Genomic DNA, 72,089 nt, shown 5'->3' with positions numbered 1-72,089 from the left:
AGGGATGTCACAGGGACCCCATGCCCAGATATACTGCTGGATCTTTCATGTTGTGGGCTGGATACATCCATTGGATTCAGGTCCTGGATACATGTTCAGATACATGGCATCATGGACTTGCGTAATGGACCAGAGTTGTCTTCTATCAGGACAGTGATCCAAAAACAAGCATCGAAATCCTTTTGAAGTAACTTTTGAAAAGGTTCCAAACCCGTAACAGATTTGTTCGTCTTCGTAACATAATTTAAGATAGTCTGGATGAAAACTAGGATGCTTGTGTCTGTCCCATAGACTGCCAGGTAAATTACACTGTCAAGGTTATTTTTGATTTCTTCGCATACAAAAAGAATTGTTGTCTGATGATGCTTTTCATACTTTTCTGGACCTTGACAGTGTATTTTACTTGGCAGTCTATGGCAAGCTTCCCATTTTTCATCCAAAATATCTGACATTGTGTTCTGAACCCAAACAAAGCATTTACGGATTTGGAACGACATGGGGGTACGTGATTAATGACAAAATTTTCATTTTGGGGTGGAGTATCACTTTAGGGACACCAGGCTAACAGTAAACCCTGCTGGGACCATGTAAGACCACATATAGACACAAGGTGTCACTGTAGGTATGAGAAAGCAGATGTGTTACAAAAAGAATTCTGTTTAGTAACACAATTAATAATTGTTGTAATAATAAGTGGTGTTTTGATGTAGATATCATCTCTTGTAGTATCCAACAACTTTATATTAAAATATACATACATTAAAAAAACAAAACAAAAGAAAAACAACTACAACATTATATATGCTTCTGCTATATACTGTATTTTCTTATTTTTAATGTAAAACAATATAATTTAGTATTTTTTATTTTAAAAATATTGTATGTTGTGCCAGAAAATGATCGTAATGACAAATGAAATGCTTGTAAACAAAATGTGTATTGTTTCACTAAAATGAATGTAAACTAGAGTTTCAAAACTATGTTTTAATTTCTTAAATGTATGTGTGTGTGTGTGTGTGTGTTTGTGTGAACAGTATATTACACACACATTAAATGCATTCAATTTATCAAAAGTGACAGTAGAGATGCTATTTATATTTTTCAGAAACATTTAGATACATTTAAAAAAGTGCTTTAAAAAAACCTCCAAACTTTTGAACGGTAGTGTATGTTTGTGTATGGAGTTTATTGTGCTATTTGGGAAGTGTTGTAATGAATATACAACAAGTGTCAGATTTGGTAATAAATGAGTGTGTTGTCTACATTGTGGGGACCAAATGAAATGTGTGTGTGTGTAATCTAGACGTGTGGGGATGAGGGAAAAAGAAGCACAGGTCTGTAAATGTTTGAAAGTTTTTGTGCGTGTTGATGGAAAGAGGTTGTATATTCATTATTACTGTTTATTTCCTCATGCCAGAGGTAATCAGTGACAGGATTAGTGCTAACTGCCACCCAGTTAGTAGTGCCAGTGCAAAGAGCCCACCAGCAGAACTGCACAGCAGCAGAGGCAGCGGCCCCCTCTGTGGGCCTGGCCACGCAGCTCGCCCATGAGGCTCTCTAATCTAGCTCTGAATGAGCCACTGACTGCCACATCAGAGCTCAAGTGCTGGCCAGAGTGGATGAGCTAATGGTTTCTCTTGGAGGTGTTGGGATAGCAGAGGAACGAGAGAGCGGGTGAGTGAATTAGAGAGAGAGAGAATGGGTGTGGAGAGAGGAGACCACCCACCCAGCGGATTCAGAATTCGGGAGGCCCAGACGTGCAGCTCCTTTCTATGACCCTCTGTGCCGCCCGGAGCTCCAAGCTGGACCCTTCGTAATTGTGCTGCCGCCCCAATGTCCCCCAACCCCCAAGCTAACACAGGGAGAAAAGAGGGGGTGGTGGTAAACAGCCTGTCCCTGTCATTCCCTCACTCGCTCTCTCTCTCCTTCACAGTACAATGGGAGGGAATGCAGTGGCTGAAGCACTTTTAGAGTGGCCAAATGCTGCAAAGGCTGAATGAAACATCTGTGGAGGCACATAGCCTTAGGGGGAAATGCTATTCTGTTGTGCACCAAACTGGCAACCTGTTTTTTTTTTTCCTTTTCCCCCCTAAAAATTGGCATATGTGAGCATACTGTATAAGAAGTGATTTTTACAAGGGCGCAAAAGATGCAATTTTATGTGTTTTGTTGTTCAGGGGGCAGATTCCTGCATATGTTTTCCACATTTTTATAAATTCATACATATTACAGGCTGTTAGAGAAATGTAATGATTTTGTGGAAGTTATAAACTGGAAACGCTGAAGTAAACATTCTTCGAGAGAGAGAAAAATAGGAAAAATGGCCAAAGAATGTACAATAATTAACTTTATGCCATTTGAAATCAATGTCAATCAGTATCTCTCTTTTTTTTTAGGCTCTGAGACTTTCAGTGGAAACTTGTTTGAATATGAATACTCAATCTAGAGGTTTTTACATATTAAAAAAGCATTCAAATTACAATTGTGTCCTCATAATTTATTTATTTATTTCCCCTCACTGGAAAGAGTCTTATTCCATAGAATAGCTTATCACCTCTCAGAAGCATACATTTCCTAGACGTTCATCTGGCATTTTCAGACCATTTGCCCATCTGCTGTTTCATCTGTATTTTTCCAAAGATGTTCATCAGATGTTTGTACACAATAGTTAGAATGCAATGCTTTCCAGATGATGAGCTCTGTGACAGAATATGACAGCTCAGCCCACATAACCTGCTGGTTTCTTGTTGCATATGCTTTTCAGAAAGAAAAACAGTTCTAGTAGTTTAATGCTGGTGATTATATGCCCCATCCGTGTCCCCAGTCAAAACGTAATCCAATGTGCTGTTGTGATTCCTTCCTATTCATGCTTCATGTCAGTTGTGCTCACTGTTTTAAATATACAGTAATGAATGAGGACTTGGGCTGTCAAACTCCATGACATGACATATGAAGCCACGACATTCTCAAATGAAAAATACACCAAATTAACCCAAACTTTTATTTAGACTTTTGGTGCTTTTGCATTGCTTTTGAAACTCGAAATGGACCCCTTTCAGTGTAATTGCATTGCATTCTTCTTATTCTTATGTTCCAAGGATGTTTTCCAAATTCTTTTCTTTTCTTTTCTTTATTTAGCCAAATCTACCTGGAGAAATATGCATTGTGTGCAAAAGCTGTTTTAAAAACGGTGGTCGGAACACTACAGCATTTGTGAAGAGTTCTTAAAACTTTTCAGACTACATTTGCATTAGATTTAAAGGTATTTTTAGTGTCCTGGAGATTTTGTAACAGTTCTTATGCATTTAGTTTGCCTCATTTATTTTTTCTCCATGCAATCCCAAGCACATAATAATGGTAGTCATAACCATATCATCTGCTGTTGGACTGGTAATGCATATAAAAAAACTCACTGGATTATTACAATTACTGGCAATATGATTTTTTGGAAATATAAACTGGTATATCCTGGCACACTGAAATGAAATATATTAATAAATCTTAATTTTTCAGTGGCTTTAACATGACATTTACACAGTGCTAAATATATTGTACTTAAACCATTAAATGAAAATTGTACAGACATGTTTATGGTATTTGTCTTGTCTAGCATCCAAAGGCATTCATGTATAGGAACCTGTTGTTGAGGCTCCAGTCTGTGTCTGTATAGCCACTTCAGATAAGCTCAGCTTGGTAATAGCTGAGGTTTGAACTTACAAGACTTCTAATGCCAAAAGGTCAAGAACTGTGATCATTCAAACCTCTGGCCTGCTGCCTCTCCTTTATCCCTCTTCTCTGTGAACGCTTCCTGAGGGCTGCGTTTGACAGACGCTCTCTGCAGTGCCTGTGTAAATCATTGTTCACATTGTTTCGCTTGCTTCTACTTATATGCAACGCTCTGTGAGCCTCCTACTCATGCAAAACTACGAAAGTGAGATTTTATTTGCAGGTGGGTTAGTGGGGAAACATAAATCATATGCCTTGTAGCTGCTGTTTTCCTTGCTAATGATGCATTGCGGTTGAACAGTTGCATTGCATTGCATTAGCTATAGCTGAATCTACTTGTGTGATCTTGCAGCACATCTTTACCAGACAAACCCAGAGTGACTATTTCTATAATTGTCACATGTGGCTCATTCAGCACTTCAAGCATAAGTAATTTGTAAGTTACAAGAGGCTGTTTTGAAGAATGTCCAAGCAGGAATATGAAACACTTTTTCTTAAAGACCACACAAAACACATCCTGTTTACAATTAATGCTTCCACAAAAACACCAATAAAAGCCACATTAGAAAACAGTCTCCAGACAGGCCAAAGAAAAGACCAAAGGATCAAGCAAAGGATAAATGCATCTAGAAAGGGATGATTAATTATCATGTAGGCTATACTAGGAGTTGTTTACATAAATAAGGTGAACAGCTATATGGCTGTTATTGAACTTGTAAAAGCTGAACCAGTACTATTGTAATAAAATGGGTATTTGTTGTATATGTTAAAAAGCAGGGTCTTCTAGGTTCATGGCACATGTAGATTTCTGTTATTGTGACCCAGATGTTCCCGTTTTTTCACAGAGAGTCCCTGCTTTTGCTGGCATTTGCTTAAGATGTTCTCCAGAATGTTCCATTAGAATCACAAATTGGGCTCATCTTATCAGTCTTTTAAATTGCATATTTGGATTATTTTCTACTGTAATGTATTTGACATTTTAAATCTACTCCTAATTTGCACCAATCCAAAAGAATCCAGTCCTATCAAACAGAATGAAATTCAGTTAATTGGATTGATTGAGGTGTTTACAATGTTGAATATGGTCATGCAGAATATGTGCTTTATAAGTACTAATAAACAGCCAGTATCTTAATAATAGGCATGCTAATAAGCAACCATAATGAGAATTGGTCCCTATACTAAAGTGTTACTGAAATGACTTGTACGCACATCTTAAAAACTGATCATTTTAGAAAAATGGTTGACTTAGGATCAGTTTTGACGAGTGTAACCTGTTTTTACTAAGGTTTTTACAGTGATGCGTTACTCCCAAAGATGTCAGGACAGAATCTCCCTAGACCTGGGATTTAAAGGGTTAACTCAAATTCAGCATGTGTACCTGGCAGCTGGTAATACCACTGAACACTGACGGTAAGTTCATTCATTAGGGATGGAAGTCCAGAGCAGTTCTTTGGTCTCAATGGGAGTCCACCTGCAGAAAACACGCACAGACCGAGGTCCACAGGAGGTACGCAGATGTTGTTTCTCAATGTGAGGTGGGTCTTGGACTCAAAGATAGCTCGCTGCATATGGCACTAATGCTGAAACCTGACATCATTTCCAGTCTGAAATATGTGTGGCCAGAGAGAGGAGACAGCTCGATAAGTCAAAAACAACTGAACTTCAAATGTGCAGAGGCCATGCTAATAATAGCCATGAAATCAAAAGTGTTACACATTTTGACTGCCTGTGTACTATCAAATGTGTGTTGATGAGTTATTGATATTGTTTGTGTCCTCAGTCCAATCACCGCTGGTCGGTTAATGTCTGGCTCCCGTCCTGCAGTTTTTCAAGTCAGCTTTGGTGCTCAATCACCCTTTCAAAGATTGTTTACCTCAAGTTAACCCAGGCCATATGAATATTTTTATGAAGAAGGATCCCCAGGTCTCCAAGATTTGGTTTGTGTATTTAGTTCAATCACTGCTGATTAAGTCTTGCTCTTGTCTTCTAGGTTTTCAAGTCCACTTTAAACAGCAATGTCTGATTCTCCATGATTAAAAGTATATGTACTCTGGAAAATGTATTAATTCTCAAAGACAATTGTTTGTGGCTCTGTTTGTCTTGACTGGAAGCAGAGCTGATTGTTATGCCGTGTGTGTGTGTGTGTGTGTGTGTATGTGTTATGATTAAACTTCCTAATGACCAATTTAGCTTTTCCCATTGCAGGGCTCAACTTTAATTAGTAAGTGGCTAAGCAGCTTTGGTAGTTGTTATGTTCATTTCTTGTTTATCCCTCCAAGTCTAACAAACCACCCAGAACGAGTACATAAATCATAAAAAAGCAGGGTTTTCGCCTTCCTGATGCACTGTAAGAAATGAGCATTATTCACTGTGAACACACAAGCAAATGAATAAACAATACTTGACGTTTTATATATATATATATATATATATATATATATATATATATATATATATATATATATATATATATATATATAATGAATCTGATCAAATTTAATTAGATCACATTTATTTTTCTTATTACATTGGCTCTATGCATGTAGGCTTTACCCATTTATATTATATAAATAGTATTTTTAAATAATGATTCTGATTAAATTTAGCAAAGTCAGGTTAATTCCTCTGGACGTATATAAGTAAATATTGATTATATAGATACATACAAAAAAATTGCCAAGAGGGGAAGAAAAACACTTTTCAAGATACAGTATATTTCCTAAAAAGCAAGCCTTATGCCATTCTCAAGTAAATATGTCTTAGAAATCTTTTACTGGGAAAATAAGAAAATTTGAATGAGATGCGATCAATTCTCAGCATTTCATCTCTGGATAAAATTTAGATAAATTTTATATCAAAATGATAGTCTATCCTTTTTGATTACTTATGTAAAATGTAATTTTAAAGGAGCCTGAATGAAATGTGTCAAATACTGTAAAGAACAGAACGTAGCATTCCAAATGCCGCCACCCTGCCACTACGTCACCAGTTCCTGGAGCTCTTTGATCTCTCAGATAAGTGCCATACCTAATCAGGTTAATGCACTGCATGCCACAGAGGAAGGAAATTCCAGTCATAATGGCAACGTATCTGTTCCGCTCTTATGCGTCACATTCCTTGGGCTAATTAGGACTAAATATCTGACCCAAGGACCGTCCGTATTAGCCCCCACCAGTGTGGTCCATCTGTTCCACTCGCTTAGCTTTTTTTTCCGCTTCTAATTTGCAACACAGATGACACAAAACATAAGGAAGCTCTCCATGGCTTGCTCTCTCTTGCTCTCTACCTCCCTCCCTCTTCCCTCACGTTTACTCGCTCTCATGCTGCTCTCTTATTCTTTTCAGTCTCTTTCAGTCTCAGTCATTAGCCCCGATCATTACGGCTGGGATATAAGTTATTATTCAGCTCCAATTATCTGCTGCCAGTGACCCAAAGGGTTGGCCCAGCATGTGGCTCTCCAACAGTACTTTAGTCGCATGCACATCCCTCTTTATTGGGATTGCCAAACCAAAGATACTTTTTTTTTTTCATGGCGTGTGTTTTTAATGCCTTCTTAAGCAATAGCAGGTGTAGGTTTACTTTAGCCTAGAGGTCCCACAAAATGTGACCTAAGATAGATTTTTAATGCTGAAATTATAGTATCATTTTTAAAGAAACAGCCATTATATCATCGCTCAAACTTAATAGCTGTATGTGGTTAAGGATTGTCAATGATCCACACAATAGAAGGGCAATTGGTTCTGTTTCTTTAGTTTCTACGGTATCTGCATTCAGATGAGGCACGGGAAGTGATGCGGTGAGAATGCAAGAAATGCGATATCTGGTATTATGCTATGAGGCACTTCCTGTTTTGCGAAACTTCAGGTTTTATTGTGACACTACTGTGTTACATTGCAGCAAACATTAAAACAACAGTATGTTCATGGTTTGAATTAAGAGCTAGACGAGTAGTGTTAATATAGTCAATGGAATGTTAATCAATGTTTGATTTCATCAGTAATATCAAAGATTTAAAAAACTATGTCAGTATGATTAAAAACATTGTAGTTTAACTTTATTTCAGGAGCTCAAATTTTCATAGCAATGACAGTTTTAACATTGTATCACTAAAGCTAATAGTTCAGACCTGTTCTGTATAAGTAGATATCAACTGTTTTTCCAGTTGGATGCTACTCAAGAGCAACACTATTTGAGGCTTGGCCAGTGACTCAAAGAGTGCAATTGAGCCACGGTGGGCAGCAAGGATGGATGGAGGGAGGCTGAGGTAAACTAAAGTCACCGCACAATGATTTGTTACCCTGTATTTATGAAGCAGTCATAATTTATGAGGCATTCCTAATACTACTGCACTGGACTTTATGACAGCTGGCTGCCGATGAAAAATGGCCAGTGATGGACATGGTGAGAGCTAAATGTTACATCATGCAGTATACCACTTCATAGAAAATCTTAAGACGCATGGTAAGAAGTCCAAAGTATGCTATAAATTATTTTGAGCTGGATGTCTCTGTGACTTTTATAATTTATGGCCAGTGGAAGGAAAAGAAAGGAGGCCACTTAAGAATGAAATAGATCAATATTTTTTAGAAAGGGGCATGAATTAAACGCCTATTAAAGGAACATTTTCTGTCATCATTTACTCACTGTTATGACTCTCTTTCTTTCTTGTAACACAAAAGGGAAAATTTGTAAATGTAAAGAATATATAAGTTGCTCATTTATGCATTTAAAATTAATGGGGATTGCAGTTTTCAGGTGATCTGGTTCACTTTTTCCCTCCACAAATTACACTGATTCAGCTCTTTGTCCAAAAAAAGAGCTTTGTGTGTGAATCATACCTTTTAAAAATGTAATAAATTTTATTATATAGTTTATAGGCATAATGGTAATTGCACAAGTATAATTTCAAATTAAGGGTGCATTTCAAATGAATGGTGACTGTAGTTTTCAGTAGATCTGGTTTACAGTTTTTTTCCACAAATCACACTGATTCAGCTCTTTGTCCAATAAAAACTGGTAATTTCATTAGTGTGTTAATCATACCTTTTAAAATGTCATAAATTTGATTATACAGTTCATAAGTATAATTGCAGTTGTATAAGTATAATCCCCCCCCCCCCCAAAAAAAAAAAAAACAAAAGTTTGAGCTAGGCCAGACTTTTAATCTGTATTCAGATTAGATATTGGAATTGGGAAAGTTTATATAAACATCAGTAAACATCTTACTACCAATAACTTGATTCCCATGTGTATAAAGTGTCTTGTGTAAACAAAACATAGGGTTTCTTTATTCTTAAGGTACTTATCTTTAATAACTGCATTTAGTCAATCCTAATTACATTCTAATATTATTTTGAATATTTGGACTTTTAAATGCCTAATTTAAAAGTTCTTGTGGTTTGGCTCTATTTGACCGCATTTAGTCAATGTGTGTGGGCAGTGCTGCTAGCCTTCATGTTCTGAATATGCTTTTGACTTGTGGATAGAGGAATGCTCATAAATTGAACATTAAAAGAGCATATAAAAAGGTCACTCTGTCTGTATTTATTCAGGATATGGAGAATAATAGTGTATTGAGCTTTAAATATTTTGAGATTGCCTCTGAGGTTCAAAGGCAAAAAAGAAGAAAAGAAGAAAAAAAGAAAAAAAATTCCCCAAAAATGTTTACTTTTCAAAAGAAAAAGGCAAAAGATCTTCCATTTTGCCACCATAACTGCTGTGGCAAAACAATAAATAAAATGTAAAAAATTCAGTGGCAACATGCCTGAATGACTGTTTCCCCATTGCATTCAACCCTGCCTTAGTGAAGTGCCTCAAGCAGTAGGTCATGACCCATATCAAGTCCTACATCCCACCCACATTGGACACCTTATCCAGTGCGCTTATGGGCAAAACCATTCTACAGTGGATATGATACCACATCATTTATCACACACTTGGCCCTCTCCCATCTATACAATCAAAACACTTATGTTAGAAAACTGGTCACTGATGTCAGTTCAGCATTCAAAGCTACCACTGACATTAACTGATGAAACAAAGGCATTTGGATTGTACACCACACTGCAACTAGATCCTAGACTTCCTGACTAACATACCTTAGGCCGTCAGGATCTATGACTAGACCTCCCAAACCATCATCTTGAGTACTGGCGCCCCCCAGGGCTATGTCCTCAGCCATCTACAGTTTAAGTTGCACTATAAAAAATTAAAAGTTTAAAGCAACAAACTTCAGTAGATTTTTGAGTTTTCTCAACTTGTTTTTTGTAGACTTACAACTTTGCCAGGGATGTGAGCAACCATATCATTCAGTTCAGTAATGACACCACAGTGGCAGGGCTCATCTGATGATAATGATGAGACCATGTGCAAAGAAGAGGTGAGAGAGCAAGATATATGAACTCTCTGTTTGACAACAAGACAAAAGAGGTAATTGTTGACTTCAGGGTATGTCATGTGCCCCACTCACCTTTGCATGTCAGCAGGGCAGAGGTGGACATAGCCCAAAGCTTTAAATTTTTACCTCCCAATCTGCAAAGCTTTATTGTGTAAAAAATTATTTGTCATTTAAAACAAATTAGAAGAAATATACAAATATCACTTATATTTTTTACCTAATATTACAGATTGTTTTAATGTGCATTCTTAATAATTTTATCAAATAATGCAGACATAAATTTGATTATTTTTTGTGTGTTTTTTAAAATTACAAAAAGCTGGCAATAAGCAAGACATTTAATTGGAGAAATTTGTCAAACACAATGCAATTATTTGAGAATTAAATTGTTTTGGAACTGTTTGTAAAAATGTAAATATGCTCATTTCAGTTTTTTTTTTTTTTTTTTTTTTTTTTAAGTGGTAAAAGAATATTATTGGAGTGTGTTTTATTCTATTTAAGTTTTTCTGATTCAGAATATTATTTTTAATTCAATGTTACTATTTGTTTCCTCATAATTGTTTATTACATTCACTTGCAGATGCTGAGTGGAAATTGTTTCCACAATCTTTTTTTTTTTTTTTTTAGTGATAGTTTTAAAAATAGATATTTTTCTATAAATACAATGTCATTTTATTTATTGGCTGTGCTTATTAATTGCAGCTTGAATGTTCATGTAAGTGATGTACTATCTACTGCAGAGTCTTTATTCTAGTACGCTACTACAAACTGGCAAAACAAAACAACTTAACTAAACTAAAAAGACTAAATAAAATTACTTAACATGATACAGTTTAGTATTTGAGTGTCATTGAGATCCACTAAATAATAATCTTGAATCTCCCCATTGTCTTAGTGTAAGACAAAGTTAAGGGGAAAACTGTGCTTTCTAAAATGAAAACATTTGGAATGAAATTAAACAGACCTTTAGAAATGATGATCACTCTTATAGTGTTATATGTTGCCCACACAGGATACTGCCCCGTGGTAGCGAGCAGGGCATTAAGATCAGTGGTGTGAGGAAACGTGGAGAACGAGAGCTGGGGGCATTGATCTGTGACATCAGATAGCAGAGAGGCCGTGAGGGGTCAAGCAGCCTGCCGGCCGGATGACGCCCCCTGCATTCATCCAACACACACAAACTTGCCCACAGCAGATGTGGGTCACTGGCTAGAGCACATCTACTCATTATGGGCTTGTCTGTTTGACGGACACACCCGGTGAGTGTGTCAGTTAGTTTGTGTGTGTAAGAGTGATTGTGTGTGAGAGTTCTGCACCGAGACAAGGTGTGTGTGGCTGTCAGTGGTGTGTATATGAACTTGATGTGTGTGGCCCTGCATATTAACGCGGGTATGTGAGAGAAAAACTGTGTGCATGTTCACCTAATATGTATAACTCTGTGTGTGTGTGTGTGTGTGTGTGTGTGTGTGTGTGTGTGTGTGTGTGTGTGTGTGTGTGTGTGTGTGTGTGTGTGTGTGTGTGTGTGTGTGAAACATGGTACTCCACAGGGAGATAAGCATCCCAGGTGGTCTGGTGTGGGCTGAAACATGAACGTCCTCAGTGTCTGTGGCATACCTGTGAAGCACAGCCCTCAGACTGGCAGTCTCCATGTTGAGAGGAAACCCTACACTTCACACCCTGTGCTCGCAGCTGGTCCTGTACTCCCTTAGGAACCAGGTCTGTCTTTACACGCTCTCTGCTTCTTTACCCAACATGAGCAATGTTATTACCACCACAACCTCTCCGGAACCCCCTTTTTTTCTTGCTAGGTGGTACAAGGGTGGATGGATGAACGCTGCAAACTTTACCATATTGTGTGTCCTGTTAACCCAATCTGTTTTGTCCCCCATCACAGACATTATCATACATGAATATGGTATTGTCACACATTTACCAGCATCCTTATTTCAGTGGCATGACACATTGGGTGTAATATCAGCTCGTCATTTTGTATTACAGTCCTTGTGTGTGTAAGATCCAGGGCACGAGGTATTAGGGAATAAGTAGGCATGCAGTATATCATACGGCTTAAAGGAGCATGTGTTTTATAACAAGAGGTAAAAGATCTTTTCATCTCTGCTGCTCAAAGCAAGGTCTTCTGACGGTTAAAAGGTACTGGCTTACTCCATGTATTTCCTTTTTTTTCTATTCGGTGTTCTTACGTTACAAGATATTTTGGTTTATGAGAAAGAGAAATGAAGGGACAAACCAGACAACCCTCTCTAATAGGGCATTCTGCATTTTATGTTAAATACTAGATGAACAGATATTCTAATAATCAACTTTAATTGATAATCATAATGTAATATTATTATATAAATGTATGTTCTGGGTTCAGTACAAAATGTCATTGGTAATGACATAATGTTTATAACCACTGTTAAGTGTTAAGGTTACAGTAACGACTCGTGGACATAATGGGTTCCCATGGGTTTAAAAGCAGAAATGTGATGTTCATATTTTTGTTAAAGCACTTACATGAGTCACTCAATAAAACATTTATTATCTGAGCTGTAAAATTGTATTTCTGAGTATACTTCCTCCCCTTTTCTTGTATCCTTGTCCACATCGTGCAAAAATTACCCATTTTACTGGCGTTACATAGTTATGGCACTGAACATTGCCAGATATAACTTTATAAAACCAATACTGTGCCATTCAAAAGTTTGCGCTGAGTTTAATTATTTTTTCTGAATACTTTTATACAGCAAGGATGCATTAAAATGATGAAATTTGATAATGAAGACTTTTACATTAATACAAAAAAGACCCATTTTGTTCATTCAAAGTTTTTTTTCGGAACCTTCTAATAATCTAATTTAACGTAAAAGAATGTAAAAATGTATCACGTTTTCCACAATATTTTGAATCACCATAACGGTTTACAACATTGATAATAATGAGAAATATTTAATGCCTCCCGAAACACATACAGCTTTGCATCCCAGAAATACATGACATTTTAAAGTATATTTAAATGGAAAATGTATTTAAAATATAATTTCTCGTTAAAATCTTACTGTATTTTTGATCAAATAAATGCAATCTTGGTTAGACACTTCTTTCAAAAACATAAAAACAAACAAACAAACAAACATCAGCACCAATAGCTGCTCATGGGCAGCATGCCTACATATAGTGTAATAAGTCTCTTACTTCACTTCCTGCTAAACACTGTCCTATCTAAATAATAAGGCAAATAAATAAATAAATAAAACTTTGCACGGTAGTGTAAAGAACAACCCGATCTCATGAAAGTGCGTATAAATACTATGAAAAAAAAAATAACTTGTGGCATTGATATGCAAAAATTGCCTTTGGCATGTCTATGCTACGCAATGGGTAGGATTAGGATTGTGGGATACATGCGCAACATATACATACAAAAACTGCATATTATATGCATGCCAAAGTCAATTTTTTGCGGATCACTACAACAAGTTATGTTTTTATTTGTCCTACTATTCATAATGTATCTTCATGAGACCGGGCTCTAAATTGAACCGCTGAAGTTGGGTAGACAGTGAAATGGCACATGTGAACAGGAAGGTTGGCAACAGAGCTGATATGTTGTTTTGAAATTTCCAAGGGCGTAAATCCTGTAGGTTCCTAAACACTGGTGGAATGAAAGGTAGAAGTGGATGCTGGCATATATCATCATGAGGTTGGTCCAAATGATGTTTGGTCACACTGAGACAGATCCACCAGTATTAACATGGGATGATTTAATTACAGATAAGGAGGACCAGTAGAGAAGTGCTGACAGCTAAATACAGTGCTGAAACAGCTTCTACATGTCGATGAGTGGTAAAATGACAGGAAAAAGAGCAACGAGAGAATCAAATGAGCAGGAATGAGAGATGATGTTAAGGGCATCAGATTAAACAACAAACATTGTGCGGTGCTGTAGCCTGTCCAGACTTGTTCCCACGTCATTAGGACACATACTTTCCCCTTTCAGCATCCAGTCTCTGTTTAGCAAGCATATACCAAGAAATATACAGCAGTTGCTTTGTGTTTACCCAGTAACCAAGACACATTCACATCACACTTTTCTGACAGGGAGGACTGAAAAAGAAACACCCAACCAGTACGAGGACGTTCCATAAATGAGCTGTGCTGACATTCGATTTTCAGATTTGAGACCTTCACTTCAAAAGAAACAAAAACATTACAACGTTTTAGAGTAGCAACTGCATGTTACGTAGTTGTCAGGACTCAAGGCCGAGCTTAAATATAACAACTTTCAGGTGGTTCCTCAGAAATAGATGTTCATTTTTTCCCTATATTTAGAAGCCAGCGCTGCCCAGTCTCACTGTTCCATGTGATTATCTCTTTGTTTAGAAGCATCCATTTTGTTTTCAATTATAACGTAGCACAAAAGTAATGACATGTTGTCTTAATAAAGTAGAACCTTGGGATATACCTACAGCCCTGACACTAGTATGAGTGGGGCCACATACCGAGTGATACCCAATCATTACTGTGGGAAATTAAGGAATGAGTGGAGTTTCATTCGGATCGGAGCACAATGGCCATGTAGCTTCCATTTCTGAAGGCTTTCCGTGGCACTACTGAGTGTGCATTTTAGGCATTCATTCTCTGTGCTGATAATGGAGGGAAATTGTTGGAATTCTGTGAAATTACAAATGTTTTTTATACTACGTTAAAGGGATGGTTCACTCAAAAATGAACATTTTGTCATCTACTGGCACTCATGTCTTTCCAACGTTTTTTGTGTTAAACACAAAAGATATTTTGAAGAATGTTGGGAAACAAACAACTGTGAACTGTCCCTTTAATGTTCATAAATGTTAATGTTAAACAGAGTACTACACTCATCTTGGTAGCATTGTCAAATTCGCCTAAATATTTAATGAGTGAAGATGCAAAAGTCGTGGGATTCCGTGTGGGTCTGTTGAAACAAAATCAGTCATCTCAGTGAGTGACGTTATCATTTGAGGAATTATATACCAGGCTTGGATGTGAGCGCAGTATATCTTCCTCTGTGCGAAAACAGCAATATCTGTCAGTTCCTTTCTAATAAAAAAAAATCCACTCTCCAAAACACACACAGAGTGTTAGCACCTCATCCTTTCTTTCTGTCCCACTCTTTTTTTTCTGTTTCTTTCTCTCAGCTCTGAGAAGTTATTAATGCTGAGGGTTCATTACAGCTGTTCAAACATGGGGTCGGCAAATGACCCGTGGTTTAGGAAAACACAGTGATTTACTCGGCAGTGTGTGCTAAAATAATCTAAAGGGGAGCGTAATAACATTTGTCATTACTCACAAGATGCCACAACTCACTAGAGAGTAGAGGAAGGGAAAGTGAGAGAAAGTGAGTTGTAGCAACTGTGCCGGAGGGGTGTGGAGGGCAGTAACGAGGAGTAGTTCACCCAAAACTTACAATTCGGTCTTTATTTTATAGCCCTCATGCCATTTCAAACTCATATGACTTGCTTTCCCGTGTGAAATAGCAAAGGAGAAATTCAGAAAAATGTTCTGCTCACTCATTTCCATGTAGTTACAATGAATGGGAACTGGAGCTTTCAAGCTTCAAAAAGGATGTAAATAAACCTATGTAATATCTATCTTGTTCTGTGTTCTAATACTTTTAACCCCTAAGGCATATAAGTATAATTCTAAACTATGTAACTATAATTCTAAAGTAAGTTCCTCTTCAGGAACTTGAGCTGCATCGAGAACGCTTGGGGAACGCCTCCAGCGTGACGTCTCTGAATAACATGTGTAATCAGTCTAATGGATGGGTGAGACGTCATAGGTGGGTGACGTCAGGGACCAGGAAGCATAAAAGCATGAGCGGAGCCGGCAACCAGCCTTCTGTTTTCAGCAAGCGCTCTGTGTGTGTTTCAGTCGCTATCTGTTTGTGAGTCTTATTTAGTGTCGTTTGTCCACTGATAAGCTCCATTTGTCAAAGCTTCAATCAAGAGAAGTTTGGAGCGAGAGCAGGCAGTTGGAACGGGTTGGAGACGGCTCATCCTATCTCCATCCGTGTTCACTAGATCTAAATCTCGTTCTCGAGGCTTGTAAGCCCGGCTGCGGTTTCTTCACCAGCATTCATCTTTCTCTGAGGAGATTGATGTTGTTTGTGTGACTGACTGGCAAAAAAAAAAAAAGACATGCGCGCTGCCGAGGCAATGCCTGTATTATATTATTTTGTTTTGATGTGAGTTTTTCTACACCAGACAGTGTTGACTCGTCTGGTTGTTGACTACATTTAATTCTGAGGAATAAAATGACATATTTATCTGACTATGTGAAGTTAGATGTACAGGGGCTCTTGGAATGTTATTTCTTGTGTGAGAATACGTGTTCACCTCTCTTCCTCTGAGGAGGTTAAGGCGTTCAGGGTCTGCTGGGCGGAGCAGTCCCTACCGTGTTCCAGCTCCTCGGGCCGGGGGTGTCACTTTTGTACTCCGTAGATGGTAGAGTCAAAGTGGTGCTCCCAGGCCGAAGGCTTCTAGTGGAAAGCGGTTCTGTGGACTGTCGTTTTCGCTGGATATCCTTCGTCATAACGTCCTGACACCTAAGGCCTAGGATGTTTTGAGGACCAGCTCCCTCTGGGGAAGAGCAGTGTACACCGCATTACACAGTGCCCGTCTCTCCTCAGTGCACTCAGGAGAACATTCTGCCAACCCTGCCGCTGTTCCAGGGCGCAGCGATCTCCAGCGAGCGCTTCTCTCAGTTACCGCCCAGAAACGTAGCGGTGCTAAGAGGCTCGCTACCTCTACGGAGGTCTCTAGAGCAGCTAGCACAGTCGTCCCCTGCTTGTCTGCCGCTTCAGGGCGCCGAGCTAGTGGCCCTAGGCGCACTAGAGGCCAGTCTCGCGAGACTGGTTCCCTTAGGAGGTCACATGGCGGTGTGGGAGCCCATGCCAAGTGTGCTTCATGGGGTCCTGCCCCGAGCAGGCTCTGGTCTAGTCTTCCTATCAGATGACGTGGGTCTGAGGACCGTCATTTTTAGGACACTTCAGCTACGAGAATCCTGATGCTGTGGCTCAGGACCTCTGAGGGCATGCCCCTCTGGGGAAGAGCGGTGTATACCACATTACACGTGACCCTCAATCCTCAGTGACCTCAGTAGATCGATCTTCCAACCCTGCCGGTGTTCCAGGGCGCAACGGTCTCTGGTGAGCGCTTCTCTCAGTTACTGCGTGGAAACGTAGAGCAGCTAGTTTGGCCATCTCCTGCCGGTGTGCCACTTTAGGGCATCGAGCTAACTGCTCTGATGACCCCAGAGATCAGTCTTGAGAGGCTGATTCCCTTAGTAGAATATTTGGCAGCGTGAAAACTACTGCCAAATGTGTCTCAATGGGTCCTGTACATTGTAGTGAGAGATCACAAAATCCAGTTCTGGTGGGCCCCAAGCAGGCTCTGGTAATGGAACAGAAGTAGACTCTCTCTGAGGATGGAGGCCATCGAGGTGGTCCCTCCTCGGGTTGCAGAGTCCGGGTCCTACAGCTGGAACTTCACTGTTCAGAGGAAGGATGAGGTATTGTGTCCTTTTTTAGATCTGCGCTTTTTGAACTGCTCAGTCAGGGGACTGAACTTCAGCACGCTTGCACAGGCCAAGTCCAAGGACTGGTGTGTCATGATCTATCAAAAAGATACACTTACCTCCATCCTTCTTCATCGGAAGTTCCTGAGGTTTGCTTTATATATATATATATATATATATATATATATATATATATATATATATATATATATATGTGGTGAATGTCAGTTTGTGTGCATATGACAGGATTTTTCAGAAAAATGAATACAAGACGTAGTCAACTAGACGATGAACAAGTATGTTGATGTTGTCTTATAACATAAAATTGGAAGATATAGACTGTGACAACTAATATATATATATATATATATATATATATATATATATATATATATATATATATATTTATGTAGATTTATGCTACACTGTTATAAAAAAATATTGTTGGTTTACATGACAGGTTATCAGAAATTGTCACTGACAGATCGTCACTGGCAGATAACAGAGTCAGAGATGTGAACTTGAGAAATGAAACTGTAGTGATTCTGAATGGCAAATTAATCATTCAGACAAATTTTGTAAATCGAATCACCTAATTCAATAATTAACCCCCATGAACACAACCAATTCAAGATGTCACGATCAATCATTGAGTCAGTGAGGACCAGATAATAGCAGTAACAGGATAAATAATAAAAAAATAAAAAAAATTGTCTCATGATCTTGCTAAAGAGAGCCAGATGTCAGGATTTTAAAAGAAATTTGTTTGTTTCTCACAAAAATCTACATTATGACTTGAGAACAATAGAGTTCATGGGTCATTATATACTTTTATGGAACTTTATTGACCATTTGGAGCTTGACAGCACCAGAACAGCTTGAGAATGAGTAAACTGTAACATTATTTTTTTTTTTTCATCTTTGGGTGAATTACTTTAATGCTTTAAAAACCATGGGCCAGAATCCCATTTCAGGAGAAGCAAGCTGTGCAGGATTTGATTGAACCCAGAAGGATGTTTCTCAAAATCCTGTCGCCTTCATCTCTCAAGGAGGTCTGAGTTTTCCACAAAAAGTTCACGGCAGCCAACATCACCTGTTTATAAAGGCCAAAGACAGAACCTGTGTCACTCTGCCACCATCCACCCCCTCTCTCTTCGTGACTCTTCCATAATAATTAGCATGAAACACCCTGCCACCATCGTGGCTAAAACCACATGGTTTCAATGGGCACCAGTGGCCAAACAAACCCTCCCTCTAAGGAGGGACACATGGGTATGTGTCACACTTGGAAGCCTCTCTGGCATTACCAATCTCTTCCAGGGAATGAGAGAGTGAGAAAGAAAGAAACAAGTGAGGGAGCAGAGGAAAAGCAATAGCAGGAAGAGATTGAAGCTGCGGCCCACTAAGCTGTCTTGCATTAGCAGTGTCACTCCGTGTTTATGCTTCTGTTGTATTTTCCAGGCTTTAATTGAAAGAGGTTAGAAAGAAGCGGGACGTCAGTCACTGTGTTGTTTCTTTGTTGTTGTTGTTGTTACTGAGCAGTGGTCTGACGATGGAGATCCACCCTTAGGATAATACACATGCCGCCACAAGAAGCTCTGTGAGTGTGGAGAATGGGCCCCTTGGCATTAAATTATGCTGTCCACAAGTTGATGAATTCAACTCCATTTTCTTCCACAAACAAAACGCTTGATGCACATATCATCAAGAGCTCTCAAACACAAACAAATGCCATCATCAGCTGTGCATGTTTTGGGTTACCTAATATGCGCTGTGAAAACAAAATGGTTTTCATGAACGGGGAGTTGGGTGGTTACACTTTAATTCACATTGGCAGTGCATAGAATAGAGATGTGATTCAGTGTAGTATTTGTCGACAAGGTACAAAGTTAAAATTCAGGCAGAATTTGAGTATTTACCTACATTAAAATGACTTTATTTTAATGTCCAGTTCTCTCTATTAACTATTAACTATTAATTATGACTTTTGCCTCAAACTTCTGATTACTGCCTAATAATAGTTAGCAAGGTTGTTAATTTAAGGTATAGGGTGGGATTAAGGGATCTAAAATATGGTGATGCAGAATAAGACATTCATAAGTGCTATCTAAGTACTAAAAAATTTAACAGCCAATATCCTAGTATGCATGCTAACAAAGACTTTAGAAATACAAAGACGGTTCACTCCTATTACTAATGAATGGGAGAAACTGCAACATAACGGTATAATCACATCTTCTGAATAAAACATAAAAAAAAGTCATTGCGTGACTTCAGCTGCCGTTGGAAGCTCCTGAGAGACTCACGCTCATAGTCAGAGATTGCCTTACTGGGAGATGAGATATTACTTATTATTGGAGAAAGCGTAATGGCTAACTCGGATCAGGTGTGCCTTAATAACTAATCATTACAGCCTAAATATCACTGAATTTCAGTCTGAGTTGTACGACACTCAGTCACCGTTTACAGATCCCATAGGAATGAATGAGAAGTGCCGTAAACTCAATCCCACCTGTCGCAAAAAGTCAGTGACTTCTCTTATAAAACAGCTTTTTTGTAGTAAACTCTAAAAATTGTTCAATCCAAAAGTAATGTTTAGTGTAAAACATGTTGAAGATTAACAGATAGGCTGTCGATTCATTAAATGATAAGGGGTTTAAAATAAAAAGCTGTTTATTCATAGTGAAGCCTCTCCTCCACTGACATCCATTAAAAAAAACGACATCTGGTCTCCTTTCCCACGTACAGCCAAAGCGTAAGTGGAAGCATTATCCATAAAAAAATTTTAGTTAAAGGTTGCAGGCTTACCTTCTAGTGGCTTTGTATCTCATATCTATGCTCACGCTTAAGACTGAGCATGTGTAGTGGATGGTTTAGCTTGACAAATAACCCTTTTAACGATATTTGAGCATAACGTACAGCATTCAGGGTGCCATTCTTTTGAGATTTTATTGCTGATTTGAAATATGTAATTTAATTGCCCCCCATTCATTTAGATTGGACTTGGTCTTGGATGAGCTGTCTGAAGGCGCTGTAAATATGGCCGCCGAGTGAACAGACTTTCCTTGAAAGGGATTTTGATGCTAGTTTATACTGAGAACTGGTCCTTGAAAAAGGGGTTACATAAAATGTAGTGTAGCAAGTGGTTATCTAATTTTAAAATATTTTTTATTAACACACACTATTATACACTTATAAGTGGTGATGTGCCATTGCAAGCAGTTCCACAACATGAATAAGTATATATTAAAGCTACACTATACACTTTTTTTCTACATAAAAAAACAATGTTATTAATGAGCGAGTGATTTCACCCAGATATACTTTGAAGAAGCTAGAGCAATGATATTTTAGAGCTGTTAGACTAATTTTGTGGGAAAGTACATAATATATAAACATAAGATATGGCACCTGTTCAGATGACAACTTTTTTGTATTGATTTCTGCTTGTACACAAATGCAGCAAAACCCAAGTTGCATGCAGCTGTCTTTTTAACCGCTAGAGGGCCAAGAGTTACAAAGTGAAGCTTTAAGATGCCTATTTTTAGTATTACTACACACTTTTTGTATATAGTAAAAGACAGTAATTTGACAAAGACTAATACCTTTGCTGTATGTTCCATTTGTTGCAGAAACAGTATAGCAAAAACTATATTTCTAATTCTCAAAATGTTAAACCAAAGTGGATGAACATTTTTAATAGTTGCAGTGAATAGTTGAATAAATGGAATTAGCGACATGATACTTTCGTCTGTATTGTGGTGTATATGTGTGTGAACAAATTATCGAAAAAGATAAGTTGTATGGGCATGAAATTGGTTTTGTTTACCTGGTGTAAACTAATGTGGTGGGTGTTGAATCCTGCTCGTGAGGGCCACCTTTCTCCAAAGTTTAGCTCCAATACACCTGACTGGATATTTCTAGTGATCCTGAAGACCTTGATTAGCTGGTTCAGGTGTGTTTAATTGGGGCTGGAGCTAAAGCAGAGCCCCTACCCCAGAGGGAGCCTGGAGGGTTAGCGAAAAAACGCTAAAAGTTTAGTTTAATGGATGTCAATGAAGGAGAGGCTTTAATGCGCTGAATGACCTGCTTTTGTGAGGAAACCGCTAATTACTTAATGAGTTGACAGCCTGTCTACTAACCTCCAGCAGCTCTGCCATTATGCTTTCATTTTGGATTGATTGTCGTTGAGTTCATAACAATAAAAATGCTGTTTTATAAGGCAAGTCACAAGCTGTGTTCAAATCACCCCCATATAGCGTCATTCACTATTCCCTACATCAGTCCACTAATATAGTTCAGCTGATGGAGTGAATGAAAACAAGTGAGCAAATCAAGTCCGCTGGAAAGGCTGCGGCTTTTGCATAGTTTGCGCTTGCTGTTTAAGAAGCAAACTGGCAGCTCCTGTAGTACTAAAAAGATTCTGCCATGAAAACTAATATAAACCTTAATTAACTATTTATTCACCAATTTCAAATACATTTATACCTGTATGGTATTACTCTACCTGTATGGCATTGCTCTACCTGCATTGTACAAGAGGTTTGGAAAATGGATGGATGGATGATTCAATTGCAGGCACCATCTTCTGGCGAGACGCGGGTATTAGTTAAATAGGACCCTCACAGTGCATTCTGGGTATTCTCTAGCCGTTGAATGTGTATTGATTGTACACGTGTTGGAGAATGTGTGTTTAAGAATCCCTCAGAACAGGTTTCTCTCACCAACAGGTGGGGAGCTGGAAATGAAGAAACCCAGAGTGGAGTTGAAACCGAATGTTTTGAGCTCTGCTCCACTCAGATAAAGTACCTCAGTCTGTGTGTTGCTTGGCAAAAGTTTTCTTTGGCAAAGGGCAAATGTTTAGTTTAAAATGTAATTATGGGTGTGATATTTCTTAATAATGAATCTATCTATGTCCGAAAAAGTTGTCAGATAATCTGAAGTAAACATTATGAAAAGGATGACCTTTTTTTTGTTTTAACTTACTCTCTCTTACTGTCCTTTAAAGCTTTAGTTACATCAGCTTGCACTGCCAATTTTGGTTACTCTACCACTGATGTGTTCTTGGGAGATGAACAGAAGAAACAGAGAGAACCTAACAAAGAGCGTGAGAGAGAACATCAAGTAGCATCCATCAGCACCAAATATACATAGGTGTTGAGTCTATACTGTATATGTCTACAATGTTGTGATCAGTTTTTCTTGTTTCCTTTTGATGTCCATGTTGAGTAATCGACCAAAGTAGGAATGCGAATCAGTCAGCAAGTGGATGTGAGCAGTGAGTGCCTGTATGTCTCTCTCCCTCTCTCTCTCTCTCTCCGTGTCCCTGAAAAAGCGGCCCCAGCCATAGCAGACATTTTTGTGGTGAAATCATTAAACCCACGTGCGGAGCTCTCTCTGTGGTCACTGGGGGTCTTGCTCCTCTGCCTTTGGCTGAATAAATCATAAAGTTTGCTGGAAGACCACACAAGAAGCAGCAGCAGTGGAGGCAAGCAAGAAGGCAGGCAGACCTAGCGCTGAGCCGAGCAAAGCACAGAAACACACACACAAACCTTTCCAGTCAGTACACCCCCCAAAACACCCCACCCTCCTTGAGTGCAAAACACCAGAGGAGAGAGGATGAATGTATAATGTGTGAGAGAACGAGTCATACAAAACATAAGGAAATGAGAGAAAGTGAAAAGGGGAAAAAAAGGAGGCGAAGAGTGCAAGTACAACATAAATGTATGGACAGGGTTGGCAAAATGCACAGTATGTGTAGAAGAAGACAAGGAGAGAGAGATGGAGTGAGAGCGAGAACTTAAAAGTCTGGTCCCAGCCCAAAAGTGAGTGAATAGTTATAGTGAAATAAATATGCTTAATGACTGTTTCTGTATTGTTTGTTGTTGACATTAAAGGCTCTGTTAACAAGCTCTACGCACTTGGAAGAAACTAGTCAAATTAGACATATGCCATTATGGACTGGTTGTGTGATTTATCCACATCCTCAAAAAAAAAAAAGAAAGAAAGAAAGAAAGAAAACAAACCACTTATACAATGTTTAAATACATGTTCACTTGTAGTGTAGATGAACGTGGCTGTGCCATCCACAATTAATTGAATGCAGTGAAATATTGGCTGCTGACAACTTGAAATTAAGGCATTTCAAAAGCAAAATAGTTGATTTTCCTATTCGTCATGTTCATAATTTTGCATACTGTTGGACCTACTGTGTTGAGTCACCATTTGACATTCATTAATATTTGAGTCCTAAAGCAAAAACAGTGGAAAATCACTGACTAGATGTAATTAACATTTGGATTTTGAAGAATTGGAAAAGCAACATTTTCCCAACAAATCTCAAGAGCTAACTTGAGGATCCAAAAGTCAGACCATATTGAAAATTGGGAATTCTAAGTTAAACTTACAAAGTTTTATTTAAGATTGTGAAACGAATGAAGAATAAATATTTAAGACTTTAAAGTCACCAACCAAATCATATTATTGTGTAAACACTCATGTTGTTTTCCGGTCATTTTGAGCCAGAGAGCAAAAAAAAAAAAATGTGTTCCTTTTTTTTTTGTCCCAAATCTCGAAACACTCATCATGTTCCTGGTCAAAAATGACTGTCTTAACAAAAATTGCTTAGACTTTCCTCATTATGCTATATATTACGCTTTTTGACCAACTTGTTTTCTTTCAGTTAATACAGGTTTTGTGTTTCTTTCTGAAACTGGTCACAGGCTTCATTGATCTGAACTTATTACAAAGTGAAATGATTTTCAGCAAGGCACTAGGGTTAAATCACACTTGAGGAAAAAAAAAACTCTGCGACTTTGCTACTCCATTTGCGTCCTAGTTGTGTTTGCTTGCACTCCCAACCAAAGAGAATGCTGCCGTCATGCAAGTCTCCATAAAAAATGGAGAGAGCAGGGGTGAGATAGAAGAGAAGGAAAAAGGTAATTCTAGCCTAATCTTTAGAGAAGGCCAGAGCAGTTCTTGACCCAGTGGTTCAAACATTTTACGGTGACCTTTGACCCCAGAGCTGCATGGCTGGTGTTAGGTGGCTCAGCCCCACCCATCTCATTACACAGGCTGGATCTGAGCTTTGATTGTGGCAGGAGAGAGGCTATTATTTAGAGATGGTATCAGTGTCAGTAGTGTGAATGGCAGATCCCAAAGGTGAAACGTCACAGGTGGCCCCCGGTGTGGTCCCACTGAACGAGCTCCCATTAAAACAGACCTGGAGGCATACCAGGCAGGCTCTGAGGTCTTGTGAGCTGTCAGTATCCCCAAGGTGAATTCAAATATCATATGGCAAAAGCCTAGTAATAATAATAACAATAATTTTTCTTTCTATTTTTTTTACAAAATAGTCAAAAATATGTGCTATGAGGAAAAATGTCCTTCAAAATTCACACTTGCAAAGGTTTTTTTAAAGGTGAAGAGAATTATATGATTCTTTGTGATTCTTAATGAAGAGTCTATAGCATACTTTGGTTAAAATTTCTCAATGGTAGTGTAAAACAACACTCTTTTTACCTTGTCAAAACAGCTCTGTTCACAGCAACCCATTTTGGTACATGTCCCTTTAGATGCTAATGAGCTCTGCTCACCCTGCCCTTCGCTTCCATGGTGAGAGTGACACTTTTAGCACAATATTAGGAAAGGTGATTTGCAAAGATTCATAAAACTAAAAAGAAGCTGGATCACAAATGATTTGCATGAACATAATGAACGCATTCCCTTCAATGGCTTCAGCAGTTCAGATGACAGGAGTAATGACGACTGCTATGTTCATTATTATAAACAAAAAGAAACACCTCAATTGCTTAGGAGCCATGTCTGCACCTGCTCCAGCGTCGAAATGATGGAGGAATGATGACAGCTTACTCTGGACGGCTCTGTGCTGAAACACCAGTGTCAATCAACAATTGTGCAGAACTACGTCACTCTGTGAACGGCTTGATCTGAGAAAGGGGTTATTTTTATGGGTATTAAAAAAACTGGGTGGATTTTTATCATTATAGTGTGCTTGTGTACACACATTGCCAAGACACATTTCAGTTCAAACAACATGTAAAAGTGAATTTTGCATCCAGGGACCCCTTTGACCCTACAATAGTGATTTATATCATGAGTATTCAGGTTGGAATTGGCAGGAAATTTCATTTCAAATTGAATTGCATTCGTCCTCTTGCATGCTGTGCCACATTGAGCCCTAGACCCCAAAGCCCCACCCCCACACATACTCCGGTACACGCAAATCAAAATTAAAAATGAGATCAAAAACTGTATAAAAATGAGCACGATATACTCGTGAAATAAAAACAAACTCAGTGCACAAGTAATAATCCTACAGGAGGCAAAAAATGATATACAGTAGCTAAACAATATTATCGAGTAATAATCTTACAAATCAACAACAGCCCAGCAAATAAAATAAAATTTCACTCACCACTTATAGGGATTCTTCCTGCTCTTCTTATAATGCACTAGAAGTTATAGACATGTTACAAATGTATCATTTAGTTTCTCTATTTAACAACATTAACTTACAATAGTGCAAAACATCTTCCCTCAGACATTTTTATTTGTATTTATTAAGCACTGATAAATACAACAGTTGACCACATGCTGTACAAATAAAATAAGAAAATAGTTGGTCCTGGAGGACTCAAAATATATTTTAACGTACAAAGTTTAAAAAGACAATAAGAAAATAAGACTCCACTTGATCTTAAAGCCTTCCTTAAGCGGCTACATTAGCTATTCAAATAATGCTTTGGAAAAATAGTTCTTTATTTGTTATTTGTATGGTCTGTGTGGTCATACGGCATATACCTGCAAATACAGGACAGACTGATGCCTTAAATACAGGATGATTCCTCATTATATGTAACAGTTGGCAGCACTATATAAAATGCAAATGAGAATTGATTCGGGGACCCTCTAGTGTTCGGGGCGTTGGGCTAAACAATGGGCTAAATGCACACCTTAAAATTTGCTGTTCACTTCTCCCGTATCGTAGCTGATTGCAACAAAATATGTATCTTCTATTGAACATTTATGGAGCAACATATTTTGTGGTAAAAGAAAAAGTCTTACCATATTCAATTTATTTTAATAAAATAATAGAATTTACTTTTATTCAGTGAATACACTTAGAATATCATTAAAATACATTAAGATAAAACAAAGAGAACAGTAAACAACAAAACAACAATTCTGAAAGCTACATACACCCAATGTTCCCTTTAAGGGCGTGCATGACAAAAATGAACCGAACATACGTACGGAACTGTTCTGTGTGAGATTTTTTTTTAATGATTTTTCTTTATTTTTTTCCTAACACTGCAAAAAAATACAATTAAGAACAGTTTTCTCAGGTTGCCTAAAATGTGCATTGTTTAGTTGCATCAAGGGTCAAATCAAATATAAATAATACATTATAATTAAAAGTTCACTATCAGTCTGCTATTTATGTTGTCAAATAGGGTACCATACTTTTTTGACAAATTAACATACCACACCCCCCACTTATAAAAAAAACCTGTTGATTTAATTACCTTGAACAAAACAAATTTGAAAATCATTAACAAGACGTTTGTCTCAAAACACATTTCGTAATTTTCTCATTTGCTTCATAAGCCTAGAAGTTCTTAAAAAAACATTAAATATTAGATCAAATTTGCAGAGGTTAGCAGCTTTAAAGACGAAAAATGTAGCGAGATAGATTTGCCCTGAAGTCCACATTTTTGTCCGAATACAGCCTTTCAGATTCAAGACTCAACAAGTGCACTGCACCCTCAATCCACAAACGGGACCAAACCTCCAAAGAAGGCCCTGCCTCTGTTGTCCTGATGTCTCGAACTGGCACAGTGAATCTTTGTGGTCTGCTATCTGTTATGTGGTCTGTCGGTGGGAATAATACTTGTATTTGGTGTGTGTATGTGTGTAGTGAGAGCTTACTATTGCACAGATCGCTCTTTATGCTACTGTTTATTATGGTCAGGACAAAGTCATGCCTTGTGCACTGCACAAGAGCTGCCATATGTCAACATCTTGCTGGTGGTTCTCGGACTTCCAAACAGCAGATAGGGTGCAATGAACCTGCCATGTAAACTTTGGACAACACATTTGGCAGAACTGTAATTATTTACAAAGAGCCAGTGCATGGGATTTTCCTACCATTTTTTATTTCTTAGTTGTTATACTAATTATATTGCTTCATCTAATTCTATTTTGCACCTTCAGTGCTTTAACAGCTTGATGAAGAGTTCTTACTAAACATGATTCATCTTTCCATAGGAAGTGTTTGGGAGGGGGTGTGTGTATGCGTGTATTTGTTTTCGTGAGAGGTTGTTATTGGGGGGATATTTGTGAGCACTCCTACAATGCCCCACCTGTGCCTCAGCCGTACCCCCTCGGACCACCCACTTAGGGAAGAGACAGGGCAGTGGGGAAGGCCTATAACCTCTCTGGGTGGGCAATAAGACTTTGAACTCAAGTAGAATATTTCAGACTACATAAGAGTTGTGATCAAGAATCTGTGTATGTGTGAGGTTTTGATTGCATGGATGGGACATGTTGTACAAGAAGATAGGTTGAAATCTACCTGGACTGCATGTGTAAAATGCCACCTACCTGTGTGCCTCCAAAGAAACTGGCTAAAATTGTACCTCTTGCACTTTCAGTTGCACACAAAAGGCTAGAGAGGGGATTAAAAATGGGAAAGAAGGTCCTTCTTGCTATGGTAAGAAGGTCTGGCTCTTTAAATGGGAGCATTAAGCTGCTGGTCAATGGTGATTAGAGTGCTGTTTGTTTCTGGATTTTAAAAGGTCATCCAGTGGAAACATTGGTCCTAGATCAGCTTCCATCTGATTTTTTTTTGGCTGTAATTGGAGTGATAAGGCTTTCTGTGTACATGAGGAAGAGGAGAACAGGCAGGGTGATGAACAGGATGGCCGAAGGGGAAGAACCCCTCCACGGTGGTCTGAAGAAATACTGAACTCCCACAGCCACAGTGCACTGACTGCTAGTGACCCTGATCACTCCAGCACTGACATGGAACGGATGCTCTTACACTCTGTACCTCTCGCTTGCTCTATTTTTATGCCATCCATCCATCCATCCATCCATCCATCCTTATAATAATAATTTATCCCTGCTGTTATATAGCCATGGTTTTAAAGGGATAGTTATAGTTTACCCAAAAATGAAAAATGAGAAAATTAAACAGGTATAGTTTTGTTTTTAAACAGTTGGTACTATTAAAAACACAAACCTTTCAACGTTTGTTTTACATCATATAAATACACTACTAACTTTTGGGACCTGTAAGATTTTTCTGAATGTTTTTGAGAGAAATATCTTATCCTAATTAAGGCTGCATTTATTTGCTCAAAAATGCAGTAAAAACTGTAAAATTGTGAAATAACGGTTTTCTATTTCAGTGTATTTTAACATGTAATTTATTATTCCTATGATGGCAAAGTTGAGTTTTCATAATTAATTATAATAAAATCAATGAATAAATAAACTTATTTCAGACTATATTAACAGTATGCTTAACAGCCGAGTGAAAAAAAAAAGGTTCAGGTGTGTTCCACGGAAGAAAGAAAGTTTGATTTTTTTCGGAGAATGATGACAGAATTTTCATTTCTGTGTGAAGTGTGATCTATATTAATCTAACCTGCTGCCTGACCTTGTAAAGCACAAGTAGTGGTTCCTGCAGTCCAAGTGAGAAACCGATATACAGTACATCTTTTGTTGTGGCACAAATATGGACTGGAAGATAAAACTACTTCATGCGTACTGTTCACATTCAAATAAACACGAGTATACGTGTGTGGCAACATGGGGGCAAAGAGGAACAAAACACACATTCACTGGTTATACAGCAAAATGAACCCCCACCTAATAAGACAATCAAACACTGCTACTGACCCTTGACGTGTCCAGGTTGGTTGGTTTACACCCGTGCCACTCTCTTTACCCTAAACCAATCTTTACCTTGACTGATGGATTGTATTGTTTGGCCTTCCTTGACTATAATTGGCTGTGTTGTATAGATTAACGCTTGACATATACTCAGCAGATCCCAAACATGCCACGCATGGCCCCTGGGTCAATAACACTTCTATCAGTCTAGGGGCCTCTAAATGGTAAACAGGGTCAATTTCAGCTCTGACAGAGGTCCGCTCCATGGCTCCAGTCCTCCAGGACCAAACATACAGAGCCGATGGAACAAATGACGCTTTCCCCCCCGTCTCTTTTTACTGAACTGATAAATATTTAGTCAGCCCTAAGATGATGTGACAGACTGGTAGTCCAAACAATTCGCTAAACAATTGTCGAGACATTTTGTATACTGTTCAGCTTCTTTGTGGCGAGTGTTGAAAATAATATTCCTAAACAGAAGGGCATTTATGTTCTCTTATCGCTCAAGGACCACCGGATTACTCGAAATTATACATATAAAGTCATACAAATGCGATCTGAATTATAACAATGCTCCAGGTCGAACATGCAACCGGGACATTCCAGTGCAATGTGAGGTCTTTGAGCAGGAATCCTTTTATGGAATGTGCGGGAAAGACCTCACCTGCCATTTAGCGCAGGGTGTGACTTTGAAGTCCACTGCAATTAGCATCACGTCTTACTTGAACCTGCAATGCGAAGATAATTGTCCATGCAGAATTTTCAATGCATTCCATTCATAAAAAGGAGAAATGGGAAGCCTGGGAAGATGAAAAGAGGCAAAAGCAGTTAGGTGTGAGGTAACTGCTCATGAGCTCAAACAAAACAGTTCACTCAGAGTTCGACCAGTCTTTCTGCAACCTAACATCAAAGGAGAAAGCCATCATTTCACAGCGACAGTCCAACAATTTCATGTTAACAAAGATTACAAATCCCACCACCACAAATATTCCTTGCTGGCTTTACTGTTCCTAAACATTGAAAACCAGTGCGTTCAATTATTTTCCGAGTCAAATGATCTATATCTACATCTTATCTCCTCCCATATCCTTCATCGGAGTACCACGGGATGCAATTTAAAGAGTTAATACTTGGAAAGCTCAAGAGTGTTTGGACATGACTCGTGGGCTGCAACCGCAACAGTACACTGTCCAATTGACCATACAAATATTTGGAGTCTGTAAAGTGCTCGTATTTGGCAGGCGACTCTTCCTCAAAGCGGCGTGGAAACCGCAGGTTGAGAGCGATAGAAAAAGGGCCCTCCCAAAGGAAAGACAAGTGCTGAAAGGCCTTTGCGAGTTCCTCCGCGCGCAGCAGTGATTGATGAACGATTGACCGCTTTGTTGGCACGTTAAAACAGGCCGAGTGAACTCAGCGATACAGATTTGCTGAGAGAACCCCGCAAGCTTGGTGGGCCAAATGCATCCGATTGTACTGTCTCAGATCATTAAACGTTTAATAAAAAACACACCTTGTGGCCTTGTTGCTTGGCACACGGAACTACAGAGACGGACTCACTTTGCGAGAATCAAAGGGGTGCACGCGAATGCTACATTGATTCAGAGATTGATTAGAAACACTGGAAGGATGTGTGATATGACACACACAAACCAAGATGCAAAGATGAATACCTTCTGGATTAGATATTTATGCCTCATTAGCTGATTTTCAATATTTCCTATTCAGGCCATGCATTACAATGGAAAATTTCCATCTGTGGCACACAACACTCAAGAAGTGATGACAGCTGGATACTACAGTATTGTTTCATTTCTCGATCCCGTTTCACATACTGTTCTCCTGATGTGTTTGTGCCGAAGTCTTCTGATAAAGTACAGCACATGCAGACTATGGGAACATCCAGAAGCATTTCTGTACCGCGGTTTTATGCTAGTTTCACTCAGGTGCTTATGACATGTGATGGAAAATCTATAATATGCACATAAATGATAGCTCTGGTTTAATAGGGTATACAGGTTTCCTTCTCTTCACATTAAGTTTCTGCTTCAGGAGACAGAGAAGAACCAAGCAACGGCAGAACACTGTTCTGCTCGGGAAGCACAGGCTTCACTGTCAAGCCACAAAATGGACAGCCAGTGTAGCAAATCTCTTTATCTGAGTCTATATACATCTTAAGTCAATAAAGGGTACTTTGTGTCTTTGGTGGTCCGCTGGTGCTATCAGGATCTGGAATGCAGCAAATGCAGTGCGGAACACAACTAGCTCAAGGCCTGGCCATGTGTCTTTGCAATTAGCTTAAGATAAACCTGGGGTTTTGCATTTGAACTGATTTATACTTTGTTCTCTTGGATATTTACAGAGTGGGCTTTCCAGCACAAAAGCAGCAGGACCAAGTGTCTGTTTATAGTTATTGGCACTGCTTAATTTATTGCCAGGCTGAAATGGTCCCAGGATGACAGATGGGGATGTTGTTTGTCCAGAGATTGAGCGAATTTGTGTTTAAAGGGATAGTTCACCCAAAATAGAAGTTTCTGTAATTAATTACTCATCCTCATGTCTTTCCAAAACCGTAAGACCTTTGTTCATTTTTGGAACACAAATTAAGATGATTCCAATGACACCCGAGAGCTTTCTGACCCTGCATTGACAGCAAAGTTACTACCAAGTTCAAGGCCCATAAATATAGTAAGGGAAAATAGTCCTTGTGACATCGGTGGTTCAACCTTAATTTTATGAGAATATTTTTTTTTACTGTGCAAATAAAACAAAAATAACGACTTTATTCAATAATTTATTTTCTAGAATTTCATTCTTCAATGTGTGTTTACACGTGTAATGCTTCATAAAATTACAATTGATCCATTGATGTCACTCAGACTATTTTAACGATGACTTTACTACCTTTCTGGACCTAAATAAATAAATTAATTAAATAAAGCAGTTATATCTACTAAAAACAAAAGCAATTAATAATTTTTTTTTGTTTTTTGTTTACCAGCATGTGGTCATTAACCAACATCAAAAAACCATGAATATGCAAACGTGTTGTTAAATGTTTGAAAAGTTACTTTGAAGGGGTTTGGCTGACAAGTGAAAGAAAAAAAAAAAGGTTTGGAATTCCCTGTTCTAGATTAACACATTTTACATGTATATAAACTATGGCGAGTTGAAGGACAGAAGTCATCATATGCCTGCTGAGTTTCAGCAGAACAGACTGTCCCATGGCTCTCTCTGGCTCCATGACACAGCTGAGGAATGAGAGAAGACGTGTGGTTGTTAGACAGGGTGATGACCCCACTGCTTGCAAGGGTGAAGGCCCTGCTGGGAAAAGTCTGAGGCCCCGGTCCCACTAGCGCAATCACATTGGCTCAAGCCACCACTCGCTGGGTGGACCTGATGGAACACCCTGACACCCGCGTCACCCGGGAGCTAATGAGAACCTTCAGGCGGACCTCACTAACACCCATATGTATAATAGAAATAACAGACACATAAATAGCAAATGCTTTGACTGTCAGCAACTTTTCGAAAGACTCTGGAAAACACTTCAGACCAAATGGAGTGAAGCAACACGGGAGGGCACAAAAGAAATTCAATGTGAATGCTTGACCTGCACCGTCTGTACAACCAAATACCCGAATACTGTATCAGCAAATACAACACTGGCCGCAGTTTGTGTTTCATTCAGGGTGGCACGATGGAAAAAAATACTCTGAAGCTGTTGTTCTATGGTCTCTTTTGTACTTACCTTCTCCTTTAAGGAGAAAAAAAAGATGTAATAAAAACATGGATGTAGAAATCTGAGCTTACTAGTGGAATGAGTCATTCCTGGTAATAAGATGCACGTCAAAGGGAAGTTTTCACTTTGGTTTTTGATATAAAAGAATAGCCGGAGGACTGAGCTGGGAAATATTATTCTGCGAATGAGACCTCAGACCCTTCCCTGGGACAATAAAACATGGTGCAGTTACAAACCCGTGACCTTTTGAACTGAGATGAAAGTGAGAGCTCAGCACGGAGCACACTGGACCAATCTACCGCCTGCCCACTGTGTATCTGAGCCTCTCGGCACTATCTGATCTGGGCACCCGTTCTTACTGGAAAAAACGGCAGACTGAGTCAACATTGTTTCCATGTCACATTTCAGATTCCCACACACACTGTAGATCACAACCGTACAGTGCAAAGGTTTAGTTCACCCAAAAATGAACATTCTGTCAAGTTGCTTACCCTCATGTGGTTCATGTTCATTGTTTTTGGGTGGTATTTTTCATTTATTTTAGTCTGCGTCTATGTAATCAACATTTTTAAGCTTTAAAAAGTATTCCAAGTCTTCAGAAGAGACACGAATGCTTTAAAGAAACAGATTTAACTTAGGCTTTTATGTATAAATATTTCACCATAAACAGAAATCTCAACCATGCTTGCTGGATTCACAAGAACCAAAAAGGTTTGAAGTACAGTTGAGCTTCCGTTCACCATATTGGACAATTACTATACCAATAAGATGATGTAAGGAAACAAATCCAACGCCACATTGATCCGTTTCCTTCTCTAGATCTTTCCTAGCTGACCCTCATGTTGATGCAAACCTGCTGAAACACACACACACAAAACATATTTTGAAGAATGTATTCTCTTTTTATTTTTCCATGCAAAGTAAATAGGGTCTAAAACAACATTAGATTTATTGACTTCATTGTCTTCATTGTCTTGGACAAAACCAACAAACAAACAAATAAATTGAATATCTTATCCACAGAAGAAAGTTTCATATTATTATAAATGCTTTAATTATTATTATTATTATTTTTTTTTTTTTGGAAACCTTGATAGACAACCATTCAAAAGTAACAGTAAAGATATGTGTAATGTTATAAACATTCTCTTTCAAATGATTGCTGTTCTGTTTAACCTTCTATTCATTAATATCAATAAATAATATTAACGATAAATATTATTAATCGTTGAACACCAGGAATATTTCAAAACATCTGAGCACCAAATAAGCACATTATAATGATCATGTAGTGCAGTGAAGACTGGAATAATAATGGCATCTAAAAATGCAGTATGCCATCCAAGGAATTAATTACATTTTAAAATTGATTAAATTTAAAAACATTTTTTTTTTAATTGAGTAATACTATTTCACAATATGACAAATTCAGCCTTTCTTATTTTTCTCAGATCTGAGGAGCTGTGGACTCCCACATCGCTTGTGTGCCACTCGCTCATTTGTCACAAGCACACGGCGGTAGATTTGGTCAACACTGGTGGAGTGTCCTGCCAGTCTGGGTTTCATAAAACAGTAGACGTCTGATAGAGATTTGAGTAGGCCGAGTCGGAACAGATGGGCCAAGCGTGGGGCACTGGTGGGATCATGTTGAAGGACCACCATCAATGCTGCTACACACAGAACAACATGCTCGTGGCCCATTCCTCCCTTTCAACTCATTTGCAGTAAAGCCCAAGATGCAAAATCAGAACGAAGCCCCTGCTGCAATTTGCACTGACATATGGGAGGTAAATCTATGGGTCTACTTTGGGTAGTGCCGTTGGCCCCTACTGGAACCGTTTACAAATAATTAGCCTAGGGACAGGAAAAAAAAAAAAAGAACGAGAAAAAGAATATCCATCTGTGTGCTAACCCTATGCTAACCTTTCAGGATGGGAAACTTTGTGTGATCAGAATGAAATTTGGGAGGCCAAGCATAAAATGGACATAAATGATGTGGTTTATTTGACATTATCCAATCCGTTAGACCTCATAGCACGCAGTGCAGGTTCCTTCTGGTCTGCGCAGGAATCAGAAAGAGATGGTCATGGATGATGAAAGGCATGTGTGAGTGTGCGTGTGATGGGGTGGTAGTGGTGTCGGGAGTGTGTGTGTGTGGTAAATGAATGCCTCTATGATGAAAAACCAGCATTACGCACAGGTCAGGGAACAGCTTTGGGTCACGCTTTCTTGAGAAGCCTGCTTTTGCCATTCCGATCACTAATCTGTGTTCTTGATAGGACTGCGCTTCCTTTAAGAAACCGAATCCAACACCACACTGATCCATTTCCTTCCCTAGAGCGACGTCTACCATCTTGCTGCTTAAAAGCAGTATCGCTCTTTGGCTTTAACATGAAAGAGGGGAAACATTGAAGAATCAAGTGTCGAGTTAACAGTTATTGAACTAATCCAGTGTCTTGACTTCTTTTTGCATTAATGTACTGTCTGTAGGTAGCCGTTATGGGATGGGTGTGTTTCTCGATGAGAATGAGTATTAATGTAATGTAATCTCTAAGAAAGAATGAATGATTAAAGGAATATTCCAAGCAAAGCTCAGCCGACAGCATTTGAGTCATAATGTTGATCACTTCTTTTCTTTAAAAAGGTTATGGTGAGACACTTGGGGCCAATTTTTTGCAGAAACGTGAAGCATATTAGTTTATAAATGCACTTACAATACAGTAATTCATGTGTCCAAACTTGTATTATTTGAGCAGTTTAAATAATATTTATAATCATTTTGATGTTTACATTATGATGTTGTTCAATAAGTAGATTCAGTTTTATGTTTTTACAATTTTGAAACTGAGTATTGTGATGTTTCTAAATTGGTCTCACTCACTTCAATTTTAAAGAATTCAGTGTAGCTCAAGAGTTCTTTTTTTTTTCCTTTTCTATTTTTTTTTTTTTTTGAAGGACAAGTCGAAATTAGTTTGTTGTGGTAATCAACATGCCATTATGCTGTCAATTGATCTGAACTCGAACTGCACCCGGAATATAACTTTAACAGGGAAAAAATACATAAAAGAGAAGCGACGGGACATAAGAGGCATAAAGATGGAAAGAAAGGAAGAAATTAGAAAAGAGGAGATACACAGATATTAAGGTGAGAGATGAAATGGTGAGAAAGGAGGATGTGACTACATTTGGGAAAAACGGAGTGATACGAACAGAGGCAGGTAGTCAAACTGAAGCGGAGTAAAAAACAGGAATGAAGGAAACTTCGTGTGGTCCAATGGCAAAGGCCAATGATTTAGAGGTTGTTGATCCCGGGCAGGCGGCCCAGTGGCTCAGCGCAACCAATGACTCACTCACTCTCTCACACTCACTGGGAGCTGGCTCTCTAAGTCACCACACTTAAAACATCCTTATGTGTTTAGAGTCATTGAAGTGGAAACCAGGGCCTGCACCCATTGCTGGAAAGAGCTACCGAATCCCTCTCTCGCGCTCTCACTCTCCAGAATGTTCATAAACAGATGGCCAGACCTCATTAGCCATGTCACAACTACTGAGAACATCATGAACACATTGCATTCTCTCTGAATATGAAAGCCTGAACATGAAACCATAGACAATTACCATTAGTGCTGAAATAAGAAAGAAGGAGAGTAGGTTAAAGGAGGGGTTTTCAAACTCTTTTTCATGCCACAGACCCTCAAATATGACGATCCCCTTGAGAGGACCACTAAAATATAAAGGCAGCTATATATTTTTTATGTACAAAGTCCCATTTATACTTTATGAGAAAAAGGTTCTGTTATAAAAACAACATGTTTGCAAAATTGTATAATTGGATTTCATATTATTGCTGTACTGGAAGCTGAAATCATTTCGGCACAACAACATATCCACCACAGCAATTAAATAAAATAAAGAGTCTTTGTATGCACATTTGGGGTTTAACATTTTATTTTGTTTGTTTCAGTCTACATGCCTTTTATTTATGATAACTGAATTCAGAGTCAACACTTGCTGGTGTACATGTAATTTCAGTTCACTTTTGGCCTGTGTTTCTCTTTGTGCATGCAGTTCTTGTAAGGATTTACCATGATGGAGACAAATGGTTTGGCATTCTCCTCTCTGCTGTTAAACTGTGTTGTGTGCAGACATTTGAGGGTAGCTTAATACTCAGATAGGCGCCATTTAAGAAGAACATTGACAAAAGACTGTTGACAGGACATTGTCACCTTTTCATTTGCCTCTTAAGATATTTGCTCGAGTGAGGTTTGCCACCTCTGATCTGTGAGTTCAAGGGTGTTACTGGATTCTGTGTGGTCAGGGACTATCCGCCCCTTGGTGGGGAGTATTTTTCTTCGAGGGCTATTGGACCAGAGCTGAGCCTTGTTATTGCTGAATGAGACAACAGATCTAACCCAGGGACTTTCCCAAATGACAAAGCAAGAAATATCCTGCCATCTCCAACCTCAATTGACGACTATATATTAGGTTCTGGTCAGGACATAACTTCTCATATAAAACCAAAAAAGGATAGTGCATAATGCTGTTAACGTCCTCGGTACTAAATCAGAGCATATGTGAAATTGCGGTTTCGCTTGAAATTGAAACTTTAAGAGTTTTCTCATAACAAAAACTCATTTCGCCATCTGTTGTTTGTTGAAATGGGGACCTGGAAAGGGTTACAAATTACTCATAATGTCTAATAGAATGCCTAAATATTACCAATGGTGTCGTAATAGTGACAGTGGGTTTGTGTGTTTCAGCAATGCTGAAAATGAGGTTTGAATGCATCATTTTAAAACTCATAAATTCTCGTAGAGACACGCAAAAAATATTGGAACAGTAACCCTCAGATATTTGTGGATGTATGTGGATGGGATGATATCAGTGCAGCAGGATGCCAGTGGAAGAATATTGTAGCTTCTGCACAATGGGAAGGGTTATATCTCTCCGAACAGATGTATACCCGAACCACAGCTGTATCGCACATGTCTTTATGCCACCCACCAATACTGGACTGATCACAAACCGGTCTAAGCCGTCTCTCAAGGACCTCTGCTTCGCCTCTGCATGTATGTGAATCATTGTGAATTTGGAGTGCAAAGAGACAGATCAAATAGACCGGACTCGCTTCTGAATGCAGAACAGGCCTGACTGGATATGGTGGCAGGCTGTTCAGCGCTCAGGGCCATTTCCACAATTACCCAACAGTCCAATCACTGTGGATTCCTGCAACTCCTGATCTCTGCTGATAATCAGCCAGTGTTCTGGTCAGCGCTGGACCCCCAAGGATGAACAGGTGCGGTAATGCGTCTGATTGCAACTAATGCAACCGAGGTCTGTTCAGAGAGGACATTCCCCTCTGGACCTGCAATCTGAAGATCTCTCTATAGATGAGAAGAAAAGAGGACTTGTCCTGCATTTGGCTCAGTCTTATCAGAAACCCTCTGAAGAGCAAGAATGCCAGACATTCTCACAACTCTGTTAACGTAAGAGTGTCGGACACTCAGATCAACAAACTGTCCTGCTGTAGCCCCCTGATCGCCAACAGAGCACCTAATAGAAATAATCAATCAAGCATGTGCATAAATAAATAAACAATACATGAGAGATAATGTATTATAGAAATAAAGATATACGTAATCTTGTTTGTTGCATTTAGGCTATTCGATAACAATTGCTTCATCTAAATCACAGCATGACTTTGAACTACAGCGCAAATGCTAAGGATAATGAACTTTGAATTTGCATAAAAGACAGATTTTTGCTGTGAGAAACAATATATATTGAACAAAATTATTCCATGTTGTTTGGATAAAAAAGAAATATCTTGATCCCTTTAAGTGTTCAGTGAAAACAAAAAACTATTTCATATAAAATGTTAATATCCTGTTTTAGTGATATTGTTATTCATGTTTATAATATTTTATAGTAATATTTGTAATTAATTTATTAATGTGTCTTAATCATGAGCTTCAACATGTACAAAAAGAAAAAAGAAAAGTAGTACTCCTTTCACTTTTGAGCATAAAAAAGAAATGCTGAAAAGTAAAATCAGCCACACATATGCAAAGAGAACAGAAGACATTATTGAGCTCTTAAACATGGAAAATAAAACCTTTACATTTCTGCATTTCTTTTAAATACCATTGCTATTTGTCTTGATAGTACATGTGGCATTATGGAAAGCATCATGATGACTTTGGATGAAGTTCATTAAAAGTGGTCTTTCCAGCAACTGCGGTCAGTAATAAGGCAGACCACAGTACCACACACAAAGACAAGTCAGTGTAACTCTCGTCAGTGAAATAATGCAATAAACAAGAACTGAATAAGATATAATCCAACATAAAATATTAATTTTATCTATATTTTACATTCATTAAAAAAGTAACAGATTTGAACTGTAATGACCAAATGGATACGGATAAACATGCGCTCGGTAAAATGTGTAGTGAACGCAATGTAACGTTGTCCGTGAACATGACACTTAGTGTGTATAATACTTTACTTACATGATGACGCGCGTTCCCGGACTGGATAGACGTCATCGTGCGCGTTCCCCTTCTCGCGCGCTGGTTAAAAAGAAGGTGGAAAGAGCGAAGGGAAACATGTGAGTGCACTGAAGAGCATGCAACAGACAACTTACTGCAACTTTTGATCACACGCATCAACCTTTGTGCACCAACGGGATTTAACTTTTGGGAAAGGAGACGTACAATTTCTGCATATAGCCTAATCCGATTACTTTTTTTATTTTATTTTTTTATTTCTTATTAAAACACAGTATCATGTTTTTTCCCCCACTTTAACAACATAATAACCAGCACTTGTCTTAATTTATTATCGTAATTGCTTTCTCTTTTTTCGTTCTATTACTATTATTTAATTTAGACTGCTTTATTAGCAAATAATTGCTTTAATCAAAATTAGTAATTCTATAACAACTTTCTGGACGCTTGGGGACTGTCATACAGCAGTCCTGATTTCTGAACAGTCGCGTGTACCGCTTTTGGTTTAATCCCTCTGAAAATGATGCATTTGAAATTTGTGCTCTTGTTGGCCATCGCGGCCAATTTTTGGGAATGTAGTGATGCGAAATTCGACGAGAAAGGAGAATTAAGTCCAAGGAGGAGGAGATGTTACGATGGAAGTCTGCCGAAACGCCTGAAGAAGAAGGAGAGAAAACAGTCACTGGAGGGAAGCGGCGGAGGGGAGGTTTGTCACAGGCTCTATCCTCGCGTGTCCTGCTGTCCGTCCAGAAGAGCTCCGTATCAGATCCTCCATCGGAGAGATGCTCGGGTATGTTCAGGCTTCCTGCAGCCTCAAACTGACCTAGTGATTCTCCTGTGTGTTTTGTTATGCCATTGATTTCAAGATGTTTGCAACAGCAGTATATAGTGGATTATTTGTTGATTTTGTAATGAACATATGAATGCATATGCGCACTGTGTATATTGAAGACGTTTTGCATTAAAACGGTCAGCAAGACGCACGCAGCGCAGTGTAACAGAACGCGCGAGTCTCGAGACGCGGTTTGAGAAGTTGATAAACGCTGATAAACACGGCAAGATCGTTCGCAGTGGCTAAAGACGTCGGGCGTGATTACGTAGAAAACAATTAAAAACCGCTCGGACCGCGGTTCTCGCTCGGACTCGTGCTGTGCTCGGACCCGCGAGCACAGCACGAGGCGTATGAATGAAATCACTTAATTTTCATGCTCAATTGCTGCAATATTGTGTTTCCGAAATCGGAATCGCTCTTAAATACTGTGCTTCTGCAGTTAAATGTTTGTATGTATAGATTAGACGTTTCGCGCAACTTTTGTTGACGCTGATGTTTAGGTGACAGCATGTGCTTCTCGTAGAGATGGATATAATTTACATAAAACAGATGGGAAACAAAAGTCTCTCGACCGGCAATGAATCGCACCTTTCTGAGGCTTTCTATAGACGTGAGAGGATTCACCTCGATAGTTTTATCAATGAACACATTCTATGCCGAGGAATCGCTCTCTTTTCTCATGTAAACAACCACCGCAAAACGACATACGCGCGGCTGGGTGGCATCGCACGTCGGTTTGTGACAAAAAGCCATATTGCATCATTTAATTTGCTCAAGTCATGCAAATAAGAGCAAGGCTGAATGGAACAAAAAAGAGTCGACATCTCCTCCTCCCCACTACACTGCCCACACACGGAGTCTTTTTGCTTATGGCAAAAGAATAACAACAACACCATTGTGCTTGTTAGTTTCACTAATGGGTGAAGTTGGAGAACATCATTCTCCCCCAGTCCTCGGCTCTGTCCAAGTGTTAGTTAATGCCTTTGAGTGAAGGGTTGTCCTGCTCCACACCCCAAACTTACTTACACAAATTCCCAGAGGGCCAAAATGGTTTAACTTAAGCTGTTTAATGCAAGCTTACAGGTTTTGTGGGGAAGTTAGCTCAGTTGTGGCTAAACTGTGAATTCCGTGAGTCAGGTGATTCATTCGGTATATGGCCTGTTTGTTTAATCTTACGTTTGTGTTAACTTTGATCATCGATCGCCTTTTTCTGGCACCTAACTGAGAACTTGTGAGCTGTAGTTGCCCTGATTGTTTGTCCCTAAATGACGAGCCATTGTTTTCAAATGAGTCTTTGTGTTTACATTTGTTCTGTCAGTTCCATTGACAAATGATATTGTGCGCCGTGATGCGTAATCCCAACATCTGCTCAGATTTCACTATTTAAACATGACTGTCATGACGTTTCATGCCGAACCACAGTATTTCAAAACATCTACTATTAAATAAGTAACGGACAGTTGGACTTAAGCTCATATATGCCTCCTGTTTGCACTGGCATGTTTCGACAGTCGTTACGTATGGCCTTAAAAGGCTGTGATGTAGACCGTGGTGTGATTTGAAGCAGCTCTGAACAACTTTTGGCATTTTTTGGAAAACACAAAAAAACAAAGGTCCTCTTGTTGCTGGTGAGGGTGATGGCAACATTGGAGCCTATCCCGGCAACATATGGGTAGAGTGCATGGTTGAGAGCACACAAATGCTTCTCTCCATGAACCATGTGCCAGTCCATGGCTCACTAAATCAATGGGCAGTTTAAAGCAGGAGAGTTGCCACTTACAGACCAGGCTAACACACCAACCTCTGAGAGACTGAGAGCGAAGAGCACTTGAAAATTCACGTTCCAAACTCTCTGGATCATATTGAGGTGTCAATACATTTCTTGGACACCGTTTATCTTCCACCCACAAAGATGGTTTTGATTCACTCCAAAGAATCTGGAGAATCAAAATCAAAGAAATCTGTCAAAATGGTTTACTACGCCGAGCAGTGGGCTGTCTGCTGGGTGTGCTGGTCTAATTGACTTGGACAGACTGCTAATTTGTTGATACCAGCACGGGAATGATGTGCCCGTCTATCTATAAATTGGTGTTTACACATGGACCTCACACAGAGAGAGGGAGGTCTACCAGACTGCTGCGGCACAGGCAAGCATGTCTAGGGAAGGGAGCAGATTACATTGTTGTTTTATTACAGCTAATTTGTTACATAAATAAGCCTGCTCATTTTCTCGGCCCTAATCTACTGTTTACTTTTGTTTGGTGACTTAAGAAACATTTTTGAGTATCCTCATTTCGGTCCGTTCGCTCCAGCATGGGTTCAGCTGCCATGCGAGGTGCAATTTTGGCTAGCTGTTTGTGAGCTCAAATAAACAAATCAGGAGAAATCAAGCCCACATGGATGTGTGGTGTTTGTTAAGAGAGATGTTTAGAATGTGAATTGCGTCCAATTAATGAGAAAACATTCCAAAAATGTGTCAAACCACCTAGTTTGATTTTTATATATATATATATATATATATATATATATATATATATATATATATATATATATATATATATATATATATATATATATATATATATATAAATTAAACACACAATACATAGTCAATATATGGGAACAGCTTTGTAGCATGAGTGAAACTTGGATTAGCCATTCAATTAGAACCACAGTTCTAACCTTTGCTGGTTGTTTTTGGTTCCTCAGATCTTCTCAACTAATAACACAGAGTGTTCTAGACTGCTGGAGGAGATTAAGTGTGCCCATTGCTCACCACATGCCCAGATGCTCTTCCACTCGCCCAAACTTGAAAAGGCACCACGCAGAGAACAAGATCTACCCCGCTTATGTCACGACTACTGCCAAGAGTTCTACTACACCTGCCGGGGACACATACCAGGTAACAAACGAGATCAGTGCAAGAGTTTTATTTAAGATAAGATAATGAGTAAGTTCATCAGGAACATCGCTCTTCTGTATTGCAGTTATTCTAAGTCCATTTGAACAAATTACCTCAGGTTAATGCATCAGACCGTAAAGTCCCATTGTGGGAGAAAGCTTAATATCCGTGACAGCTCTTGCACAGCAAAGTTACTTTGTAACGGAGAGCTTCGTTCATCTGATGTTCAAGAAATGCTATTCAGGAGCCACTTGTTGCTGTTTCTTTCTTTCTTTTTTTAACTTTGCATTGACTTGAGCATCACAAAAGGCCTTAAATAATTGGTATTATAGAAATATAAATGAAAAAAATGTGATATTTCAAATAAATAAGTTGTGACAAACTAAATGAATTGCTCAGAAACATCCCAAAAAAAAGTTATAAAAATTTAGCTGTAAATGAATGATTTTATGACCTGTTTCTTCCCTTCGGTCCTTTGGCAAGCGTCTTATTTTACGTCAACACAGCCTGCCAAGATGTGTTTGGCGTTTATGTGCGTGTGTGTGCGCAGTCTGACTATGGTCTAGACATGACTGACACTCACACCTCACACGACACACACTTTACAGGATGCAACGGAAAACGGGGCCTGTTCAAGGCAATGCTCACATAATCAGTTTGTTTTTCTTGGTGGCAGCCTACGTTCAATGAAAAGACAAACATTAAGTCCTCTGAAACATAAGGGGGGGGGCAGATGGCAGTGCGGAGGAGTCTGAAGACCTGAAAAGCTCTAAGCCATCATGAGGTTTGTATTTTCTCCCAAACATGAATGACATCAGGAGCAAACATCCAATAGCTGCTCTATAGTGTTGCAACATTCGCTGCATGATGCATTCCATCAGATGGAATGGTATGCAAAAGCTGGCCGCCAGACCAAATCTTCTTCCTATCAGCGCAGCCATAACAGATTAGATTGGGGCCGATATGCAAACAGAGAGCAAACGCAAGCCACACGCACATAGGCACCCACGGAAATGCGAATAGGCCGACAAAAATGAGACACTTTATTCATACAGTTTACCTTTCAGTCTTCCTCTGCTAAACAGATAAATAAGGGTGTGCTGTCTGTTGCGACTCTTTGTAGAGGGAGTAAGCGTATGGGAAAGAGAGAGAGAGAAAAAATAGTGGTAAAGACTCTGAGAACAGGAGCTGGGGCCAAAAGACTCTACCCCCTCCCCTCTCCCCCTCCCAAATCAGCATATGTGGTGACGAATGACACATTTATTTTTCTACAAAGGTTGTGTATATGTAAAACTGCTGAAGTGCATCAAGATGTCAAGTGCTTTGGGTGGCCACCCAGGTTGCTTTGGAAGATAACCAGATGGAAGTATAACTATAGTGCTGACGATGTGGAGTCTCTTTCTCTCTGTCCTGTTTTTTGTAGGCCAGTACAATAAAACTAGAGCATGTTGCGGAGGGGCTGAGACCGTAGTTGAGGCCACACAGTGTTTTCGCCATGTTTAGGGAAGTTATAAATTGTTCAAATTAGACAGTCCTTTCAGTTCATGTGATTCATTTCTATCCATATTTTATAACCATGTTTTTTAGACCGTGATTGCACAATGGTTTTCAACAGTAATCAAAGTGCCTTCATAATTTCATGCTGTTTGCTTTCAGTTCCCTGAGATTAAGGAGAAACATTTCAGTTCCAGATATTCATTTTTACAGTTGTCTGTTTAATGTGTTGATCTTATTTGATTTGGTGAAGATTAAAATTTGAATTGGTTTGGTTAAATAAGGTTAGATTTTAACATCTAAAATATTCAGGAATGTTAAAGCATAACTGGATAACACAAAATCTAATCAAGTGAGAGGTTGGGAGGTTAAGACTTGACCTGTTGCAGATATTGCCCCCAAAAAGTAGTTTTGAGAAGATAATATTCACACCCCACAACAACAGACACTTTTTTTGGTTTTGATCCCCATGACCTCATAGATATAGCGGAGACATAAAGAGTTTCCCACATTCTCGAAAAAAAGAATACAAAAGGGGTTTTTGCGATACAATAGAAGAAACATTTTGGGTTTCCCAAAGAACCTTTCAGTGGACAGTTCTTCTGTTCCAAAAGAACCATTTTCTCCTTAGTATAAAGAAAATTTTAATAATCTGAATAACCCTTTTTCATCACAAGGAATCCTCTGTCCATTGGAAATACTGCATTTAAGGTTCTTCAGGGAACCATGAATGTAGAAAAAAATGTCATGAAAAAACAAGTTTATTTAAAAAATAAATTCTCTAAGGCTTAGAAATGATTTGGTCTTCATAAATAATGATTTCAATTGATTTTGTAATAATTGTTGAATCAAAATAGTTTGAAGAGGTTCCCACATAAGTCTGAATTATAGTAAATAGTCTGAATTAAAATTTTATTTTATCCATCGATGTGAAATATGGACATGAAAGGATACAGAAAATCATGGAGGTTCAAAAGTGTGGGAACTACATAAAGATTCTGACCTCTCAACTGCTATTGACAACAACTCCCAGACCCTTACCCCTCACACCAGCAGGCCCAAGATAACCACTGCGGTTTGAGTGTGGGTGGTATGGCAGTGTGAGTGGAGGTGGTGGTTGTGTGTGTGTGTGTGTTTGATCTCACTGTTGTGTTTAGATGTTTAGGGATATCCTATCACCTCTGTTGTTGGTGCTGTTGCTTCCCCCCCACACGCAGCCCCCTTCATCAAGTGGCATGGGGGGTTCACTGGAGATGAAAGGAAGGAGAGGAGGGTGTTTGTGTTTCTATCACTGCTGTATTTGCTCTACTTCTCCCCATGAGAGGGCTAAGCTAAGGTGGTAACCATATCAATGAGGTTTTTAGGTCACAGCGGCTGCCAAACCGAGTCCTGTTCTCTCTTCTTGTTGTCGTGCTGCTCATTCAGCCAAAAGGTTCCTAGAAACCGACTGCGATTTAATTGCCACACAGTTAATTTTCAGAATTTTCATTGCACATTCCTCAACTCTAGATGTGTAAATTATGGCGAATTTATTTTGGCTACGACTGGAGAAATAAATAAGGGTGTTTTCCGTGAAGGTAAGCAAGCAAACTTAATCTCTTAAATATAATCAATCAGTTTGGGTGTGTACTTATCATTTATTTGGATTTGACCTGCACGTTTCTGCTGAAAGATATAACAGCAAAGGAGATACAGACTGAGCGTTTGGCATTTTTGGGTTTAATTAAACTCACAAACTTCCCACATACGGACCACACATGTCTGAAGCGGTTTATAATACCTCACTGTGGTTCAACCATCACATAATTGTAGCACCCAGAAGTGTGTATCATTGTGGCTCTGTCAAATATGACCGTTTTTAACAAATGGTTAAAGGTCTGGAGTCTGGACCCGTATGAATGGCCATGACTTGCACTTGTCAGATATGAGAGGCAAAAACAAATGTCTTGATTTGAGACTCAGTACTTCATAAATGCACCATAGTCAAGATAGGAATTAAGCTTGGCACCGGAATCACCACCAAAACGCCCACACAATAAGCCGTCTGATGGCTGAGGACATACTTGACTCGAGTACAGCTTTGACTGTAGGGGATTCAGTTGGTTTTGGAGGTGATTACATCATCCGTGGACCCTGTGTGGTGTCTGTCTCAGGCTGAGACCAGTTGTCTGTCTGTCTGTGTTTTTTAGAACTGTTCCAAGCCGACGTGGACGAGTTCTGCCAGTACTATGGAAGGAAGGACGGAGGCCTGTGCTTTCCAGATTTTCACAGAAAGCAACTGCGCAGAGATTCCAACTACCTGTTAGATGAAAAAATAGAAGTGATTAACAGGTATCCTCGATTCAGTTTTACACACACACACTTCTTTGTTGAACAGTAGAGAAATAGCTCACCTGAAAATACAAATCTGTCAATATTTATTTACTCATGTCATTCCAAATACAAAAGGTGAATTTGTGAAGAATGTCCTGGTCAATCTTTTCAATATAATGAAATTAAAATGGGGCTGTCAAGATCTAAAGTGCCATACCCCCCCCCATGTATATTATATGTATATACATACGGATATATGGATATACCTCATCTGCTCAAAGTCACAACAACAAAGATTAAAGTCAGTATTCACAAAAACCTCGACAACTGTACTAGCTCTCCTTGGCACTTCAATTAGTGTATATAAGATAAGTGACAGTGTCTGATTTGTGACCAAATTATTCTTTTGAGTCAGAATCGTTTGATCCGGTTCACAAAACCAGTCTAAATGATTCATAAATGGTTCTAATTGGTTCCGCTCAGAATCCCATTGCAACAGCCAGTAGCAAGGAAGATTATTAGTGAATCGCGACTTAGTTCGACAAATTTTACTGTATAACCTCAGAAGACTTGGAATCCAGTGAACAAACTCTATGAACTACATTCATGGTACTTTTGTCACTTGAATGTTCCAGTTCCCATTCATTGTAACATTGCGACATGAGGGTGATAAAATAATGACGGAATTGCAATTTATTTGGGTGAGGTATTCCCTGTAATGACATCTGAGTTTGAAAACATTCATATTCAGGCATGAGAGAAGCTTCCTTATGGCCATCTAATGTCCCATGGCCCAGTAGGACTAGCCTGCTTCGACTACTAGGTCATCAGGGCAGCCTCAACAAGGACACTAGAGACAAAACACGCCTGAATAACCTTCCGTGTCACAACATTCCTGCATGTACTCGTTCACTGGTCCATTGCCCCTCTTTCCAAGCCAGAGCTTTGTGTCCAGACTGAGTTTAGCCAGCTTTAAGAACACAAAGAAAATGCTTATACTGCAGGAACTATGAGCTGTTGAGGACAGCCAGAGGGCTTTGACCATTTGAGACAGGACATAGCTAGGGATGTCATCTGGGACTGGCTCTGATTTTAGCCCATAGCTGAATATCCTGTTGATTGTAACCTCATATTAGTATTAGGAAAAGGCTTAAGTATTCACTTTTCACAATTTACAATGATGGACGCGTATGTGTAGTCAACAAGACCACCTGTAGGACTCAAAAAACATTGTTAGCCAACTATGGTCGCAAGTTATGTTGTTACTAGCAATTCGTGTCTCCTTTTTCTCGCAACTATAATTTCTCGAAACCTTCATGCTGTGGTAGTTAATTGGATAATTCTGATAGTGAATTTCTGAGGCAAATATTGACAAGCTGTTTTGAGAAGTCTCCGAACCCACAGTCATCGTAAATGAACGCCATAATTCTTCATCGGACCTCCCAATGCGAAGGGCCAGTAAAGGAGCATATCTGATCAGGCACAGTCACTGCAAACACGTCAGACTGACGTTATTCTACAGCTCAGGCACGAGACGTCAGACATACATTTGCTGCCAGTTCACCCCCTATTACATCTATGGAAAATCCCTCTAAGTCTGATTGTTAACAGGAGCACCCACACTGCTGATGCCCTTGTTTTATTTAAGGCATAATGTGAGTTGGCGTGTCCCCACATCAAATGTGATTTGTGGTTCATGGAACACTTGTTTCACAGCTTGAGAGCCCCTATCTTCTGAGTTCTGACTATGTTAAATGAACTTCTCCTGTGGCGTTTTATTCAGTCTACTCCCAAACCAGTCTGTCAAGCAGAAAATATTCTGTTCTGTTCCTAACTGTAATAAACCTGTTTATAACGATTAAACTTATACAGTTCTACTGTTTTCTGTACAAAAAAAAACTAAAAACTAAAAACTTAAGACAACAACTTAAAAGCCTGATGCATAAACTTACCCATCTAAATTTCTAACCTTTCCATTCCTTTCCTATAGAAAACATAAACACAACTGCTACTGCACTCAGGAGATCCTTAGTGGTCTTCAACAGCCTGTTGGTGTGGTGCATTGTGGGGATGGATCACAGCGGCTTTTTATTTTGGAGAAGGAAGGCTTTGTCCGTGTCCTAACACATGACATGGAGCTTCTGAAAGAGCCTTTTCTGGACATTCATAAGCTGGTCCAAAGCGGCATAAAGGTAAGCGAAAGCTTTTGTTTGTTGCCATTGAGGTGTTATCAGTTTACTGGACTGGCAATGTTTTATATACTTGATTTGTTTTTTCATGAAGAAGAATTATATATACGGAAACAAATAGGAGATTCCAGTCTCATCATTGAGCTGAAAAACACTTTCAAAGCTTTTTTAGAGAAACAAATTTGAAATAATACAATATATACTTGATCTCCTTCCTTATTCTTGGTAAAAACCTTGTTTTTGGACACGTTTTAATCTAAAAGACACACAAAAAAAGCTTAGTGTGAATAGAGCTGAATTTCTTTAAAAGTCATAAAGTCAGCATGAAATTCACATCTATTTTGTTACAGCTCGTATTTTGTACAATATATTCATTCCTGTGTTCATCTTTTTTTTTTTTTTGACTTCATAATGTCAAAGGAGACTGTTTTTTTTTTTTTTTTTATCATATCCCGGTGGATTGGTATTAAGTATTTTTGTTAGGGATGCCAATAATGGAAAATTTTTGATACATCTCAAAATGTTACCGTTTTCACGCCCAACGCTGCTGACATATCTGCCTCTGAAGAGGAACTAGCTCCTATTTGATATTCATGCAGCCTGACCTCCCACCATCAGAGAAGTCTGTCTCACATAAATCACGAAGCCTTGCTGAAACCTGGAAGATCTGTTGTTCATCATTTTGGTTTGGCACCTTCTCAGATGAAGCCGAGGTGGGAGAAACGAAGCACCCTAACAGAATAGAATCTTTTAAGGAGCACAGTAACAACTTCTATGGATTTATTTCCATTTTTCCTCTCCTCCCACCACAAATCAAAACCTGAATGGAGGGTGATACTGACGCCAAAAATAGTGTTGGCACAAAAATGGTATTATTATACAAATGTATTCTGTATGTGGGCTGCTATGTGTGTGGTTTGCTTGCTGTCAACCTGACTGCCAGCAGAGGAAACCTTGTGTTTGATAGTTGAGGATCAGTGAGAAAAGCTGAAATGTTGCCAGCTGTAGCATTCGCTTACATGCATGTCTGTCAGTAGTAGTTTTGGCATGTGTCACAACAGATGTTTATCTGCCCCCACAAGAACTGAAGAATTCTGTAATTCGAGAGAATTTTGTTTAGCAAGTGTCCGGAGATGTAGGAAGAGACCTGCTTTTTGACAGGAAGTTTATGTGTATTGCATACCTCGCGTTGCTTCACTTATAAAAGGAGAAATAGCAATTATGGACTCAACATGCAACAGCCCCACAGGAAAGAACCCCAATGTGCCTTATCATCATTAAACATAATTGGTTGTGGATAAAGCAATCATTATGACAATTAGAGTACGATAGAGCACCAGCAGACCCCAAGAGTGCCATTCTGTCAAGTTTAGTCGTTATCATTCCAAGTCGGCTGTGTTTACTCAGAGCATCAACAGGACATGTGGCCTTTGTGCCCATGGAAGGTCTGGAGACCCGCTGGGAGCCGACTTGGGCATGAAGGGGGATGATAGTGTTTTATCATGACTTTGATTCTAATGTTCTGTATCTCCTTCAATCCCCTTACTGCCAGTTAAGACAAACTGCTTGGAAACAATGCTCTGTCTACTGAAGGGAGTCTCCCAGAGCGCCGTGGGTGTTCTCTGATGAAACCGTATCTCTTCAGTCACTCACACATGCACACAAACTGTGTGACATTATCAAATATTCTGTGCTACTTGTGCTTCTCCAATTGCTGACAGAAGTTTTGGATTGAAATGCAGAGACACGACTGATCATCTCCCATTCTCTTTATTCTTAACACCTTTATGATGTTGGATCAGTGAAGTTCCCCCTTTTTATTTGTCCAGATGTATTGATAAAACATGAAATGACTTAAATACACATCGTCTATGATGGCATACATTTATTATACATTTTTTTAAACCGTACGAAACCAACATGCATACAAAGATCACATGACTTAGAGCTTGGTCATTTGATTTGTAGAAAGATTTTTTTATTTTCTTTATCGTAGACACTGTCACTGACCCAGTTGTCTCAATTCAGATCTTCCAAAGAAAGTGTCGTGGATCAAACACCTTATTGGTTTTGACCCAGAGAAGGGTTGCCTTCTTGGTTTCTGCTGCATAGATCTAGCTAGGTGGATTGCACTGGCTACTGTGGAAGCATGTTGTAGGTCTGTGGTCCTATTTGATTTATTGCAGACTACTTTATTACACTCTCACATCTGTGGCTGGTCTTCAAGCGCAACCCTGCACCAGTCTGATTGGTTTCAACAAAGTAAGAGTGCTATCAGCGGAGGTAGTTAAAATGGTTAACTACCAGTTATCTATTTTGGGATATTTTGTAAACTATTTACCTTGTTCCAATTGCCAAAAAAAAGTCATACAAGCATAGGATTTCAGCACCCTAAAGTGTTTATCTTCTAAACTATTTGTGTGAAACAGCCCTGATTTAGTTTGTGTTGACGTGATAGGTACACAAGTATGGTACCGCTTTGTTGTTGTCCTTTCTAGACATAGTGAAGAAGACATCTGTATGCAATGTGAGCAGAGTTCCATTGTGGTGTATCAACTAACTCAAGGGGTCCAGCTGCAAAAAACTATTTCTTGCCGAAGCAAATAGATCACAGCATGTTGTGCACTCTGTCACTTGACACGCACAGCTGTTGAGCTCTTTCAGCTCGACGAGCAGGAGGGCTCTCGACTCTGTCAAAAAAGAAGTATCCTAGCTTTGACAAATGGACCTTTTCCTCTCTCGTCCTTTGACTCTTTGAACAGTTCTCTTTGAGAAACGGCCTCTGCTTAGCTGTCATCTAACATAGCTTCCTGGCCGAGGTTTTGACTTCGCGAGGACCCCCGAGACAGGATGAGCACCTGTGATGGAGTCATTCCGAAGATTTGTGGATTGCTCCAGAGAGCTGCCGCTGCAATAAGTGAATGTTATCCTACAATTCGATCTGCTCTTTTCACCGCTTGAAAGTGAGCGATCCTCACTCCAGCGCTGTCACAGGATTAATGTGTGTTAACAGGTGGAGGAGGGGGATTTGACTTGGGTCTTGGGATTCATTGTGTTGAACTAAATGGAGCTCTGAATTAGTGTGAGCATTTCAGATTGCCTTTGAGGTAGGCACGCATTGTTTTTCTCCAATCAGCTCGGGTGGAATGTCTCTTTATGTAGGATTGCCTGAGCCAATAAGGATCAAAAGGTGCTCAGAAACAATGTGCAAGCCAGGCCATGCATCAAGGCCTGAAAGGCAAGCAGCTGCCGATGGGGTGGATGGGGGTCCAGGAGGGGGGCGGTAGTGCTTCATGCTCCTGTCTGCGAGTACTGATCCCGATGTATTCTCACTAGCATTCTTTTCAAGAAGCTGTTACAACCTAATCTTTGTGCTGTCAAAGCAACAGGCAATGTGCAGAATGCTAACAATAACATAGTGTAGAACCTCTGACCATGAAGTTTTGAAGCAAGATTTTGGAGCTGAACTGTTCCTGTCGATATAGGCATGCTGCAAGGTTGCCCTGATGGAAAAGTTCCTGTGGCTGCTACAGTGGAATAATATGTACAAGCGTTGCAACTAAGCAGAGGCTTGTACACGTAGCCCTGCATCTGCTATGATGGATGGAGGGAGAATATCATGAAGTTTGTCTTCTCTTAATTAAGTTTTTGGTAGTACCCAGAGGAACAGGCCTGGAAAAATAAGTTTTTTTGTGCCTACTTGTTGAAGGAGTGATCATTAGCAAAAGCTAATATTTCAGCTAATTATGTTCTTTGGTGGTCCCTGGTCTGAGATCATACGACTCTCTGGAATTCTTAACTTGACCTGCTCCCTCTGTGTTTGTTTTTGGGATTCAGGTCAGTGCATCAGGAGTCCAACATGTTGAGCGGGAGTTTTTGGAGAAAGGAAGAACTTTTCATTTGAAAAAGCAGAGCATGGATATATGATATCAACCTGCTGTTAACTCAACCCAACCTCATTTTGTGTTTGACTAATGTAGAACAGACATTTAATGGGTACCACAAAGTTTTGCTTGTGATTTCATTCTTTGTGGTCTACTAAAGAGTCCTCCTGAGTGTTATTATTCATGTCCCTACACATCCAATTCAAATTCCTCCAGAGCATTCCAGAGATGGAGCGCTAGCACTTGAAGCATATTCGAATTAGATTACTTCAGCACAGCCCAACAGAGTCGCTCTGACCAATTTATGATCTGTATGTTTTGGCGTGTACTGGGAGCTGAACCACACCGTTAAGCAATCCACAGAAGACCTCTCTTTGCTGAATTCCTGTGAGAAATCCAAAAGGAATGCCGCAGAGATGGCACAGCCTGCTTATTTCATGAAAACTCTATTTGTTTACTTATTTGACAGCCAATATCACTAAATTGTTAGTGTATGTGCTGTAATTAAACTGGCATTACGTCTTATCCCAAAGCATTAAATCATAATCATTTTTCAGGGAATTGCCTCAAACCCGTTTGTTCATTCATTGATTCATTGGTTCATTCATGAGGCGTATGCTTAGCAATCTGTTCATTCACTTCATTTGTGTTGCCAGAAGGAAAACAAAGTTAGAAAGATGAAAGGGTGTAAAGCCCAACATTATTACTTTCCCCTGGAACTAAAGCGACATAGCTGCTTATTACAACGGGTTATGATGAATGGACCACCAGAGTAGTGACAACTCATGTAGTAGCCTCCGGGATGAGAAGTTTTACCTATTACACAAGCAATTTCAATGTTTTATAACTTGTTGCCAAGACAGTGGGAGTGTTGTATTTTTTTTCTATTTCTGCCCATTCATTTTCTTGGTTCGCTCAAATTTTGCACGGGTTTAAAAATAAAAAAGAGAGAGGGAAGAGGGTGGACGGGGGGCAAAAGGAATCCTGGACTTTTGTGCTCTCTATGAACTGCGAGCAAGCTAATGAATTGTTTCAGCCCTCGGCATTACATTCACGGATATCCCCCAAAGATTACACACACAAATCACTTGCACAATGGAGGCCGCAAAGAGGGCCTGGGCATCCCAGAGGAGCCTGGCCCCAAATACAAGCACCTATAACCAAGCGATCGTTGGTTGGTGAAAAGGTGGGTGTTGGGTGGGGGGGGTTGCTTGAAGTCAAATGTTTTATAATCGTTTGTAATGCAGTAGTCAAGGAGGGGCGGGGTGGGGTAAGAAAAAAAAGCAAGGGGGCAAGAGGGCATGGGGTAACTGGCCCCCATATGGAGAGAGACCGAGATGGAGAAAGGCTTGGGGAAAAGAAGAGAGAGAGGGGGACATGGGGAGGCTCGGCTTTAGCTTTTTGCAGCCCAGCCCAATCTAAAAAAGGGGCATAATTAACTTCTGGATTCTTTGTGTACCCCATCTGACTTGCAGGGAGGAGATGAAAGGGGCTTGCTAAGCCTTGCATTCCACCCCAATTATAAGAAAAATGGAAAGCTCTATGTCTCCTACACGACCAACCAAGAGCGCTGGGCTATCGGACCACACGACCACATTCTTCGTGTAGTCGAGTACACTGTGTCCAGGTAATGAGAAACCAATCAAAATCTGACCAAGCATAGAGGTTATTAACCTGAGCCGTAACCATCATGGACAATGGGGGGATGTGTTCTTCCTCATATTCAGATATTGTCAAACTGTCTGCCTTGATATTTCAAAAGGCAAAACAAAAAAAAGGGGGGGGGGGGGTCTGTTAGGGACAAAACCCTGCCCTACCCCAATGTCAATTTGTGGTTACGGCCTTGGATCAAACACTTCACATATGGACGAGCATGCGTAATGTTTGTTTTCCATGCGGTTTTGGAGCCGAGCTCCTCATGAAATGCTTTGACTTACAGTGATGGATGTTTTATAGAGAAATGTAATCACAACATAGAATTATCACAAAGGCTGACATCTATTCTGATTGTTTTCAGCTCCCCAGCTGCTATGCAGAATACCCAGCATTAACAAACTTGCTAAAGTATACATTTTGTAAATTAGCATTTATAATGCCAAAATAACCAGTCATTTAATTCTTTCAGATTTTTAGTGAATAATCATTAAACTATTAAATCAATAAATATAATTTGAAACTATATATATATATATATATATATATATATATATATATATATATATATCTCAATTCAATTTTGTATTTAAATGTATTTAGTTTTCCATTTTCTACACTTGGATAGAGTTTTTTTTTTTTTTGATTGATGGATTTAGGTTTAAATATATATGTTTTAATATTTGGTTTTAGGAAAAACCCAAACCAGGTGGACACAAGGACCACTCGGGTTTTAATGGAAGTAGCTGAGCTCCACCGAAAGCATCTGGGAGGGCAGCTCCTCTTTGGGCCTGATGGGCTTCTGCACATCTTTTTAGGTGATGGCATGATCACTTTGGACGATATGGAGGAGATGGATGGGCTGAGGTAAGTCTTGAATGCTTATAGCTGTAATATATCAGGTAATATTGAATAGTGATATAAGCAAAGTTTCAAATATTTTCAATGGAGTGTTTTGCTGCCTTAGTGATTTCACAGGATCTGTCCTTCGGGTGGATGTGGACACAGATTGTTGTAGCACCCCTTACTCTATACCCAGAAACAACCCCTATTTCAACAGCACAAATCAGCCCCCTGAAATCTTTGCCCATGGACTGCATGACCCAGGGAGGTAAGGTCAAACATCTTACTGAATTGTTTTTCGAAAAATTAATTGTTAGATTTTTAGGGAAAGCTACTCTATGAATCCTTTATATTATATTTTGGAACCTGAATGTGAGAATTTGTACCACTGTACATCAGTGAGCTCAGGCACTGATGTTGGGCGATGGGGTCTAGCTTGAAGTCATCATTCCAGTTCATTGGGCTTCAGGTCTGGGTTTTGTGCAGGCTAGTCAAGTTCTTCTACACCAGATGCAGTAAATCATTTCTTTATGGACCTCATTCTGGAAAAGCACACTCCCAAACAGTTACCATAAAGATGGAAGCACACAGTTTCTCGAGAATGTCACCAAGCATTAAGATTTGTCTGGAATTTAGGGACGTTGCTAATCTTAGCCTGTTAGAATTAGAAGTGCACGCCAGCACATATACCATATAATTAAATAAAGTGTCATATAACAAATAGCAGTGTGGTTTACACTGCTGCTGTCTTGCAAAATGCATTAAAATGGTATTGTGTGCTGTAGGTGTGCAGTGGATAAGCTCCGCGTCGACACCAATGGGAGTCTGCTGATCCTGTGCACAGATACTGTTGGCAAAAATACGACAACAGGCAGGATCCTACGGGTCATCAAAGGGAAAGACTACGGTATGTCTGTTAGAAGTGGCAGGTTTCTAAAAACATGATGGATTACTGTACAAGCAGAAAGGCTTTTCAACAAGCCAAATAGTTCCAACCAGGCAACCACTCAAGAAGTTCCTGTATTGTATTTCACAAAACATTAAATTCTCCCTCCATGTACTGGTTATGAAATAATGTTAAGCTTTTTTGCTGAGAACAGAATGTCTTCGATGGAATGGGGGTACGTTCCAAAAAAATGATTTAAGACTTTCCGTACAAACCGATCAACGCTTTATTCAAGAAAACCATTACAACACTCTTGTTTCATAACGTGAGAACACACTTTGAATGTAAAATGCTTCTTTTAATCACTAGGGACTTGCGGGCGTATGAACAACTATAGAATGTATCGCTGTCGAAGAGCATTTATATGGTCATTTAGTACATTGTTGAAAAAAAACGACTTGCATGGCAGTCCATCTCTCAATCGTGCTGACTAAGACCCCTAAATCAATCCCAGAAGTGAATATATATTATTTCCTATGGCCAAAGTAATGGATTGGCTTTCTCGTACTCCTCCTTACACATTGGCAGCAAACAAATATGGCTTTCTCCCAGCCAATGCATTTAAACCCCAAAAAGATTGTCCCGCAAGTGTGCCAAATTACCCCAAACTCCAAGCCATTTACGATGTTAAACCATCACCATGGTGAATGACTTGCTTCATTAAATCACATTTTATTGTTTTATGGGGCTCCGACTGTAAGGATATAATATTGGCTATTCCCTAAGCTGCTCTAATCTTTGTAGCCATACAAACTTAAACAAATATACACAAACACTCAATAGTAATTGTAGGATTACCTCACCCTTTCCCCTTGTGTCCTTTTCCTAATCTATTTGAGCTATAATGTGAACTTAACGGTGCTTAATAAGGACATTTAATGAAATGCACATAGCCGTCCATATCAAGTTTACATAGTGTTTTTATAACCGTCTGGGGAATAGCTAATTAAAACCAGCCTGTGTGAAGTGCTAATGGTCTCTTGACAGATTGTGCTAAACATTGATATCCCTTACACAAACAAAGAAAACTGTTATTATGGGGATAAATCAACTTTGCGACACATGTAAGAATGGTGATTGAAGACATCGAGTATGGATACAAAAATGTAAAATGTTATTATCTAAACAATGCAGATGATTTCTGTTAAACCATAACTCATAAAAAAATAACCTAAAACTCATAAAATGTAAAACCACATCTCCATTGTTACCTTGCTCTGCTTTTCTTTCTTGATGGTGAGTTGTTGTTGTGTCTGCCCACAGAAAACGAGCCATCTGTGTTTGATTTGGGGTCAAATGAAGGTGCCGTCCCAGTTGGTGGATTCATCTACCGGGGATGCCAGTCAAGAAGACTTTATGGAAGTTATGTATTTGGAGACAAAAATGGGTATGTTGTGTTAGTTTATGATGTTAGAATTATTAATTGTGACCATGGACCACAAAACCAGTCATAAGTGCCAATTTTTCAATATTGAGATTTATATTATATAAAAAATATAATAAAAAAAAGTCTAATGAAGCGATTGTTTTACATTAGAATGTGTATACCATACTCACAGGTTAATACACCCCAGCGACTTAAGACTGGTTTTGTAGTCCCGGGTTGCATTATGCAAAAGTAATTGGTATATCCCTTGAACAGTCAGAGAAACTGAATAGTTGTGCTTCCAAAAAATAGATATTAAACTTCCGTTTTCATATTGCTCCTCTTTGGGTTTTTGTGGTAATTGTTAAACTGCGAATGGAAACTGCCATCTTTCCTGTGTTATTGACTGTGCCAACACACACACTCGCCACATACCCCAATGAAGAAAAAGAGCTTTTTCAGGGTAAATTGATAGCAGTTTTCCTGCCAGGTCAATGGGCCGCTGGTATATGTTTTTCTCACTTTCCGCAAGTTTATAATTCATCCTCACTATCAACATGCCTTTTTTGTCAACAGTTAGATAAACTGTAGAAAGTAAATTGTTCCTGGAAATCCAAAGCAGTAAATTATGCCTGGTGTTTTATTTTTTGTAAAAACTAAAGATGTTCGCTCAAGTCTGCTGGGTAGACAGCAATGACATTTTTAACCGCTGACTTTATGATCGTTACAGGAACTTCAGAATTCTGCAGAGGCCTTCAGAAGACAGGTCGTGGCAAGAGAAGCCTCTTTGTCTTGGTACGAGCAGTTCCTGTGGTTCCTCACTGGTCGGCCACATCCTGGGATTTGGCGAAGATGAATTAGGTCAGTAGGCTCTCAAAAAGCTTTATGTGTGTTCGTTTCACCACACATTTTGTGTGCTTCTGTCAAATCCTTTATTCATGGTTCTGTCCAGTTCATAATTATATTATGCGGAAGATACATTGTTCAAGAAATTTATACGTTTATTCAGCAAGGATGCATTAAATTGATCAAAAGTGACAGTAAAGACATTTACATCACTACAAAAAATACATTTTAAATAAATGCTGTCCTTTTGTATTTTCCATTCATCAAAGAATACTGAAAAAAGTGTTCCACAAACATTAGCATAGATAATAATAAGCATATTAGAATGACTTCCAAAAACTAGAATACACATATATTAATATATATAATTAAAAAATATTAAAATGCTAAATTCTTATTTTAATCAGTTTATTATATAATTGTAATTATATTTCACAATATTTCAGTTTTTATAGTATTCTGATCAAATAAATGCAGCCTTGGTAAGCATAACAGTCCACTGATCATTTGAACAGTAATATAACTACAGACATTTCTCAAAAGGACTAACACACACACAAAAAAAAGAAGTTTGGACAAGGTCTAATGAAGCAATTGTTTTACATTAAAATGTGTATACCGTAGTCACAGGAAGGAGAAAAAACTGGCTCCCGAATCCAAGAATGTTCTGAATGATACAGAACAGAAAGAAAACCAATCCCTTGTCCTACCTCCCATTTTCAAATATCTTTCCTCCAAGGAACATTTTGCTATGACACAGTACTCCTTTAGTTTCCTGACAGATTACTTCCTCTTTTTTGCTGCTAACAAACGGTACAACTGGAAATCAAAGGTCAGCGCAATCCGTCAGCATATAGGGTTTACATGCGCAATCTCCTCCATTTCCTAAGTTGTTCTTTCAACGTCGATAACAACTGATTTCTGGCTTACTGGAATAGTAATGGGGGTCATTTTTATGTGAACTTGACGCCAGCCCCTCAGAAAAGTGCCTTGCCAAAGCAAAGTTATGCCCACTCACTGCCTGCTAGGCTGTACTTTCTGCCACCATGTAATATCCCCACAGCTCAGTGCATCACAGGGAACATAAACTCTCAAATCCAAACACCAGGTCAAGTGTGACAGAGAATAAATCTCATGCGTTGCCAAGAGTGGGCCTCTGTGAGGGAGAGATAGCATTTGTTGCTGAATTAAAAGAGGGATTCAGTGTAAGGCTGTACTGGAGACCCACATGGCAGTCTCTTGACACATGTTTACAATCTGTGCACAGTGCTGCAAGCTTGCTCCTCATTAAATTACTTGCATGACGATTTAATGAGCCCCTCTCGAAACCCTCTCATGCACCAGTGTCAAGTGCAAAGAGTAGGAAGGAAGGAAGGTGAGTGAAGACAAATGAGATCCCTGAAAGACCTACGTGTTTTCTTTCCTCTGCAGGTGAGGTCTACATCCTCTCTTCGAGCAAAAGCACGGCGATACAGTCGCACAACGGAAAACTCTACAAGTTGGTGGACCCTAAAAGGTGTGTTGAGCTTCGAATACACAGGGCAGCATATTGTATACAACGGAGTTTATGAACAGCCTCTCTGTTTTTCCATTTTCATTGCTCGCATGTGAAATATGTGATGTTACTGCTGAGCAATGCTAATATTGAAACTCGCGTAATTAATTCCATTTTTATTCCGCTTTACAAAACATCCCCCCGTATTCGTCTTACGTGCAATGGTTTAAACATCTGCGTGGTTAGTTCATACCAAGAGAGAGACGGTTATTTTGAAGAATGTTACAACTGTATTTGTTCATGCAATGAATATCAATGGGGTCCAAAACAACATTTGTTGACTGGAAAACACGCAGACGTTTTACAATACATCTTTCTTTTGTGGGCGAGTTAATGATGACAGAATGATCATTTGTTTGTGAATTATCTTGTTGAAGCACTACTCGTTTCGCTCACAGACACGCACAAGGTCTCTAGCTTCCCTTAAACAAATCATCACACAACTGCTGGGGTTAGCCAACTCAAACCTCGGCCATAATTGGAGAGCAAGCATAGCATTTCCAAATGTTAGTGTAACGTGTTTCTAACACCAACACAGGCGAGGTGGCTTGGACACAGCGTTGGTTAACTAGCAAACCTGTGTGGTCATTGGTTGGGTGTTTTCCCTGCTTTGGCAGGACTTACACACCTGTCTTCAAGAGAGGGAATGTTTTCCTTGAGAACCTTGATTACGTTCATATGCTGGTGAATCTATGGCTGAACAAAATGTATCCAATTGAAATATGTGCACAAGTTCACGGCGAGAGATTCAGCATCTGAATGGAGTTGGTTAAAGGATTTAATCATTTCTGTATGCTTGTGGGCTTTTTTCAATATGGCGTAATTTAACCCGTGTGTTTTACGCCACTAAAAGCCACTTTTACGATAGATCTTGAAAATATGTCGTTCTCACTAAGCCGAGTACAAATGAAAGGCATATCAGCTATTAGAAATGAGCATATGAATTCCCACGTAACAACTGCCAAAAGTGTTTGCATTTTAAATAGATCAAATATATCAGAAAAAAAGGGCATTACAATAGGCACAGGCAGATCTGTCAAGTCTCTAATTCAAACCAATCCCTCATGAAACTTGTTTTTGTGCTTTCTACACTATTCAGAGTCCTTTTACTGGACCTTTTTACACCATGAGAGCTATATAAATGACCCTCAATAATCAGGTGAAATGATCAAAATCTTTATTATTTGCAAGCAAAATGTTTCAGATCCTAACCAATTTTCATAATCTTGCATGCAAGTGGAAATTACTCCTAAAATGTGCTTATTTAGTCTGCGATATGTCAAAGAAATGTCTTGTTGTATTAAATCTCACATTTAATAAATCCACCTTGCAATAGTATCAACTCTCAGTTTATAAAGTCGCATGCCTCTGAGGAATTGTATTTCATGAAAAAATGAAATCTCCATATTCTGAAAAAAAAAAAAAACATTTATAATATTATGCATCCTTTTTTTAAGTGAGGACTAAAGGCTGTGAAAATGAAAACTACAAGTGTTCCAGGGAAAAGTACAAAACAAGTGATTATCCAAGAGGTTCAATTATCTGGATGTGGAAGCCACCCAGACACTGGCTAGGTTGTTCCTCAAAACTCTCCTTCCAAACAAGAAGCAGAAAGGCTTATGATCACTTTGAAAAGCTACAAAGTTCAATTTCTAAGACTTACATAGAGGTGCGCAAGTCAATTATAAGATAAGAGTTCTTTGTAACACTGGTAGGTATAGGGGACCATGTGACGGTACATCTGAAGTTTGCTTTAGTAGTGGCCCTGTTGCAGTTGTACTCCAGATAAGGCCTAGATTCAAAGCAATATGTGTGGTGCAAATCTAACACTGCCCACATCTTAGTGTACGCTATACCTGCAGTGAAGTATTTTGGTGAACGCATCATAGGGGCTATGTTTCATCAACAGGAAATGGCTAATCTTGTTAGAATAAAAAAAGAATATGTATCAACACTATTTACAGAAATTCCAAAAACAAAATTGTCAGTGCCCTACAATGACCTAATCAAAGACTGATCTCAGTTCAAATATTTTTTATGTCCATACTGAAACCAGGAGCAAAACTGTCTGGACTGTCGCATTTAATAAATAAATAGACGTTGTCATTACTGTAAAAAAGTGACTTTTAAAAAAACAAAACAATATGTATCGAATCAGAATGTAAACAATGAAATGCAGATATCACAGTATCACAGGAACCAATATTTGTATTCAGGATTTGATCAAGGATTGAGAGAAAATTGCTTGAACGTCTGAATATTTTTGTGAGGCTCTGTATACCCAGGTGACGACAGTGCCACCCAAGTCTAATGCTATTAATTATCACAGATGTTTCTACGAGTCTCCTAAACAAGGCCCCTCAAACGTACTTTATTTATGTTTTCTGGCATTACTGCATTTTTCCAAAGAACAATTCTTTCCAACATTGATTGGAGTTGTTTAGTCTGTTGGACCTGTGGTGTTGGGTTCACTGTTTTATATATCATGTCACTTTTTGTGATCTAATTACCAAATAAAAGAGGTGATGTAACATATCTGAGTGACTAGCACTGTCAAGTGTGGTCCAACATTTACATTTCTAGTATCTACATTTACATCTTTTCTGTACCTTTTAACCTTTGCGTTCTGGCTAGGGCCGAGGGCTTCAAAATACCTACTTTGTGTTTGGAATATGATCTGCCACATTGTGTTTTAGGGTTGTGGAACTGTGGGGTAGGGCAGAAAGCATAAAATATATCATAGAATATCATATCAAATGAAAGTCAAATGTTTGAGATGTTGCAGTAAACCTCACCATGATGACTGCACCCATCTGAGTTTGTTTTGCAGTCTGCTAATGTAGAATAACAAATAAGGCACCGCACACTGAAATATACACGTATCGATGTCCTGTGTGGACAAGCTAGAGACTGTAGGATTTTTTATTGGCTGGTGGCAATAACTGTAAAAAGATGCCAGTAAGTGAACTAAATATAATTTGGTTTTTCTGTAATATTAAATAGAAACTGACGCACATCCTAAGTTTTATTTATTTATTTATTTTTTACTGGTCCAGTATATGAAATGTTGAAATGTTTGTTATCTGAGTAGACATACTCATTGTAAGCAAAATTTAGCCCAGAAGCTACGAGAAATGAGAACTTCATAGCGAGTCTTTTGGCAGATACAGTCCGTTCTGATACAGCTGTATGACAACATCTCAACATTTCAGTAGAAACCAAGGAATGTTAGAAGAACACATTTCATTGTTTCTTCACCAAAATAGATGTTGAGTTTTGTTTGAGTCTTACTTGAGTGATATCTGAAAAGACCTTTATTCATTTTAGAACCACAGACCTGAGAATATAGTCCCTTTCACATTGCGATTCCGTCAAATTGCTCCCGGGTCGCTAGATTTTGTACTTTCACACTGCCAGTGATGACCCGGGATATGTGCGTGCTTTCACACACAACCCGTAAAGGTCCCGTAATGACACGTGACATCAGGGCGTGACGTGTAATGTACGAGACAAAAACGTTAGGCACGTTATACTTTCACTGAAGCAAGCAAACGATCTCGGCGTCAGCGCGGAAAGTGAGGAACTAAGTGATCTCTGCTTCATTACAGTTTGCAAATTTTTTTTTTTCGCAAACGTTGATCTTGCTTCAAAACAGCCGGTAAAAGGGTCGCGCGATAACGTGCGTCATCACTAGATGCGTCTAGCATTAGATCTGGCTTTTATTCACACAGCGCTCATCCCGCTGTTACTAGGTCCTCGACCCGGGTTCAATGCCGGAATCAATCCCGGGAAGTTTTTGTTTTCACACAGAAGGCGACCCGGCAATGTTCCGGCAATTTGCCAGGTCCGACGTGCAGTGTGAAAGGGGCTCAAGTCAGAAAGAAAACCTATATCAGTGCATCTCCCATGACTTTAGATTTTTTTGTCTGACTGTGTCAAATAGGTTCTTTAGATGCACTTTTCTGTATCAATATAGAGGTAACAAATTCCTTTAGGCTTAAGTGTGTGTGTCAAGAGCAGGATATATCTCTCACAAGTCCCCTTTATTTCACGGTCTCTCCTAAATCTCTTCTACTCACAACCGTGTTCCTCCCCTTTACAAAGACCCTTAGGGGTGGTACTGAATGGCCTACAGCTACAATACACAGTAAATTTTTTGATACAATATAACCACAAAGAGGTACTAACAAAAGAGAGAGATGACAAAAAGGACAGAAGAGTCACACAGAGTGCCTTGATGAAGGCTTTTTATGCTGTGTTCGTTGAACACCCCTCAACCCTTCACTCCTCTACCCATGCGCTTACTTTCATCTAATAACTCAACTTGTTGGCTTTGATAGTAAGAAACAGTTTAAGCCAAGAGATTTTAAACTGTCTCCTTAAGAAAAGCTCGTAGCTACTGGAGTCATTACCCATTCTGCAATTCCAAAGAAAGCACCACAGATTTCCACAGAATTGGACCACCCATCATTCATCAAGTTGTACAAGTCCCCCACCCCATTTATGAAATATTTTGGCGTAATAATTATGTTTTCGACTACCAATAAGTGTCTTGTACTGTTTAATACCTCTAAATTGATTCCTCTGAATTCCACGCATTTCTAGCATTAAAAAAACCCAAACCTTTAATTTCTCAATTCCAGTTTATGATTTCGGTCTAGGTAGATAGTGTAGAACGGGACCTGGGATCATGGCTGGCATTTTGTGCCAAACAGTCCTTGGATGGACAAAAAGAGAAGTTGTGCTGCTGATGTGTTGAACCTCCCATTCAGGCTACAGGACAGTCTTAAACTAATAAGCTGGGGCGTTCTTTTCATTTATCAGTCTGTGTTTTATGCAAGTGGCCTCACAGAGCTGATACATTCCCACAGTGCCTGTTGACCCAGCTGTCTTTGTCAAGTGCCACTGCAGCAGGTGTTGTTTTCACGGCCACCCTGCCAGTAATACAAACTGTTTAGTAGCGCCGCTGACCCCAACGTCATTAACAGTGTTAGTCCAATCCTCTGGGGAGCGCCTCTTTCTCTCCTTTCCCTCCCTCACTGTTTTCCTTTTTCACTATCCATCTCTATTTCTTTCTCTCCCTCATCTTTTCTGTCTCTCTCTAGATTTTAGATTTTTTTAACAACGTAACAGCCTGTCACAACAACACACACAAAAAAAAAACTAAATGTGGATGAGAAACAAGGGAGACCTGATATGGGTGCTGAAAGCGGTTGAGGGGAGCATGGGAACTGCACCCCCAATAGACCCCCCAGCACATCCTGCCCCAATTCCCTTGTTACCACCCTATTCCTGCCATCAGTCACTGAAGCTGTCAGTGGTACTCAGAGGTCCAACATCCTACTCGCTTACATAGACTCTGCCAAGGTTGGTTCGCACAGTGCTGACTAGCACCGACATCCAACGATTGTCAATTGCTGTGTTAAACCTGATGTTTTTACCAAATGAACATCAGTTGGTCAAATTTCAACAAACACTGACATAATAAGACTTAATTGGAAAACCCTTGTCATAACTGAGAGGTAAGCATCCCTGCCAGCTCTTTAGAAACAACTGTGCATAACTCGCCTCCCCTGAGCCCACTGAGTTTTAACAGACACCCTTAAACATGTGGTGAGTTTAGTGAGGTGTAATTGAGAAGGAATAGGGGGATGTCACAGTATCTCTGCGTCCCTTTTGAGCATTTTGTTGACAATAGGCCAACTTTGCACCTACATGTCAACAAACTCTCATGAGAGTATTAGTAGACTGTTGTCTGCTTAATATCTGCTAACTCTTAATTGTGATGGTGTCTCAACAGACATTCAGCTGACTATAAGTAACTTTGCAAATGTATGTCAACTTAATCTAACCCTAACGCTCTACTCATCTATCTAGTTATCTCTCTACTTAAGCCCCTTTCAAACTGCGATTCCGGAAAAACACGGGTAATGGGACAATTCAAATAAAGTGAAATCATGTAAACTGCTCAAAAACAATAAACTGATGAGATTTATACTTAGTTTTAATAAACAGAATACCCAATAATGTAAAAAAATATATATATTTTTTAATTCTGGTAGGGTAAGCAATGTTTATTTAACCAAGAAAACATGACTGGAACATGAATTTACATTTAATAAAAAAAAAAATGTTAGGACTTTGTCTCCTAACAGAACACTAATGTATGCCACTGATATACTACAGATATATAATATGTATTTATTCCATAGTTCATGTATCATGATAGTCCCAGTGAAACCCAAGTTGTGATAAATAGTGATCTAGTAATCCAACTAATATACAACTAATTACAAGAAATTAAGATTGAAAAAAAGGGTTGATAAAAGACACATGCAAATACTAATTGTTCAAGATAAGAGCAATGATATGCGTTTAGGAAATTAGAAGCTAACCGGATGCAGTTAGTTCCCTGTAGACCAGTAGACTGGTAATGAGATGTCAACTGAAGTGTTGATATTTGTCAGTTATACGTTAGACTTTAGGGGGAAAAAATCATAATTTCACGCTATTGCTTGTCCCTAGTGTTGCCTAAGCCCACACTATGTTCACGCTTCATAAAAGTCAAGCTTAAAATGGATACCTTCTTACTAGTCTCTCCACATTAAACATATTTTAACATAGGAAAAATTACACACTTCAGCTTTAAATCCTCAGATCCCACCTCCATTCTTTCCACAACCCTCATTATTAAGCACAGAATCATTGGCCACCTAACTTTCCCATACGCCACCTCTAGTGAGATACACAGGATGTGAACTCACCAAGAGCTCTCCAGCCTGTTTCCCATACAGTTACTGCTTCACTGGAGTCCAATTACAGTGTGTTTGTGTGTGTGCTAGCCTGTTGGGTATGTCAACAGCCCTGCTGCTCACTAATAGACAGCCTTGAAGAGATTTGCCTGGCTCATTAAGCAGTGTGTTTAGCTGAGTGAGGCATAAGAATGTTTGGAGAGCTGAACTTCAGGACAGGTTCATCACAAACCACTTAGTTTGACACTGAGGTTTTGCATTTGAAATCCATTACACACAAAAGCATTATTGTTTCCAGATTTTGCCACACAGAGCCTGCATTTTGATGTGTTATTGTAGGTATTACACACAGACTGTTCATAGTGTCGGAAATTCCCACACAGTTTAATGTAGGCGTGGTGTCTTGTAAGGGTGTAGGTGAGAATTATGTAATTCACAAACATGTGAAACTAATGAAATCGGTAATTCTGTCTTTCAGTCTGTTCGATTTATATTCATATAAAAAGTATCATCTTTTTTCACATTTACAGAACTTTTGTAATAGATGGACTGCCAGTTGAAATCTAAATAAATGTGTTGCTTATAAGCTTATTAAGCTGCGGTATAACACAAATTTTACAGTACATTAAATTTTCTCAGTTCATTGTTTTTAAATACTTTAAATTGTAATATAAGTAACTATAAGTAAATTCAATATTTGCTTGTACTCTTAACAACCTGATTATTTTGTATAATGTGTCTGAGAAACAACATTAGATCAGCATATGCATCACATAAACAAGTGACTGTAAGTAAATAAAATAGAGTATTTTACAGTAATAAAATATGAGGTGACTGTTAAGAAAGTGTCTGAGACAAATATATGTTAGTCTTTGTGTAGGGATTCACAAATATTACAATTCTGCTCAATTTGGGCTTCGCATATAATGTATTTAAAGCACTTACAGTATTAAAAATGAAATTGCTTTGTTTAATAGTTTTAATTTTGAAGAAACATATCAATGATCTTTAATATCGGCATGTTACTAATATGAATTGTCCATCTTTATCTTTGCGAATTAAGCCTCCACTCCATTGGTGCATCTCATTTCAAAGGCTGCATTGTATTTGTCGATCACATATGTAATTGAGATAATCTCATTTAAGAAAAGTAACCAATAGAGTGCAAAGATAGTATTTCACAAGGAATAATGGTTTTATTACGGTTACTTTTTCTAAATAAGACATCATTGATGATGCATGCAGCCAAAAAATGATGCAGCCTCTAAAATGAGATGCAGTTAATATTTCAAAAGTTAGCGTGACCATCCCATGATATAACGACTCTTTGTTTCTAAACAAGTTTTCCAAATGTAAGCTTGTTTATGAAATTCTTCGCTGATTAATACACATTTGCATGCTTGGCAAGTGTTTAGTTTAGTTTAGTGATCTGCAAGGGAAAATATGTCCGAGTGTAGGGTGAGAAAAGCAGACCTTTAGTTGACCATCAATGCTCTGTGACTCATGCAGACCACAGGTCCCTAAGGAGTGCAGACGTCCAGTAGAGGATCTAGAGATGCTAAGCACCCCTTGCTCCCGTGAATGCAAGAATGGCCACTGTACACCAACCGGCAAGTGCTGCTGCAGTTCTGGTTGGGACGGCCCCTTCTGTTTACGAGGTACGGAGCTAATCGGAGTACTTCATCTGTGTTAATGTTGGTCAAACTTCCAACCTTTTTTAATGGCTTCTATGTTTGTCATTCGCAGCCAAATGTGAACCGGCCTGTCGCAACGGCGGGGTCTGCATGGAGCCCAACAAGTGTCTCTGCAAGGAAGGTTTCTCTGGCAGCCAGTGCGAGAAAGGAGAGCGAGGGACACGAGGGGACGGCGAGAAAGACAGCATCTTGGAGCACATCATTGACATGACGTCTTACCTGCTGGACCTCACCAGTTATATTGTATAAAAAGCAGGGCAGGTTGATAACACGCTCTTCACTGGTTGGAAGGCCTTTCAATAGTTTGCCTTCAGGACACCATCCCCAATCTCCAACTGCCCCTCACCTGATCCTCCTCTCCCACCACTGTTTCATGAGCCACAGGCTTTGATCTCCATGCTCCCCTACACCATCTGCACTCCCACCCCTATGCACAAATACACATGGAAAACAATAACGGGATGGCCAATGGGACCTCAAGGCATATAGCTGAAGGGGTCGCATGTTGGAGGTCCCACGCAGGGCTCCCCGGTTGTTAGTGCTGTAATGGTGTGTAAAGTCTGGTTCGCTTTAAAGTCAAGTGTCCCTGCAGGTGGACTCGCAAAGCACTGGAAGCCCAACATGAGACCAACTCGGATGTTCGGTCCAATCCCAACATGGGGACCGGTTTGTACTACAGGACTAATTGGGATTTTAGGGAGTCAAGAATAGCAACACTCATTTAGGAAAGTCAGATGGACAGTCTACCAAACTGAACTGCACCATTAAGAAAATCATTGCCATGGATTCACAGGTTGACTGAAGAACGGAGGGGAAGTAGCTGGCAATACAGCCGCAAAACCAGACTTAGTCTTACCCAGTGGGCCTGTATATAACTGGAGAATCATTATGATGGGACTAGATGCCAGTTTACATGCAGTTTAGTAACGGATCTGCTCAAATGTCATCCATATAATTGCTGAAACGCTCAATGAGGATCCAGCAAAACTGAATATTGGTTGTATCCCATTGGCGTTTCATTTAGAGGAAAACGTCAAGTGAAATGTAAATCTGTACGAATGTTTGGAGAGTCACTTTGATTACGTTAATTTAATACAGTAGTTGGAGATTACTGGTTAAGAGGTAAATGCTCTGGTTAAAGTTGCAGTATCAGCTATATTATTTTCCAATAGTTGTTCATGACCATGCACGCTGCTTTCATTGCAAATTGTATATCTTATCATATTTTAAAATGTTCATATATCTTCTTTCTGTGTGATATTGAACATAGAAGCTTGTTTTTACTTCATATGGAAACCCTCGTAAGGTGATTTTAGCAAATACTAAAATCTTTTCACAGATTCTTTGACTCACAATGGGATGCCTCATTTTCTCCATTTTTTTTTTTTAATAAACCAAATCATATTCAGTTTTGTCATATACAAAAGGGAACAAGACTGGTGTACATTTCACATAGTACAGATACATACTACTTAGATTTGCCATTGTTTTAATAGAGGAGGGTTTATTTTTTTAAGGAATAATATATGGGAGAGGAGCAGTTTTGCATTAAGCCTGTAAATTCATTTTAAGTATTTTACTAGATACAGTTCTGTTGGCGATAAAACACCTATAACAGTCTAATTTAAAGCTATAACGTTCTATTACTATACAAGAGTGCTTTGACAGAGAAAAAAAAATAAGCATAGATCTTTCCTTCTGAATATTTGATGTTTCTCTAAAACAAGGCTCAAGCTATAATTTTAGAGCCAGTTTTATTTTCCCCCGACCTGCTCTCCTCTTGAATGACTAGAAGAGGATATTAAATATAGTCTAAGATGTCATCAAGACCCCATAATCGTATCCTTTCAAAAACTGATGCTTTATAGAGCAAATTGTTGTTGTTTGAGTGCTATCCAGTAGATGAATTGGCAAAATGCACTCTAACTCAAATAGATATTTTCCAATACGTTGTCTTTTAAAAAAAAATAGAAAAAATAGAATCCATTCTAAAAATAGAATCCATTCTAAATCACAACTTTAGACCTTAAAAAATTTGTAATCAGTGAGGTCATAAATATTACCCAGCTTTGAGGCATTGAGCCTGTTTTTGATGTGATTCTTGTCAATGAAAGGTTACAGTCCCCTCTGAGATCGACAGGTGTATTATATGTAATCACTTATTCCTCCCAAAGACAAGTGCATCAACAACAGCAACCCCCACATGTTTATGAATTTCTGTTCAGTGCATTTTAACATTCTTTGTTACCTGTAAGGAATCCATGCTGTAAATCTACTCTATAATTATAGCACTTAATGTGAAACCTGCATTGGAGCTGCTGGGAAGGTGTCATGTGAATAGAGTAACCCTGATTCTTTTATTATTTAAGTAGTAACGCCTTAAAGTTATTTAAGTTGTCTACAATGTTTTTACTGTTGTATGTGAAGAAATATGGTCATTTATTGTAAATAACTAGGTTTATCTTGGATTCTTCTCATAAATATCAATATGTTTATTAAAGTGTATAGCATGTTTGAGAACTTAATGAATGACTCCTTTACATTATTTGTCTCTAAAATTTGATTTGATATGTGATGTAGCCTAACTCACCATGGGTGTTTTTCATAAATGTTTTACTACATGAATCTATATTATATAAGTTTATAGTGTCTATATATTTTCGCAAAACATGCATATTTGTTATTTTTCCTGTTAAACTAAGGAAAAAGGAGAAAATCTAGCATTAAAAACAAAGCATTCGATTTTACATTTAAAAAAATGTACTGCTAGACATTGTCAAATTTTTGCGTATGCGTTTTTTTTTCCATATCCATCATTCTTTGCTATCAGCATGCTTGCTAGGGATGCGAAAATGCAGAAAATCAAATCTGATCCCAAAATTATTTATGACGGACGAAAGTTTCAGAGGCATTGCGTAAACTTGACGTTGTATTTATTGTTTAATGTGAAAATTTCGTATTCAGTGT

At 39.0% G+C, this 72,089-nt stretch overlaps 1 protein-coding gene across 1 annotated transcript; it reads left to right on the top strand.

Annotated features, from left to right (window-relative positions):
• The first annotated feature begins 39,932 nt into the window (after positions 1-39,932).
• Positions 39,933-71,647, top strand: hhip (hedgehog interacting protein). Its single transcript, XM_026204463.1, has 13 exons — positions 39,933-40,643; positions 43,395-43,587; positions 47,271-47,412; positions 49,385-49,586; positions 54,943-55,094; positions 55,814-55,987; positions 56,088-56,231; positions 56,749-56,870; positions 58,173-58,296; positions 59,006-59,136; positions 60,553-60,637; positions 68,938-69,086; positions 69,175-71,647. Exons 1-13 carry the CDS (start codon positions 40,374-40,376, stop codon positions 69,369-69,371), a joined length of 2,085 nt encoding a protein of 694 aa, XP_026060248.1. The 5' UTR covers positions 39,933-40,373; the 3' UTR covers positions 69,372-71,647.
• Positions 71,648-72,089: the final 442 nt, after the last annotated feature.

Source organism: Carassius auratus, chromosome 26 (assembly GCF_003368295.1).
Source record: "Carassius auratus strain Wakin chromosome 26, ASM336829v1, whole genome shotgun sequence".
NCBI classification, from domain to species: domain Eukaryota; kingdom Metazoa; phylum Chordata; class Actinopteri; order Cypriniformes; family Cyprinidae; genus Carassius; species Carassius auratus.
Note: the sequence above shows the minus strand (reverse complement) of the source record. Positions and strands in the feature narration are given on the sequence as shown.

Excerpts from the sequence above, each read along its gene's own strand:
- hhip (XM_026204463.1), top strand. The coding sequence starts at position 40,374 with ATGATGCATTTGAAATTTGTGCTCTTGTTGGCCATCGCGGCCAATTTT. Across the intron at positions 56,871-58,172 it reads CATCAAAGGGAAAGACTACG|AAAACGAGCCATCTGTGTTT; the intron begins GTATGTCTGTTA and ends GTCTGCCCACAG. Across the intron at positions 60,638-68,937 it reads AAGTTGGTGGACCCTAAAAG|ACCACAGGTCCCTAAGGAGT; the intron begins GTGTGTTGAGCT and ends TGACTCATGCAG.